This window comes from Rhinocladiella mackenziei (genome assembly GCF_000835555.1).
Source record: "Rhinocladiella mackenziei CBS 650.93 unplaced genomic scaffold supercont1.4, whole genome shotgun sequence".
NCBI lineage: Eukaryota > Fungi > Ascomycota > Eurotiomycetes > Chaetothyriales > Herpotrichiellaceae > Rhinocladiella > Rhinocladiella mackenziei.
The window spans coordinates 3,654,199-3,720,856 of NW_013550601.1; the positions used below are offsets into that span (position 1 = coordinate 3,654,199).

Genomic DNA, 66,658 nt, shown 5'->3' on the forward strand with positions numbered 1-66,658 from the left:
CCCTGATGATCTCATGGCCGCTATTTCTTTGCTGATCTGAGAGTATGAGTTCACACCAGTGTCTCATATACTCAGTGGCGCAATATTTGAGTTCATCCCATGAAATCGGGTTTTCTCCAGACAATGCGAATTAATTTGACCGCAACGACCTCCCGAACTTGGAATATTGTCAAACCAAACCAATAGAGTCATGAGAGTAAATGGTGTTGAAAGTGATGATCGGCGGTCTTGAGGGGGAACTTGTTGCCGTACTTGCCGGGCACAAATTTCTGCTCACCAAGGATATCTTTTCGAGCAACCTTCTTGGCATTTTCGACAGCGTCGCGTTCATATAGATGGAGACTCAACATATAATTCTCCACAACGCACATCAGTTGTGCAGATGACCAGCCATGTCAGCGACCTAGGAAACAATGTCGCGCTTGGAGCTACTGAACCCCCCCCTAATTCCATGAAACACGGATCATCATTAATCAATTCCCCACATAGCTCGGATGGTCGGAGAGTTGTTCCTTGGAATTGCTTGTTCGACTCGAATATTAATAGCCAGGTAATTGGTATTGGGCTGTGCAAGGCGTCTGTTGCTAATGATGGATATGCGGGCTCAAGTGTCAGGAAATGCTAACCCAAGAACCAATGGAAGTTGGGGTACGTCAATCCACGTGAGTTGAAAACGACCAAGGTCAGAAACCATTCGTCTGAAATTAACCACTTGGGACGAGATGATTGGAAAAAGTCACAATTCAAAATCTGACCTGCCACTCCCTTGTCAACCGAGATAGTTACGGTCACGCTGAACTGGAGGCGGGGGGTACCTCCATGACTGGCGCCCTGCACCTGTTTCACAAAGGGAATATGAACAGGGGTACATCCCACGGCGCTTACGGTGCAGAGGAACTGCCAACAAAATTGTCTGCCAACGCACGACAGCCAGACCTGCGTCAATATGATGTATGTTGTGCAGAAAAAGGATTTATTTCCCACCATCTCGCTCTCTGATTCGCTTGAATTGGGTCAATGCCCCTTGAAAAATGTCCTGATGACTTCCCACTGGGTCATATTGATGGTCTCGTGATGATTGTCGTGCTTGAATGCCAATGAAATGATTCGCGAATGTGTGAACAAATACAATCAAAGAGATAGCAAGTCACAGAGTAGCTCTCATTCCAGGCGGTGTGATATTGACTGCAGATAGCCCTTTGCCGGGTTCGAGGTGAGAAGTTAGTTTCCACTGGAAACCCCGGGCGCAATGTTGACAGTTACTCCCGGCTGAGTGGGGTGGCCGACTTGACGTGCAGGAATTTGAAAAAGTATCGGAGCACAGACGAGGCAGGCCAGATCCTGCAACAACAAATCGCGATGCGGAAGCCATAGTGAATCCGGCAGCATACGTAGGAGCAGAATCCAATCAGCCTTCTCCGAGGACCTCTAGCTGAATGCGTTCCAAGTCTCGCCCTAGTGATCAGAAAAGGGGGGAACAGTTGTCACCCACGCAGCCACGTCAGAAAAACTACCGAGGCTAAGTGTCTGGGTTGCATAAAAAAATGGTGTGATGCATGGCTAAATCCGGGGTGCATCTTTGTTGCTGCTCCGTTCTTATCTCGGTTCCCTCAGATTGGCCATCATCCGACAAGCGAGTGAGCACGACGTCAACAGACCCCACCACGATCCGGTTATCGGCTTGGAGGCGTTTTTGTCTCTGAAACTAGGCACTGTCTCTTTTGATTCCCCAGCGTGCGGAGGATGACCAAGGTCGACGGGGAAAGGAGCGGTACCCAGAAGGATTGTTACGCAACCGGTTTTTGTTCAAAGCTGCCTTGAAACGTCGTCGTATTGCGTAGCGGATGGTGGAGCCGAGGAGTCAAATTGTTGGACCCAGGACCAATCCCTATGGCAGGCAACCATACGCGGGGACCAAATCCGTCCGGATAAGTCTGGGAACGACTGGGAACGGAGGAGGACGACGCGCGGATGTGGACGGGTGTCCCTGAGAGTTTTGGCAAAAGAGTTGGGCGTACCGTGTCGCATTCAACCTCAGACGTTTATTCCGTATCTGCCGACCGAGAAAACCCAAAAGTTGACCGGTAGCTGGAGTAGGAGGCCTAGCGTGGGCCCAACGGGTTGGGTCTTGATACGAATTACCGGTCATTTCAGGTCAGCGAATGAATGGATACCATAGACGATCGAACTCCATGGAGAAATTGTCAGATAGAGGGGTCTGGCACCCATCCCCAACATGCCTTCTCTGCGATTCAGGCTTCCTTGTCAGACTCTGTATTCATTTTTCCACTCTCGCAAGTTTCAGATTGATTGAGGATGTGCGTACATGCATTGTTACACGAGATTTTCTCATTTTTAGAGGGCTCAGCTATGGGCTTGTCATTTTGCCCCAAATCAAGCTGCTAGATGATGTCACACAGACACTCGTGGGGAATTTCGTTGACTTGCAGCTTGCAGCTCCGGAGAAAAAGATTGGACATGAAGCTGGCCACGTATGCCACGCACCACCAGCCTGCATGATACGCAGCAATCTGGATTCTTCGGACAGAAGGCTCATCAACCACTTCGCCTTTTGACTGCAGCTCGACCGACCCAGTAATTAGGGCGCAGCTGGTCGGCACGACGCGACAGGCAGGTTGCAGAGGCGTGCTTTTCGTGCGGTCAGCGGCTGGGTTGTTTGTTATCTGGTTCATGTATGATTTGAGTGTAGGATGTGGAGGACGATAGTCAGCGGACTTGCCGATTATTCTGACGAATTAGGCCCTTTGCAGACGAAACGGGTCACGGCGAGCGAGTGGGGCGAGGCTATGATGAGACTTTTCTGGCAGGTCCGAAAGTGATCCGTCGGCTTAGAATGTCCTGTTGCAGACCCTCTCATGCCGTCAGCTGAAATAGAAGCAGTCTTGCTTCTCGTCTAGAGTTTGAGCGTACGTTGCTGCAAAAGAGTAATCCACCCCATCTCAGTTAACATTTTTATCTAGGGAAAATAAAAATGGCCAACAAAATTACGGCCAGCGTCAGATTAATACAGCTAATTGTCAAAGTTCGACAGGGCCGATCGTATTGGAGAGGGTTGTGGGTCGGCAACCAAAAAAAAAAAAATGGTGGAGAAGGTGTGGTGCAAGCAACACGAAAAGGGGGCGAAGTTGGATTGGCAAGATCTGTTGGGGGATGGAAGAGATAAAAATTAAATCGGACCGATGTAGACGAAAGGAAAGAAGGTTTGTGGAAGGTTTTGCAAGGCGAGGAATGGCAGACAGGATGGCAAAAGCGCGGAGATAGAAAAAAGAGGGGAAGAGATTTCGCAAGATGGACATGGACAAGGGCTATGAAAACTGACTAGGACTTGTCACAGAATCGAAGAAACTTTTTTTGGGGAGGGGGGGGAATTTCTATGAAGTCAGTCATTCACAAAAAGCCAAACGGGAAGAGATCGCGTGGGCGAGCAGCTTGGGATAGTCTGACGAGCCTCATTACCGCTGGAAGTGGCAATCGATGGCACTAAGATCCTGGTATTTTGCCCCCGGCCCCCCTGACCCTGGAGCGGGTTCTTTAGTCGCTTTTCGTTAAATTTCTAGTGCCGACTTTCCCACGCTTCCAAGGAACAAGGAACGTTGGTTTTTCTCTCTCTTTGATACGAGTACAGATCCTGCTTGCCTACGAAGTAAATATAGGATATGCTCCTCCGCATTGTAGTAGCGGCGTTAATTACTCCGTTATTACCTGACCTAAAATGACCGTCACCCTCTTCGGCCGTTCCGCGCGAGTCACACAGACTACTAGAATTATCTTTTTTTCCCGCATTCGCCCTCTTCCTCCTGCCTATCCCATCTCCCCTACAACCTGCATTGCAGCGCACCGTTCATTCCCTCGGCCTCCACCTATTCGACCACCACGACAGATACTTCTCTCACGGAAACCGTGCTGTGCACACTGAGGTCCCTGGAGCAGACAGCTGGATTGCTTCTGTCTCGTCCTGTCCTTTGTCCGAGTCCCGCGCCTTTCCTGTCAGTTGCTCTGCGAACGTCACCACTGCAGGCTTTCGCGAATTACCACCAACTTTGGCCCTTTCAGCTCTCGCGGGACTTGGACTCAAGTCGCCTATTGTCTGACTGCATAATTTCTCTTCTCTCTCCTCTCAGACCAGACCGTTCCGCAAATCTGCAAACCAGGTTCCGTTTCTGCAAGGCCAACGGCCTGGTTCACGAACCCCCGACGTCCACCACCCGCTCTCCACGCGCTGTACTTCCTTTGCTGCATGAGAACCAATCGAGTTATCCGCTGTGTCAGGTGCTCCAGCATGGCTGTTCTCCGATGCTGCTGAATGTCACGGGGATCAGGGCTGGTCGGTCGCAGAGCGGGATTCCTACACCAGAGAGAGCATAATGAAGCCGTCAAAATACCATAGACAGAGCTGGACTCACTTATTCCTGTCAAACTCGATCTTGAAATAACTTCTCAAAACTTAAAAAAAAAAAAAAAAAAAGTTCACAGAAGAGGTTGAGGCAATGATATCTGCTTCGGCATCGCCCTCCATCAGGGCCTTGCATAACCGCGACGACTCTCCTTCGCCCCGTCCGCGTCCTTTGGCTCGCGTGCCTTCCATTCAACGGGTCAATACCGCCATTCCTCAAACGTTCTCGGTTACTCCAGCCTCCGCCAATAGCACCTCGTCTGTTGCTCTGAGTCCGTATATTCCTTCCATACAGTCGTCACCGCTGGTCTCTCAAACGATTCCTCAGCCTTCCCAGCTGGGGAACCCAGTACCTTTCGAGCTGCCCGAGTCCCTTGTCTCCTCTCATACCGTCACACAGCAAAAGGATGCCTCTACCGGGGCCAAGTCGGTTGGACTTATTCGCAAACTATCTCAAAGTGCCAAAGAGGGTGTTTCTTCCACACGACAAATCCTGCGACGAAAGGCCTCTTCTTCCGCACAGAGTCGCCGGGATGAAAGTACCGGTCCAATAACCAGACGCCGTAGTGACAGCAAAACGGCAGCCGTCAATGGCGCTTCTATCGAATCTCCCTCCTTCGATACTCTGCCAATAGACCTACAATCAGGCTTAGGTCTCTATGACACCGTGAGCCTGTCGAGCGAGCCTGCTACTCTGGTAGACACCCGTCCTGAAGGCCAAGCTCCGTGCGTTCCGGAGCATCTTGTTGGTGGATGTCTCTTGACCAAGATCACCAAGAATAAAAAGCAGGAGAAAATGTTCTTTTTGGATGTCGAAGGTTCACGTGTCTCCTGGAAGGGCGCTGTCACAATGAAAGCTTTTCATATTGATAATATCAAGAGTATTCGAAGTGGTGAGGAGGCGGCCAGTTATCAACAAGAGCTTCGCGGTGAGGCTGTTGACCCTGACCTCTGTTTCACCATCAACTATGCCGCGTCGGATTCATCAAAGTCGGTCAAAACTTTGCATCTGGTTGCTCACAGTCATGCCGACCTCAGGCTGTGGGTTGATACTTTGGAGAGCTTATCCAAGCATCGGGAAGAGTTGATGACCAGTATGGTCGGCTGCACCGAACGCGAGTCGGTCATACGAGCTCATTGGGATAGCGAAATGGCAAAACGACCAGTAAATGTCAAGCTTGATGGTCTTGATTTCCCTGCCATACAGTCTCTATGCCGCAAACTTCATATTCACGTCCCTGAAAAAGAGCTGGAAGAGCATTTCAAAATTGCAGATGTCAACAAATCCGGTATCCTGGAATATGATCAATTCAAAGACTTTCTTAGACGTCTTCGTGAACGAAGTGACATCAAGAAGATCTTCAATGAGTTGAAAGATGCTTCGTCCAATGGTATCGCCAGGGCACAGTTTATTCGATTCCTTGAGCAGGTCCAGGGGATCGATCTCACCAAAATTTCGGAACCTGGTATTTGGCAAGAGAAGATCGATGAGATGGTGGCCACATCGTTTCCAAATGATCCGGACTGTGGCCTCATCGATGCCAACGCCTTTGCTTCGTTCATGTTGTCAAAAGACTGCCATGTCTATTCGAAACCCGAGGAGCCAAGTCCGCATTTTGATCACCCACTCAACGAATACTTTATTTCCAGCTCCCACAATACCTATCTGACGGGTTGGCAAGTAGGAGGAACATCTTCAGCCGAAGCCTACATCACCGCCTTACGCCACGGATGTCGTTGCATTGAAATCGATTGTTGGAACGGTCAAGATGGCAATCCGAGAGTGACGCACGGTCACACAAGAACTACTTCTGTACTCTTTTCTGACTGTATCAACGCTATTCAACGATGCGCTTTCGATGTGACTCCTTACCCGCTAATCATTTCCCTTGAAGTGCATTGTGACGCCGAGCAACAGGCTAAGATGGTCCAAATCATGAAGGACGTGTTTGGAGAGCGACTCCTCCTACACCCTCTGCCCGGTTCCACCACAAAATTACCCTCACCAGAGCAACTCAGACATAAGATCCTCATCAAGGTCAAGTCTACGGAGCTTCATGCGGACTTGGCTGCTGTCCGGGCCGCCCCCCCTGTGAATCGAGATCGCAGTGCGAGTTCTCCCCACAGGAATTTGTCGAATTGGCCTCTTCCAAGTGTCCCCACTGTTACCAGCCCGGCGCTGATAACTCCTCCTGAAACCATTTATTCACCTACTGATCGGTCCGTCACGGCCACCAGTGCAAGTAGTGCCGACGAAGAGAGTGATGTCCCTGCACCGTCACCTTCACCGTCGAATCTAGAAACTCAACGACGATCTCCGAAGCTGAGCAAAGTTGGACCGTATCTCTCCGCACTCGGCGTTTACTTGAAAGGTTATACTCTCCGGGAAGCACGAGATCTTCAATTTCAGCAGTATAATCATATTTTCTCTCTAAACGAAAACCGAGCCATTGAACTCTGTCATTTGGCGGAGGATAAAGCTCTATTCGAGGATCATAATCTCGACCATATGTGCCGAGTCTACCCCAAGAATCTACGATTCCAGTCTTCCAACTTTGATCCAAACACCTTTTGGAGACGAGGGGTTCAGATGGTCGCTTTGAATTGGCAGACATTTGATGCACATATGCAGATGAATCACGCCATGTTTGCTACCGGAACTGATGCATATGGTTATGTCCTCAAACCTGAATACCTCCGGAAGCCTCGAACCAAACACGGGGACTTTGAACACCGAGTCAAGTTGCCGCGGTATAAGATGAGGTTTTCTGTCCAAATCATCTCCGCTCAGCAATTACCTCGAGCAGCCAACATGGGAAAGGACACTCCGTTGAATCCATTCATCGAGGTTCAAATGTTCAGCGCCGAAGACAGAGCACGTGGCATTGCAAATGGCACGGGAGGTAAAGAAACCTACTCGAATGGCTATCACGGTATTGGATCCCCGTATCGTCGACAAACTCAGATTCAATTTGGTAACGGTTACAATCCTCAATTTGGTGAAAACATTGAGCTGTCCCTGGAGACCAAATATCCAGAACTCGTCTTTGTCCGGTTCATTGTGTGCAATTCGGATGATGGCAGGTCTAATGGCAAAGGAGTCAAGCAACTCGCAGCCTTTACAGCAAAACTTGGCAGCCTACAAAAAGGATATCGGCATCTACCTTTGTATAATGGTCATGGCGAGGAATTCATCTTCTCCACTTTATTCTGCAAAATTGTCAAACAGGATCCCAAACTGATGCCTTGGTCTCTGCAAGACGTGAGTGATCGACCTTCAAGACCCAACATGTTTCGAGGAATACTTTCACGTGGATTGTCAGGTGATCGTGGCAGAGAACGGGCATCCAGTGTTGAGGATCAACGGGCAGCTCGGCAGGCAAGGCTGAACCGTGAGATCGAAGAAAAAGTTGCCAAAAAATAAGGCTAAGGTTTGCATATGCATAAGCATAATTGTATCAACGAATGGCGCGGGAGTTTGATTTTGCAAAAAGATACCCAAAAAGCACACATGACTTGATGACACATATTTAGACTCGCTGTCTGGCAACGGACATCTATTCTTTGTGCTAACAACTGGCATTGGGTGGGCTTGTTGCAATTTTTTGGTCTTTTGCCTTTTCTTTCTGTACCATTATATAGATGACAGGGCTGATTGATTGTTGGAATACGACTCTGTCTTGAATTTGTCTGATCTGTGCATGAATTTCTTTTTCCTTTCCGGCCTCTTGCAGTCATCCTCCGGCGATGTCGGAATCAAAGATATTGGTGGATATTTTGCCCGCCACGCCCAAAGAAATTCACCCTTGAATTGGAGGCTTTCGTGTAAAATCCCGCCCACCCAAGTCATACAAAGCATGACCGGAAGTGGGTTGACCTGACCTGATCAGTCGTGCTTATTAGTGTCCACCCCAACGTAGGGCCATCCAATAAGTGACGTGTTCACCGACAACCCAGATCCGATATTCAAACCGGTGTGAAGGAGGTTGCCCGTCTGACAGATGATTTCTCTTCCTTTTCTACTGTGTGTCAGCTTGCGAACATACTCCGGCCGGTGGGGGGAACTTCAGCGGCTTGGCTGCATCAACGGAAGAATTTGGAGCCCTTTTGACCGTATCCACCAAATCACTTCTCTTTCTTCGACCACAAGGCTTTCTTGCGTGGCCGTGTTCATGGTGAACTTCGGAGACATATTGAACAGGATGTTCTTGCTGTCGACCTTTTTCGCATGATGCCTTTGGCCCCCCGGCCAGCCCTAGCTCACTCAACAAGATGCAATTCATCGAGTCATTTGTGAACAACAATCAAGGCTTCCAACTTGATATCGTTGGTAAGTTGAGCTCCCAAACCGCTAAACGAGGCAGACTGCTGAACACAATCACCACCTAGGTTTCCTCGCCATCCTTGGAGAAGGTTCCGTCGAGACAATTGCTCAGGTTGCTACTCTAAGCTATCTGATCTATGTTCCTCGCCTTATCCCTGCGCCTCAGATTTTCATCAGACCTTCCCGACCGGAGAAACTCGAGACCACTGCGGGGGCCAAAGTCATCGGAGTTCATTCTGGCAATACCGGTGAAGATATCCATCATGTTGCTCATGCTTTACATCGAGGAGATAAATTGCCCCCCAATACCGTCAGTTGTGTCCGAGTCAGGGAAAATAACAAACCTCGCCCGTCGATTAAAAGATTCGGTCCGTTGGCTATTCTGGCTTTCATAGGGCTTGCAATGAGTGCTGCCTTGTTGGGACTCTCCATATACTATGAAGATGGGTGAGTGGGGGGAATGCGACCGATTCTTGTGCTCCAGAACTGACCTGTCTAGAATGTCATTGCTGGCAACTGTTCTACTGTCCACCTTGAGTACAGTGACAGGAATTGCCAACAAGTGGACACCAACACCCAATGATCCGAAACCCGATCCTCATTCTCCACCCGGTGATGTTGTCATTAAATATCCCCAAGGTGCCTTTATTGTGGTAAGCTGTGAAGAACGAACTGCTCGATACCTTTACTTCAATCCAAGCGAGCGTTGCATCTATTCTGTCAAAAGCACGGCAGTCTATCGAGGCCTCTCCTTGATTTCGACCCTTCTACTCATGGGTGGAGTTATCTCTTTGGCCAATGCACGAATCGAAACTCAGACGGCATTTGCTGGATCTTATATGTTAATCAACATCTTCTACTGGATTGGGGCTGCTTTACCACCAGCTCATCACTGGGATCTTTCTCGACTCGAAGTGGAACACATTGAGGTTCATGGTGGGACTCCTCCCAGAACCGCGAAGATGGATAATTACAACCCCACTTATACCGAAGCTCTTTGGAAGGCGATTGCAGTCACAGGGACTAGCAACTGGGTGAAGGAAGCCGGATGGGCTCCCAAGACGCCGGCGTGGAATGACTGGCTCAATGAGGCAGAAGAAGCCGCTCTTGGTGAACCCTTAAAGTCTAGCATGAAGATGGTGAATGGAAAAGAGGTTGAAGTTTGGACGATACGCAATTGGGACAGTCGAAATGCCTTGTCTACTCTGCTTCGAACTACAACGGACAGGTTTCAGGCCAAAAAGTGATCGATATATCTGGGACTTTGGTCAACGGAGTCTGTACCCCTCAATGACGAACGAACACACGAATGACGATTGACGATTAACGACATCAAAATATGTATGGAAAGAGGTGAACAGAATAGATAACTGTAAAGATGATTGATGAACTGGCCTACTGGTACCGTAGTCATTGAAACTCCAAAGATATTTTTTGGCCTCTTTCCGGGTGGAAGTTCGCATGCCGCGCCCACCCAACTTCGCATCCATCTTGAGCCAAATCTTGCTTGGCGTGGAAAACCACTTCGCACAAAAGCTTTTTCGTAAATTCACCACTTCGTCGCTTCGATTTCTCTTCGAGGCATTAGGACCACGCGAGAATCAAAACATTCCCTTTATGAGATTGCGAGTCTCTTCTTCCCACCGAACAAGATGTATGAGAGAATCCCTGCATGTTGCTGCGGAGTTGGGGTCTGCAGCGCAAAATGCTGATTCGAGGATTTTACAGACAACCAAGTTGATTGTGACATTGCGAAGTCGGCACCATGCCTTTCACCAAGCTGTAAAGTCACCGCAAACTCTTAATGAGGCGCCGACCATCCACTGACAACGTCGACAGTGTCAAGAATTCCCCCTACTTCTCCAGATACCAGACCAAGTACAAGCGCAGGCGGGCTGGCAAGGTATGGAGACCTTCCAAGTTCTCAGCGCCAAAGACTAACAGTTTCCGGCGTAGACCGATTACTATGCTCGAAAGCGTTTGATCACCCAGGCAAAGAACAAGTACAATGCTCCTAAGTACCGACTCGTCGTTCGTTTCACCAACAGAGACATTATTTGCCAACTGGTCACGGCCGAACTCAATGGAGACAAGGTCTTCTGCGCTGCCTACGCTCATGAGTTGAAGAGATATGGTATCAGCAATGGCCTGACCAACTGGTCTGCTGCCTATGCGACTGGTCTTCTCCTTGCTCGGCGTGCTCTCAAGAAACTCGACTTGGACGAGGATTTCACTGGTGTTGAAGAACCAGATGGTGAATACAAGCTCACTGGGGCCGCCGAGGGTGAGGATGGTGAGGAGCGTCGTCCATTCAAATGCTTCCTCGACGTCGGTCTTCACCGAACTTCCACCGGTGCTCGTGTCTTTGGTGCAATGAAGGGTGCCTCCGATGGTGGTCTCTATATCCCTCACAATGAGAAGCGATTTCCTGGCTACGACCCAGAAACCAAGGAACTCGATGCTGACACTCTCCGAAAATACATCTTCGGTGGTCACGTTGCCGAATACATGGAGACTCTGGCTGACGATGATGAGGAACGCTACAAGTCACAATTCGTCAAATACATTGAGGCCGATATCGAGGCAGACGGCCTTGAGGAGATGTATGCCGAAGCACATGCCGCCATCAGAGAAGATCCCTTCAAGAAGGATGAGGATGAAGGAGACAAGAAGAGCAAAGAGGAATGGAAAGCTGAGGGTAAGAAATACAAGGTTGCAAAGATGTCCAAGGAGGAGAAAGATGCTCGAGTCAAGGAGAAGATTGCTTCTCTTGCTTCTTAGATTATAAGAACCTTGGGGAAAAAGAACATCGTTGGCATGTGTAGATCAGCAGAAAAGAGCACATAGCAGTCAGGCTCCAGGCTCATTCTCTCCGAATCTCTGTGAGTACGAAATCAAAATGAAATGAATTTCGCTGGATAGCTTCGCCCCCAATTTTTCCCTTTCTTTCTTTTTCGTTTTGGGCCTTTGTGCATGAATATGGACAATATCATTGCTGTTTTGTTGTTCTGACATAAGATGCTGACCTGAGACACACTTTACCGTACCTGTGGGTTTACGAAGCAAGCTTTCAGGCACCCTCAGCAATCTTCCCAGGGGCTCACTCTCACTGCGGTAACTAAGGTATCCCAGCTTGTGAGGCTTAGGCCTAGGCTATCGGCTCGTTCGCAAGATGATATAAGCGCTGGAGGGACATGTGTGGCTTGTGAGCTCAATCTTGATCCCTTTCAGTAGTACGATAAATAAACGAGAAACATACGGGACGAATTGAGAAATTTCTCGCAGGCCCAAGTGCAAGACGAGAAACAGCGACATTACGACAAAATGGTTGATCTCCCCCAATTTTGCCGCCTGCTAGCAACGATTCATCGTCCCTGAGAAGAAATTCCTCCTTGTAAAAATGTTTGAAGGCAACGATGACCGCATAAGATATTTATCGAGTCCCACCATCCACCAACCCCAAAGTCAATCTGCGGCCCACTGTCCTCCGCAGCCATTTTTACTGACCCTGGGGAGTTTTCAGAACCACTGCTGCCGCCCCAAGGCCAGACCCAAGCCCATTTATCTATCGGCCATTGGCATTGCCATTCTCAGCCACAATCCTAAACTGTTGCCAGAACCCCGCCGAGGGAAGTTTTTATCATCGCATCAGCTTCAAAAGTTCAAATTGTCATCCCTTCCCCAAATGCCCTCGGATCTTCCTGAATGACAATTTCGCACCAAAAGGGCCTCTTCTGGACTTTAAGGCGCTTGCAGAATCATCTCGAGAACCCATGGCAAGCACTATCGGAGGTGGTCTCGATGTAGACTGGTTGCTACACTCGAGGAAAGGTGCGCTCCCACCTAGGAGGACTCTTCTTATATCTCCTCATCGCCTGGTCACGTCATTCCACAGTGTTAACGAATTCATTAGACCATGCTCAACCCCCCAGTGACCAAAAACCGGTGTCCCAAATCCTCACACAACCTCAAATCCAGCAGACCGAACCTACGCCGCCGCCGTCTCCGGCGAATCCTGCCCTCGCAAAACAATCGCAGAGAGAGCCGCACACAACAGCTTCCCAGCAGAAGCCCATCTCAGCAGTGACCGGCAAGGAATTTGATCTACAAGCTGCTGCACAGAAGATTGTGGGGTCTACTCCACCAAAATCGCCGCAGAATCAACAATCCCGACCTTCATTGTCCCGAGGCCAAAACAGCGACGAGACTAAAAGGGGTCTGAAGCCAAACGGAGGTAATGTCAGGAAGGAGGGAAGACGAAGTTCATGGATTGCAAGTTTCAGTTCCAAGTTTTCCTCTTCGAATTCCCCTCCACCTTCACATAACTCTAGCTTTGATGTCCAGTCCCAGTCAAATGGTATCGCCGCATCTCCTCAGCCTATCCCTAGACACGAATTGACGAATCCATTTAATAAGAAAGAACTCGTCAAAGATGTACAAAAGGAGACCAAAAAGGAAGAAAATAAACCGGCGGTTAACGTTCACACTCCCCCGCGTCGACAGTCGGTGTTAGTTGCTGCGGGAAAAGAGACCAAATTAGACCATCCAGGATTCTTGTCCAGTGCTCTAAGGAGGCTTTCCTCTTCTTCAAATACCACCATGGGAAAGGGCGCTGGTGGGGGGGCAATCTGTCCAAGAAAGGTCATGAATATCGATCACAACCGTGAGCGTATTAAGATCAGCGAATTCGACCAGAACAAGCTGAAAAGAGTGGCATTTTGTGTCGATGTGGAAATCGCTGGATTTGCTTCTCAAGCGGATGAAGATCCTGATCTATACAGCCGGCCTTCTATGCAGGATCCCCAGAAGCCGTCCTTGACTACGTCAGACAAGGGAATTGGAAAGAGGGACTACAAGGATGCGAAATACAAGGGAAAAGGAGAAGGCGCGGCTCTGAAGAATCCTACAGCAGCTACTGAAGAAAAGGAAGAGGCTGAACAACCAAAACACGACACCGGGTCTGAACTTCCTGAAAGTAAGAGGGACAAAAAGCCTCAATCCGAAGAAGTTGCGCCGCGGTCTGAGCCCCAACCTATACCTCCTACACGGAAAAAGGAGAAAAAGAAACGATCAGAGGCCGAACGAAAGGAACGAAGAGAGCGGAAGAGAAGACATGCTGAAGCAAATGGTCTGGTTCCTCTTGAATTGACTCGAGAAGATGACGACTCAGATTCGAGCCCTAGTAGCACCCCTCCGGGTGCGTCAACTCCAAAACGGCCGAGCGACGGTCCTACGACTGATCCATTACGGATTTATAAGCGATGTTGCCAGCTCCGTGAAACGACGGTTCTCAGTCGAATGAAGGAACAAATATCAAAACCATCAGCAACTTTGGCAGAAGCTCCTGGCACTGTTGCAGTGATGGATCTTTCAGGCTTACGAATGCAGCTGCAAGATGTAATTACCTTGGGCGATTGGCTTGCTGTTGTACCTGTTCGAAAACTTATCCTTGACGGTTGTGGCCTGACCGACGAAGCTGTTCGAGTGATTTTGTCCGGACTGGCGTCGTGTAAATCTGCCGAACAGGCTCGACAGAACAGAAAACTGCCTAAAAGGCTATCTGGAAAGAGTGGCATGGAACAAATGGGGGTCATCGAGAAGCTCTCGATGAAAGAAAATCCGGGAATTACTAATCTCGGTTGGAAGTATATCGGTCTTTTCATGCACATGTCACAATCACTGAGGGCCATTGACCTTTCCGGGATACCATTTCCAAAATCCGGTGATTTCTCTCAAACTTTTTCCACAACCAGCTCCGGGAGCAACAACATAATCGACCCATCCTCAAAATTTTCTGATCTAGGAGCTCTGATCGTCCATGCTTTGTCTGTACGATTAGGCGATAAGTTTGAGGAACTCATCCTTGGTGGTTGTGGACTTTCGACGGCCAATATTCGAGAGATTGTGGATTGCGCTATCAAATGCAAGATTCGACGGCTTGGTCTTGCGGACAACAATCTGAATGAAGAAGCCTTGATGTACGTCGTTCGATACATCAAATCTGGTGTTTGTGAAGGACTTGATCTCGGAGGCAACAATTTGCATGGTACTGGACATGTTCTAGCTGACGCGGCCGATGATCAATGTCCACTGTTCGCCATCAGTCTCTCGGATTGCAACTTGACATCCAACGATCTCGGCTCCATTTTGATACCATTTGTGAAACTCACCAATCTCAAGTTTATCGACCTGTCACGTAACAAGGCTTTGTTCACCAGTCAGCCAAACGCGGTGTCGGTTTTCCGAAAATTGCTTCCCAAATTAACTCGTTTGAAACGGATACACCTATCAGATACTGAAATGACACCAGAACACGTCATCGCTCTGGCTGAAATTCTTCCAGACTGTCCTTCGTTGGCACATCTCAGTATTTTGGATAATTATCCTCTCGTTCACGCTATGAATTCGAAAGAAGAAGGTTTCCAAGAAGAAGCCTGTGCATTCTTTGCTTCATTAATGACTGCAGTGAGAGTATCGGAGACTATCATTGCTGTCGAGATTGAAGTTCCTAGTGCCGACAGTAGCGAAGTGGTCAAAGCACTAGCATCACAGGTTGTCGCCTACAGTCTTCGAAATATGGAGCGTACTACACTCGACGAAGTGGGTGTCAAGCCTACTAATTTGGCAGAAAAGGATGCACCGGAAGTCTTACTTCACCTGGTCGGACATATGGAAGGCTACACAGAAAATCATGACAAAGACGAACCGGCTCCAGATGAAGATTATGTGATTGCATCTACAGGAATTGTCAAAGCCCTTGATGTCTGCTTAGGTAGCAAGGACGGCAGCAGTCGAGCACATTCCAGAAATATCAGTCCTGCTGCAAGTGGAACGACAACTCCCAAACAAGGAGGTCTTCGTCAACGGACCATGTCTAAACCTCGTGATGTTAGTTTGGAACTCTGTGAGAGTGCAAGGAAGATCAGGATGAGATTGAGGCCGGCATTGATCAAAGAGGACCGCGCTGGAAATGATGCAAACTATCGTAAGTGGATTACAACACTTTATTTTTATTTTTTTTTTTTTTTTTGGGCTCTTCGATTGATATCTTTGACAGGACGTCTTATATTCCTTGATCAAACCTTGCAACGTATGATTCAACGATTCGAGGACGAATACCCTGAAACCAAAGTTGCATCCACATCACCACCAATAACCAATAGCATACCCTCACCAGATCCCTCCCTTCCTGATCCATCTCTTCTTTCAGGATCAGTAGATTCCGATGGATTGATGAAGATGACTTCTGCGGAAGAGTATTTCCCTGCTGATGCCGAGTCCTCGAAAGATCCTTATGCTCTCAAATTGTCTCGAACTTCTTCAAATACATCTCTTGCGGCCAAGGCTTACACGGACGAAGAAGGCCGTATACTTCGTTTTGGACAAACAATGCGAAGAGAGGTCCTGAAGCCAACTGGAGTGGATGATGCCCTACATGGCACCAGCAGGTACGACGAACCCGAACCTCCTCATCTGGCTGCTCTTCGGGCCAAGTTGGAGGAAGTCCGAGGTGAGGATATCCGAGCCAAGGTGGAAAAAGATGGAGTTGATAATGTTATTCGGGAACTCGGTCTGAATGCTCAAGAACTATTGATGTTACGAGAGCAGGATCCTGAAGGGTTCGAGGCTTTTAGGGATTCTCAATTGGCTGCTCACTTTAATGCCGGTCTAATTGATGTGGATGGATATCGGAAAGAGAAGAGCTGATCCTACTTGGAGGGTCAGGTGGTGCAGTGAGATATATATATATATTGGGATGAATCTGTCATCGTTTAATGACTGAGCCGGGTTCTGAGCGGTTCTTTTTTTGGGTTTTAAACCGATATATTGAATGTCTGTGGAATACCTTTCTAGCGCTTCGAAATGAAAGTTACATAATTCTGCGATGGAACGACGATATCAATACCGGGCATTGCTCCCGTAGCGTTCCTTCAACACATGGCGATTGAAAGGGGAAGATGTAGCTCGGCGCTATGCACTCTGGATATATCTCCCACATTCATCTCTGTACAAACAACGATATTCATCAAACATTAAGGCCCGATGTCTGAACCAATGAAAACTGGTAAGTTCCCCGAGGCTAAAGAGCGGCCCGTTCCGCCCCGGATATTTGTTTCTCCGACTCCGGCGAATCTTCATTTCGCGAGTTGCTAACATTTAAGTCTGAGACGCGAACAGCTGATCGCTTGATTCGATCTTCATTCGTTCCGCTACTCTTCACGCTCTCAACGAACATCTCTACACAAATTGGTCTCTTTCCGTGTTGTCGATTGGGCCCATTAAATCCTCTATCCCGAATACCACCTAAGGCCCATCTTGACAACCTGCAGTTGATGGGAAAGATTGATTTCCCCGATGAAGGGGAGCCGTTCGGGTAGACATGTGAGGAACGACAAGAAGATTCGCCGCTCAAACATAGGTCTTTCCTAAAGACCTGGTAGATGACCGCGACTCGATTCAATTCCTCCGGAAAGTTTGGCAAACACAAGATTCCCTACAAGGGAAACGGCGAGAAAGAGACGGCAGTTTCGTTCGACCCGAGTTCCTCTGAGCCTCGATCGTCCTCCACCACAACGTATTTGAGTCGGTTCGAGTAGAGGACTCTCAAATCTCGCAAGCGCCTTCAAGAAGCGACTTAAGAGCTCAACTTTAGGAAAGCGACCTCAACTTCGGTTGGAAAGAAGCCTTCTGCAGGATTGAAACGGTCGACGAACACACAACCATAAATTTCAGACATTGCAAGACATAATAACATTAAGCAGGATATCTTCAAATCTCAAGCATCCCACAGCGCAGGAACATCAGCCTGAGTCGGTGGGAAGAGCCAATTACACTCCCGCGTCGACTACTCTCATATGCCAAACATCCCTCCCCTTCGAAATTGTCGAGCCCGAGAGCGAAGAAGGAAATTACCCTTCTCTAGCTCGAGTGTTTTCAAATCGACGTCTCGGCCCTTCGATACCTTGCCCCAGACAACTACGAAGAGAAACACAATCCTGCGCTTGATGCAAGCTACATACCAAGAACGTTGAGGAGATACGGGAACAATTCGATTTACCGATTGCGAACCGGATTTCTTAGACTTCGAAGAGCTCGAACGTCAAGGCCATTGAAATTATCTGGGCTAAAAGATACTAGCCGTGACAAATTCTATACTTTCAATCACGTCAACGAAGTTATGGCTACTGGCAACGCTTTTCCGTCCCTTGAACCCTCCGTGGCTGGTGGAAACCGAACCGTTGCCTCTCCTACCACCTCTCATAGTGGGCCAGTCAATGGCAATGGAGTTGGCGCAAGTGCGAATTACGTGGCCCCATTGCCTGTTGGACATCAACAAGATTTGAATTACCTCTTTGCACAGATCCAAGAGCTCGGTGGAATTCTACGAAGCAATCGGGAGAAGGTCAATGATATCACACGGACTGCAGAAGAAGTTGCGGTAAATGACCTGCGGGTTGTTTTCATAATGGTCACATGCTCACTGTTTGCAGAGACGTGCTAATGGATCGCTTAACGAGAATGAAGGCAACCAGGACGGTGATAGTGAGTATAACGACCATCTTTCTAACAACCTCTCTGACCCTTTTCAGAAGCGCGAATGCGTGAACTCGAACTCGAATTGGCTCGGGCAAACCGTCTCATTGATATCTACAAACACGAACAACTTGAGAATACCAACTTGATTGCCACCTACGAAGATGCAATGGGAAGAGCCACCGAGCAAATCCGCAATTATTGCGGAGACATGGAAGCGCGATTTCTCGCGCAGCAACGACACTACAACCAGCTCTTGCAACAGGAAAAAGACGAACATCTTCAGAGTCGAATGGACCGTGATTATTGGCATCAACAGACACTTAAGGTTTCTGAAATGATCCGAAATGCTCTTCGATATCGTACCGAAGAGTGGACGGAGGAATATAGAATTATTTCCGGACTTCAAAGTGAAGTGAGATGTCTTCGGCGATGTTTGGGTATGGAGGCAGAGAAACCAGATGAAGAGACTGGGTACCCCTATCTCAGCCAATTGCCATTGAATGATCAAGCATGAACGGAGATGACATTGGATGTTGTGTGCTGAATGCATACTGCGGAATCGCGGAGTTGGTGAAGCATTTCCCCCGGGGGGAGTATAGTTCAAAAATTGAAAGGGATGGGACAAGTTGATGATCAGTGATCTGTCCATCTATGTAGAGTAACAGAAATAGATGATGGACAATTGTGTTATCCTTGTGCCGGCGAGCTTTGAACCGCATCATTCTCGATGTCTATCTCTCACCGAATATCAAGTATGCCACGCTTCAAGAAGATATTGTCAATCACTATAATGGAGGAGGAGTATTAAAAACCGCTGATCACTTCACTTCGCATTCCTGCCTTTGTCCAAAGAATTCGTTCTTATTTACCCAGTGGCTCGCCGTCAAATGTGTCTATCGCCTGCTCTGCATTGCGCTGTCGAATTCTGCCTTGGAGTAGAGGTCACAAATGGTGAGGTCCACTGTCCAAAAGATGCCGAATCTGGGATTCTTTGCTGTTGGTCTGCCACGATGGAAGGCAAGACTTGTCAGTGCATTTGACGATACAATCAACGCTGAAAGTGGATGAGGAGAATTCCGAGTCGAATGGAACTAGACTCGATTGGGTGGAAGAGACAGTCTGAAGCATCCGAAGTGGATTTTTCGGTGGGGCGGTGCAGGAGGAGGAAGGGCCAGTCTGTGGCCAGCCTGCGTTGACACTTCATTTGCTCAATTCGATGTTTGCTCTTCTTCTTGGTCGCATCTTCGTTGCCTCTATAACTTACAAATCCTTCAACTATCGATGGACATTCCGCATCGTCCTCATCCTTCCAGCAAGCTTCGTGCCGTCCCCTCCATTCTCCCTCCAACTTCACCGTCTCCGTGACTGACCTTGGATACTAGTAGGGTGACGTGCATTGACAGCTCTCGCAACACACATCAAGCCTGTTCTTCAGGCATATACACCACCGCAGACCTTTTGCATGACACATCTCCTGCATGGCCACCAGGTGTCCCGCTTGTTCCCAGATCTCTCGACCTTTTTTTCTCTAATCTTCCTTGACCTTGTCCCAGGCAAACAGAAACCTCTCCGTCTCTCATAACTTTGACCTTGCTCAAATGCTCCATGGTGGATGCGATTCAGCTGTCAAACCTGCTTCCGCGCCCTCACCACAATCACTGTATCTGTCCATACCTGGCTGAATTTGTCCTCCCTTTCCGTTTTGAGGCTTAATCCCCGTTGTTTTTCCTTTGTATCTTCCTGGACTCCCTCCATGCTTCGGACCTGGCTAAGTCCTGACCTATTTCTGATCTGCTCTGATGGCCCTATCACCTCTTTCTTCAGCTCTCTACCCACACGCTAACACTCCGGAACCGATGTTCCATTAACTCTTGATTGTGTTGATTACCCGCTCCGTCCGTCGCGCCACTATCCGAACCCGACTCATGTTGATCGGAGGAGGCGGGGTGGATCACAGCAGCCTGAAATGCAAGATGACTGCTTTTTTTTCTCGACTTGACACTGTCATCTCAAACCTCTACACCCAACTTTCAGCAATCTTCGTGTCTCGCGAAACATATGCCTTTGATGCAGGTGTGTCAGTGCCTACGCGTTGAGGGGATTTCGAATTGCATCAATCACTCAACCTGTCACCACTGACGCCATTTGCGCTCTAGGTACCATGTCGAGCCCGGAGCGCTAGATATTTGATGTTTTTGTCTGCAAAATGTCCTCTTGGTCCAGTGCATATTGGTATTTTGAGAGGCCCTTGCCAGATAGGCTTTGTTTCTTCTTCAAATTGTCTCCCTCCGCCTTGATCATATCCTGGTAAGATCTCTCTGAGTTTTTGAATTCCGATTCCATACCAAACCTTGCGGCACATCTGCCTCAATCGAAGTTACATGATTCAGGCCTATCCTCTCACCGAAAACGCACGAAACCAACAACATATTCACATCCATCATCTGTCAAAATTACCAGAGTACAGCGGTCATTTTCAAAGTCAACAAAGGATCGTCAGAGCCCGTCTATGGGAGCTCGACTCGACGTTTCTGATCTGTTCAATCATCTCTGTACTCATCTGAGGTAAGACGTTCGTCAACATCATGTTGTCCTGTGCTTCTTCATCAACCTGAAGCACTGAGCGCTTGAAGGAATGTACCGGGGGATTTATAAGAGGCTTTGTTGATTCCTCGACTGAACATCCACCCTTGTTTCTTCATCATCTCCATCATGTCTACTGTACCTCAACCCTCACCTACAGTCGTAGAACAGTCTGGATGGTGGCCATCGGAAAGAAGTGCTAAGTCTCGATTCAAAGCCTTCTTCACTCGTGCAAAATCAGAGAAGACAACGAGACAAGTCAATACAGAGTCTCGGAATCAGGTGCTTCATCTTCAATTATGCACTTCATCAACCAATCTTGCGAAACGTTCTCGGAGCCATGCTCGGTCCAATCGAAACCTTCGCATGTCACAACGAAATGTAAGACAAAATGGACCTGGGGATATGACAACTTGGGATCATCCTCCATTGATCCAGGCATATACGCATACGAAATTGCATGATATCTTGGACACTCCTTCCACCTTCACGGATGCTCTGTTCCGAAGCAGTCCACTACGGAGGAACAGCATTTCAAGTGAATCTCCCCCACGACTCAGTCTTGATAACTCAACTTTCGGCGAAGACGGAACACTCAAGCATAAACGGAATTGGTCCGGTGCAAGTACCTGTTCTTTGAGTCAAAAGTTGTTCATCTTGACCAACTCCGGTCATATTTTCCAATACAGTGCTGATGGTCTCATTGACCGTCTACCGGAGAAGATACTTGAACTTGGACCTGAATCCGTGGCTTTCGCCAGCGACGCTATTCCTGGTAAGCACTGGGTTCTACGAATCGCTCATGACGGAGTTTCGGAACAAATGGCGCCTCAAACTCCCAAAAGCGCTTGGTCAAAATTGGCCTTTCGAAGCCCCGAGAGGAAAAAGCTCGTCAATGACCTTCTTCTGGTCTTTGACGATGCGATGGCCTTCCGAACTTGGCTTACGGCTGTTCGAAGAGAGATTGAACTTCTCGGTGGTCTTGAATATCGTCCAGACTCAGGCGATCCTAATGATGATGAACCGCAATATCGACCACGTCCTCCCCTCAAAACTCAGAAGAGTCTTCCAATCCTTCCTCAGTCTACTTTCTCCCCAACCAAACAATCCTGTGAACCTCATTCACCTGTTCTTCTACCACCTATGCCACAATGTACGACTTCTTCGCGCGATATCTCGAGGTCAACAACCGGTTCCTCCATCCACACTCTGAATGATTTGGATCGTCTTCGCGAGCCATCCCTTTCCGACGATCATTCCATCTCTACTGCTCATACCAGCTTCACCAGCTCGACGCATTCAGTGTCTCACACTGTGGAATCTCTCCCAACCGGTGCAGATAGCTACGAGGTTCATCTTCTCCAGAGCACACGGTCGCGGGTATCCACACCCACCCGAGATGACATTGGGGAACTATCCATGTATACGGCCACGCCAAAGAAAGCTCCTACTAGGAATCCGTTCCCTCGACGAACCACCTCGCTGGGAAATCGTTCCGATATTATCGGTCGTGGTGTTTGCGTTCATACCCCTGCCTCCAAGGAGTCAGATCAGTCCACCAGTCTTGAGAGATCGGAACCAAATTCTCGGCCAATTTCCACCATTGCTCCTCTTCCAGAACCTGGTCATATTCGGAAAACGTCTGCTCGTCATCGATATGAACTCCAATGTTTGAATAATCCACCACAAACTCCAACTTCCCCAAGACCTTCTAGCATTCGAAGCACAAGTTCTTTATACAACCAGGATTCTCCGGTCGAAGGGACTCAGAGACGAAGAGTTTCCTATAGCTTATTTCCTAAGACTCCCTCATCTGAGCAGTCCCCACTTTCTCCTCGTGAAATGCCTTCGCCTCTAGCAACAATGCCTGGTCCCTCCTTGGAGGGCATGTGCAATATTTCGGGTACATGTCATTTTCCGGCGGAATTCATCAACGACGACAAGGCTTCTCTTGCTCGTACAAGACCATCTTCCAAAGGTAGCCCACCATCATCCAAGCGACATGGGGAAGTTCCTTCCGTTGACATGGCAAAATCCGAAACGGGTGACAAACCTCAAGGGTCTCCTGCTGTTGCTGAAACTCATCTTCAAATTTGCTGTGGTGGCAGTCCGAATGTCCCTAGAAGAAAGGTCTCCTCAAAAAAGTCACTATCTGCCATTAAGACCACTACATTTGAGTCTTCTGTTTCTACAGGATCTACATCTGCGGTTTCAGTCCCCAAATTGGGCAATCCTCCGCGCAAAAACAGTCATGTCAAAGGACAAAAAAGTATGCCTTCGCTGGTTCACCGTCCGATACCCCCTTCGGGGCCGCCTCCAACAGGGCCTCTTCCCGCTTTGCCCATCGAGGCTGGCCTCCTTTTGAAGAACGATCTCGAATGCCAGAAAAACAAATTGGCATCACTGTCGAGTGATCCCTTGCCAGGGGCCGAGACACAAACGAAGCATGTCAAAGCTGAATCTACCGGACCGTCTTTTCTGTCGAGCAACCCTGTTAAATCTAAGACCGCGAAGGAGACGTCAACAAACCATGCACGAAACCCTTCTTCAGTTTCGTCGGTGGAATCAGTTCGACACGTCACGGCATGGCTAGAATCTCCTCGGGTGGCTGCATTTTCGGCCAAATGCGATACCACACCAAAGCTAAATATCCCTGGACCTCATAGCCCGAAATTTGCTTCGGGCGTTGAGACATTGCTGTCATGAGAAAGGCGTGACGTTTTGCACAGATTTTGATGAGTTCACGACTACAACGAGGATGATCGGGATGGAATAAATTAATAATTGGTGGAAATGGGATGATAATGAAAAAGAACAAAAAGAAAAAAAAAAAAAAGAACGAATGATCTTTGCTAAGAGCAGGATATGATGATACCGGTCCATGGATGTTGATATCATCAATAGAATAAGACATTCAGCACGGTCACACGCTTTTTCTTGACCTCGTCGGTTCCCTTCCCCTTCCCCCGAGGGGTTCAGTTGTTCAGGTTTCATGCGAAAAGTACCCATGTCTACAAAAGCTTCATCTCGCCTTTGTTTTCCCTCTGGCTTTCTCTGAACGACGACCATCTAGCCATCTCGCTTCGCGGAACATAGTGAACCAGTTCCGTCCCCGTCCCTAAGTTCCCGGAATTTGCTGTTCTTGGCTAGAGCTCCGGCGGATTTGTTGCGGAAACATTTCCTGCAGTAGTCAGACGTTTCTCCAACTAGAGCACATTGCACTCGACGCTTGGGTACAGCAAAATCTCGAGGACCTGGCGAAAGTCTTGCGGAAGGCTTTTCGGAAGCGCGAGCAGAGGCCGCTAGAGAACGAGACCAGCGGTGAGAGCGAGATTATTACGTTATTTTACGAAGGACTTGTCCTATTTTGAAGAGGTCTAGGGGACGAGGGTCTTTACAAGCCTTGGCGTCGCCACGTATCACAGTTAAATTGGCGTATTGCACGTGACTCTGTCACGTGATACAATGTGACGGCCAATGTGATTGGTGGTTACGCCAAGGGTTATATATTGGTTTGAATTCGGGCACTCTCTACCGCTACATAGCACCTAACCAGCAGCTCTTCCTGGCACCTACACTCGTCGTCCGCTTGTGCATCACTTCATCCCGGTCCGAACTTCTTCATCTTCGATTCTTCTAGCACATTCCCCACTCAGCCTATCGGTCCCTACATTCTTCGAAGAGCGGATATCGCGACGTTTGCTTATCTTTTCTTTGGGGCAATGGTTTCTCAAGATAAAGCCTGTCAAGCCTGTCAAGCCTGTCGACCTTGCCGGTATCTCTCTCTACTCCGGGACTTCTTCAAGTATCAATTTGTAACGAGCGATTTAGGAGGCTGAAGAGAAAATGCACGCGCGAACTGCCATCATGCTCTTTGGTGAGGCTTTTCCAACCTGATTCGTGTACCCGTTCAACTGACACCGATCAGTGCGTCCGGTTGAGCAAGCCTTGCGGCTATCCCCTCAAACAGCACCCGGAACCATATGAAGATACGGATTTTCTCCTGTAGAAGATTCAACAACTGGAATGTCAACTTAAACATGAAAGGTCCGCCATCGATCCCTTTGCTACGTCAGGGTCGAATCCCCGTCCGGAAGGCTTCCGGCCGCTCGACTTTGGCGCACGGGACAATTCTACCCAAGTGGATGCTCATCCCAAATTCCCTTCCGCTGTCATTTTGGGCGCGGAGGATTTCGCGCCCTTAAGACGTGGTGTTCTTGATCTCCGTGGACAGACCCCGAAAATTGTTCTGGACGCCCTTGAAATTGAAGATGGAATCCAACAACTTTGTGACACCTACTTCGTAAGCATTCACAGGTGGCTTCCGATACTCAGCAAGAAACGCCTCACACAAAACCTACATGATTCTCCGATAGAAGTCAACCCCGTCGTTGCCTTGCTCTTGATATGCATGAAAGCGGTCATGCAGCGTCCTGAAGGCGATAATCTTCAAACACCACTCTATCGGATTGCCAAAGACTTTCTTTCGTACACGGAGGACTCTGGGTCAATATCCCTCCCAATTTTGCAGGCAGCTATCCTGGTTTCGGTCTATGAGATATCACACGGCATTCATCCCGCTGGCTTTCTGAGTGTCAGCCACACTTGTCAACTTGGGACCATCATGGGACTTCATAACCGACAGCACGCCATGCGACTTTTTAAAGAATCTGATACGTGGACTTTACGTGAGGAGGAACGGAGAACTTGGTGGGCGGTTCTACTTCTCGATCGGTGAGTAGAGTCGGGATCGAACGTTCTTTCACTGACAGATTCAGATACGTTCACTCGGGGACCAATGGGTTTCCCTTGTTCACATGCGAACCACTTCAAAGTGACCTGCTGCCATGTGATGCTGAAAGTTGGGATGAAGGTCTCATAGGATCGAATGAACCTCTCTATGCTTCTAACCCCGTTGCATCAGTCCCCGGAGACCAGTTTGCCACAGTCTGTCGAGCAGCCCATATCCTAGGACGTGTCCTTCGGCATAGAGATGACTATATACTGGGGGTTTCCGACAAACTTTTGGAGGCTGGTCAGCTTCACAGAGCTCTACTCTCTTTCGAGGCAAGTTTCATTGATCACACACCTACCGATGGATCCAAGCAAAGTCATCTCTCTCGCGCCATCTGTTACAGTGCTCGACTTATCCTTTTCGGAATTTACGCGTGTAACGAGCGATATGGTGATTACAGATTGGGTCAGGAGACCGACATGCAGAAGACTGCACTTGGAGGACTGGCAACCGTGACGCTCGCCGTCTCTAAAATGGCGCAACAACTTCAACATGACATATCTGTGAACCTGGAGGCCGTCAGCCCTTTATCGCTTCATTGTATATATCTGGCTCTCGGCGAGTGTGCCTGGTTCGTTCGAGAGGACAGAAGTGATGAAATGAAAGAGGCAATGGATCTTCTTTTGTATGTTTTGAGATCTGTAGGACCGAGATGGAGAGTATGCGGTAAGTATCTGATCCGGGGGTGTGGACTTTGACTGATATCTAGCAGATGAATATCTCAGACTTTTTGAAGCCGGGGATGGATCCGATTGATTCGCTCCCCATCCTTAGTCCCGCAGGACTGGACCCCAATCTTGTTTCTTGATCCACTCCTGAACAGTACCCAGCTGCACTTGAACGTCGAGCTACAATAGTCAATATTGAAACTCCACCGATTCGAGGTCGAACTTACGTCTTTGGGGTGAATAACAGAAGAATCATCTCTCGCTTCATAACCAAATTCGACAGCATACAACATTGTATCCGATAACTCCTCCCTCAGTTCTTCTGGTACCGCTTCCCATGGATCATCGGCGGGGAGAGCGACAGTCTTTGCTCGGACTCCTAACGTCTCTGACCAGACGTGATAAAATTCATCCAACGTCATCCACTCGCGGTATGCAATGAGATTCTTGCCGGGTTCCGTTGCGAGAAGAGCTTTGGTAAGTGGGCCAGTATCTTCCTCCGCCGCGATCAAAGGGAGTTTCACGTCTGGCCGCATTTTACTGGCAAAGACGTACACTCCGTTTTCATCCTCTCTTTGTCAGTCACGTACCGATACAGCGTGATCGAATTCATTTACCTTGGTGGGCTTCAAAAATGAGAAGGTCCAGATATTCGACAGATAGTATCCGATTTGAATGATACTAGTCTTTTTCCACAGTTCTGGATACTTCAAACGGCCATACTCAACTGCTTCTGCCTTACTGTCGAGATGGTAGACGTGGCTGTACTTGCCACCGGACCATTTCTTCGCGTACGAAAGACTCGAAAAGATCATTCTCTGGAGACCGTCGGTTTTGGCTGCCGCATCGAATACATTCTTACCTTGTTCGAGCTCGTGTTCATATGACCAAACGTTCATTGCTTGACCTGGGGCCCGCTTCGTTTGATTTGCTGGATCCTTATATGCTGCCCAGAAGTCCGTCACGCTGAAGATAGCATATGCGCCTTTGAAAGCCGTCATCAAGGACGATGGATCATCGAGGTTGGCCGATATTACTTTGACTCCTTTGGATTTGAGAATCTCAGCTTTCGAACTGTTTACGTTGCGGGTGATGCCGCGAATTGTCCATTCCGGATCATTTTGAAAAGTATTGATAATGGATCCGCCCTGAGTGCCCGTGGCACCGAGAACTACCAAGAGTTTGGGAGACATCTTGGTATTGAAACTGGTCTGAGATGAAGAACTTTTGGAATGTTTGTGTCGAGACGACTGCTTCGAAAGATCCCCCCTTTATATCTCCGCAGCCAACTTTACCTTTTCGTTTGTTGATTGCTAAGCACGCTTTGTCCTCGCATTCTGTTCAACCTCATACCAAATTTCTGCCTCAAAGTTGTTCGCGTCTAATACGCTGCATCAAGTGAAAAGTGGAGGCATGCGGAACAATTGTATAGCTGGTTTCAGAAAGTCGGAAGGGCCAGAAAGGTCCTAAAATGCAACATTACCAAGCTTATTCGCGGCAAATCCGGCATGGAGGGTGGATACTCTTCTCTGGTCAATGATCATCATGAGCGGACTGAGCGGACCAGTCCGTCGCTGTCCGCTCCCAAATAAGCTTGGGTATTTCCGTGCCCAAACAACCCAGAGGACTGTAGATTTCCTCACCTACTCAGACTCGCAGTACATGCAGACACGGAGATAGGACAACAAGCTTTTTTTCTGTCTGGAAGTTACACAAATCCCTTCCGCCTTTCTGCGCTCCTGTACATTCAATGAGGAAAGTGCTACTACGATACATGCGCTCAGACGCAAAATATGCTTTTGGGGAGCGTCGACAGCGGGGAAATAACATTTGATAAACCAGAATTTTAACGTGTTAAAAGAGACATGGACATCATCAATGCGGGTCAATGGTGTTGCGGTGGCCTCCAATGCGATTTAAGTGAGAGAATCTGCTGCTCAAGAATGCAAGAGTGCCAAAAAGCTGAAGCATTCGACTTTCTTCAACACTCGCCAAAATTTATCTTCCCAATCGATACCTTCAAGCTCCTCACCGATGCCTGATCCTTTTGCTCCCTACCTCGCTCAACACGCCAACCCCTCTGGTCCGGGTGACCACCGTCCTACAGCTCTCCAAATTATTAAAGATGACGATGCCTGGCTTGACAAAGTCGCTCTTGTCACTGGCGGCACCTCAGGAATTGGTATTGAGACTGTGAGGGCACTCCATGCCACCGGTGCCAATACCTTCTTCACAGCACGGGATGAGAAAAAGGCTGATGCCGTAATCAAGGATGTCAAATCCACAAGCCCTGGGAAGGGATCTGTCCAAGTCATCAAGATGAGTATGGATTCCTTGGAGTCAGTCAAAGCCGCGGCCAAAAAGTTCTTGGGAGAGAGTGGAGGGAAGTTGAATATCTTAGTCAATAATGCAGGTAAGCATTGGTTGTGTGTATTTGCTCCAAAGGGAACGTCACAGCTAACTAGATATGCGTCAAGGCATCATGGCAACTCCCGAGAGTAAAACCGTCGATGGGTTCGAAAGACAATTCGGAGTCAATCACCTCGCACACTTTGCTCTAACAGGACTGCTTCTCCCGGCTCTTATCTCCAGCAGTAGACCCGATTTTAATTCCCGGGTTGTCAGCGTCTCGTCTTCATCTCATCGGTACAGTGGCATTCACTGGGACAATGTCAACTTGATGGGCTGTTACGACCCATACGTGGCGTATGGCCAATCCAAGACCGCCAATATCTGGAAGGCCAACTACATTGACCGGGTCTATGGTCCCAAAGGAGTCCATGCACTCAGTCTACATCCCGGAGGCATCTGGACTGGATTGCAGCAGTATGCGAGACCAGAGCAATTGGCTCAGTGGAAGGCAGATCCAGAGGTCACTGGGGTGATGAAGAGTCCGGAGCAGGGCGCCGCGACGTCTATCTGGGCCGCTGTAGCCCCAGTTTGGGAAGGGAAAGGTGGAAAATATCTGGCGGATTGTCGAATTGCACCGCCCGCGAAGAATCTGACTTCCACAATGGATGATGGCGTGGGACCTAGTGCGTATCATAGGGAAGGAGAGGATCGATTATGGGAGTTGAGCCAAAAAACTGACCGGTGTCAAATCGCGGTCGGGTTAGAATCCTTGGTCTCGATGTCGACCTGGCCATCGATAGTCGGGGTCAACGGGAATATTCTTCCTCAAATGATTCATGTATGTCGGTGGAACGCGTCCGACTCTCTCTGTCCGAGCTGTCACAGGAATTGAGTGCTCTGCATTGTATATCTTGAACAAATCTTCAATCGCACTAGCCCATTTTACTAGCTTCTCTTCCTGCCATGCTGAATGCTGCAGTGTCAGTGGTAGTGGCATGCCATCTGGGTCAAGGCCGATCGGGATGGTCATAACGGGATATCCGGCTTGAGCGGCGATTTGAATTCCTCCGGCTTTAACGTCGCAAAAGAGTAGAGCGTCGAGAAGTTCTTCCGCATCGGCAGAACCGGATCTCCGATGTTCAGGAGGGCATCGCAAGGCGGCATCGATGCCATTCTCTCGACACTGTGATTGAATGTGTTTCAATGCCGCGTAGTAGGTTTTGTCCTTGATGCCTTTGGTCTCGATACATTTGCGGAACAAACGTTGTCCGTCGGGGAACGCCGGGAGATCGCCAGCATGTCCCCCCTCGGAGCCACGGTTTTCGTCATTGAAGCGCACGACGTCTTCCAGAGTCTTGATCGGGGTGTTTTTCAATTTGCTCAGGTATTTGTTCATCAAGTAGTATGTTTGCACTTTACTGACAGTGATCTCGGAGATTTCGGGTCTAGTATCGCCAAATCGTTCCCTACATTTTAAAGAAAAAGAATAATAAAATTAGTGGGCCAAGGTCAGAGTGACTCACGCGAACTACATGTGCAGCAGCTGTAAAAACTTACCAATTCCAGATTCCATCCTCGTTCAACCTTTCCTCGGCGCAGGGCATGTCGACGGGAACTATCTCAGCGCCCGCTTCCTCGATGAGTCGCAACACTTTCTCCGCGACATACCTCTGAGGGAAGGGAGCTACGTCCCAGAATCGCTTCATGGGCAGTCCGAATCTCGCACCTTTGAGGGCGTGCCGGTCGGTAAGAAAGCAGCAGTAACTCTTGGGTTGTCGTCTCTCGGGTTGTGTGGAGAATTTGTCGTCGGGATCCGGTCCAGCAACGACATCTAGCGCTCGAGCAACATCGGCGACGCATCGACCGTAATGACCTATCGAGTCCTGGGTTTCCGAGATCGGAATGATTCCTCCTCGAGATGTCAGGCCGACCGTGGGTTTGATCGCGACCACTCCGTTCACCATGCCGGGACTTATGACGCTGCAATCTGTCTCGGTTCCAAACGCGAGAGGGACTATGTTTGCTGATACGGCTACAGCACTGCCGGAGCTACTGCCATCTGACAACCAAGTTAGTATTACTCGATCAAACTTTGAATCAACAGGGCTACGAACTTGGAGAGCGATTCAACAGATATGGATTCCGACATTGTCCACCGCGTGCGGAATAGCCTAGAGAGTAGATGCTACTCCTCATACCTGCCCATTCGTCTAGATTGGTCTTGCCTAGAATGATGGCACCAGCTTTTCGCAAGAGGCCAACGATGTGCGCATCTTTGGGAACAATACATCCAAGCAACACCCAAGAGCCTCCTGTCGTTTGCATCTTGTCGGCGGTGGCCATATTCTGGACAAGATTAGAATCTAGTCCGATGATTTTAAGAATGGGGAAAAAAGGGGGCGGGAGGGAAACTACATACGTCCTTGACGAGAACAGGGATGCCGTGAAGAGGGCTTCTAATTTTTCCGGATTCCCTCTCTTCGTCTAACTGTTGAGCGTGGTCGATGGCGTCTGGGTTTGTCTCGATGATGCATTCAAGATATGGATTGATCTGGTCAATTTCTGTTAATATTTGAAGGTTTCTCGCCAATGAGGGGCGTTGGTTTGTTGTCACCTTTTGAACTCTGGCCAAGCAGAACTTCACGTATTCAACTGACGACAGGGCTCCAGAGGATAAGAGATGCTGCAATTCATCCACAGAGACTTCGTATAGGTCATGCCCGTTGCAAGTTGGTAGTCGAAATATTTCAGGGAGCTCTTTTTGCGACATGCCCAACGGTTCAGGGATTACCACGAAGTCGTCGTCTTCTGGACGTGTTGTGGTTGGAAGTTGGTTCTTTGATTGAGACGTGAACATCCTTGATGTTGAAGAAATGCTGAAGCAATGAGACGAGTGAAGTATGTGCAAACAACTGTAAAAGGGGGAGGAGAAGAAGTTGAATTTGACTGATTGATTGATTGGTGGGTCGGAGAACGAGTACAGACAAGGTTAAGTGTGGGCTGCGGAGTTGTCCCACCCGGCGGGGGAACCCGACGTAGGGGCCAAGGGGGTTGCTAACGTAGCGGTGGAGAATGCCTATCTATCCGCAGGGCTGGCCGTCATGTGGTATCACGTGAGGGCATCACGCGCCCTGGCTACCACATCTCATGGAGAATGCAGTTCAGTGTGTCTTCCATAGCCACTCCTCGTCATGACTGACGCGTCCCGAACCATTTTCATTAATACAAATCACATGAGCAATTTGTCGTTGCATGGTAAAAAGAGCGCCGTGAATCATGATAAACCCTCTTCCATCGTCTCGGCCAACAATATTGCCTCTTCCCAACTGTCTTGCATCCCTTTGGCATATATCCGATCGAGATAATAGAATTTTAATAGGAGAGCCCGCGCTTCACTCCAGTCTTTCAATCTGAGCATTCTCGACACCCGGGCCAGGTTCAACACAAACCAAGGCCTTTCTTTTTGTCCTGCCGAGATGAATGCGCCTAAAAGTAAAATCCACGTCAATAGCTCGAAATGAGGGCCCCAGAGCCCTTTCAAGTCCGAGGCTTGTAGCGCCGTCTTCAGTTGACCGGTCAATGTTCTGTTCAGAGCCGAGTCGGGCTGTGAGAGCTGATAATTGCAGAACCAGAAGATCAACAGTGCCAAACGACATGCCTCCTCCTTGTCACTGGCCGGGGCTCGTGGTTCGAACGGGGCAGACAAGACGGCGTACCGAAACTGGTAGCTTTTCGAGTTGATGTAATCCAGTTCCGTCGCCACAGGTTGAAGCTGCTTCTCGTGGTAATATTCTCGGTATTGAACCACGTCTGTCATGTCTCGGAATGCCTGCGATATTCTCCAATCCAACACAGTATCAATGTCCGCCGTCAAAAGACCCGTTCCCATCTGTTTCAAGTCTGGACTGATATTCTGTCTTATTTCCTCCACTAAATTGTTCGGTAAACCGGCCAAGGAAGAGGTGGGGGGGGCTGACGGGAGACTTCTCGTCATTGCTGCACACATGTAGGACGACCTGATCAAAGGATGGTTAGAAATTTGAATGACGACAAATTCTATGGCAGGTCACTCTTACGATAATATGAGCTCCGTGGCGTGAGAGGGGATCCCATGATATCCTCCACGCCAAGCGATGAGCTTTTGAATCCCGCTGATATGCGCAAATATCTCCTTTTGATTTCCGGTGATGACCTGCACATAACTTTGAGTATTGCGAATGCACTGTAATCAAGGGCTTGCATACCTCGATGGAGAGCAAACACATCATGGCAAATATCGTAGATGCTTTGATCGCCGTCTCGATAGATCTCATGCTCTCATTGGCCAACTTGATCGCATTCAATTTGTACGAAACAAAATCCGGGACGGTTCGATTTTCGAGATCTGCTTCCGTGAATGTTGTTTCTTGTGCTCCACTCTTCAGTTCTCCTGCTCGAGCACTGCGCTCGGCCGAGGAAATGGCCAGCAAAGAGTACAGAACCAGTGGTTCTTGAGCAGCGACTTGAAAAGCCCATCGAGTTTGAACTTCGGCTTGTGCTCGTGTCGGAAACACGCTGGTAATCATTACATCGGAGACTGTGAACTGTTAAACTCGAATAAGAAAACGACGCCAAAAACGGAAAAAAGGGCGAGGGAGAGAGAGGCGCAATCCCCAAACTGACTTACAATGGCGTAACACTGCATTCATGCTCGGAGTGATCGTCACTGAACTGACATTGAATGGATCGAGAACGGTGCTTCTGAGGTTCGAGTTTGGAGGTCCTTGAATCGCATGGCCAACATTTCCAGCATCTAGTCGTTGCAATATCTGTGTGAGCATGGATCTCACCGAATTGTTTTCGACTAGAGATCGATCATCTTCCTGTTGAGCATTGATGGCTTGACGGACTTCGGGAGCTCGAACGGTACTGTAATGTCTCAATCGATCCAGTTGGTCCTGGTCGACTCCTGGAGATCGTGAAGGAGGAGATGGTGGTAGAGGGTTACTTTCTTGACTAGCTACCGGTTGTTGGATTTCGATCTGTCGCGGCTGGAGCGGTATTTCTCGGCGATAACGACTTATATTCGCTGTTTTAGAGATTTTGGCTCTTTGCGCAGCTGCAGCAGCTTGTCGTCGATTTCTATGAGCTGTCTGTTGAATATGCGCGTTGATTGCTCGTTGGTCAGAACGTGGTCTCTGTCCAGAGGACGATGAATCGACAAACAGGAACCGATGGCCTGAGTCAGCTATCGAAGTTCCGGCGCCCTCCTGATCAAGCCTTCGGCATTTGTTCGTCGATTGGGGCGAACTGCTTTGGGTGTCTTTGTCCCCTCTGACTGATCTTGGATCTTTGCCAGTCCTGTTTGCGATGTTGCCGCGTTCATCCATTCTCAAATAGGCAAAGGCAAAGGCAATGGCAACCGTGGGTTGCAATGTCGATGCAAAGATGAATCATGGAGTTGGAAGGGAGAGGCTGCTCCGCAGGGAAAGCATCCCCTTCTCGCTTATTTTCCGCACCTCGAGCGAGTCGACGGCAAAAGAAGGAAAGAGAAGTGCGCGCTATGCATTGATTTCTTGATAGAAACCAGGAGCTCCTAAGAATCTCTTGCCGCCACTAGACCGTGTTCGGGGTTTGCCCGACAACCAACTACCCCGTCTTCTCCCTTTGCCCTAATTTATCATTTGCCTCGAACCGAGCTTGAACTTGTCAGCAGTTTGGGAAAAAGGGAGAAGAGGAGGGGGGCCGAGAGTTTTGATTGGTATTGACGCCCCGTTTGTCAGCGCTACGGGATTTGGTTTTCCAGCGCTTCACCCTAAACTTGATGGGCGCATGAGAGTTTTGTTGTCGCTTCATTCGCTAGGACTCTGAACTCTTTTGGGAAAATGCTTGCTGTCCAATGATAAATCCCGGAACCAAAAATTTGTGCAACTCGGCCCTCCATGCAGCTTCCTTTGTGAGACTTATCATGACGAATGACATAAAGCCGCAAGGATGACGAGCATTCGGTTTCATAAGGGGGTATGTATGGCCTCGACGCCGCACTGTTTCTTTTCTCTCTCACTCGTTGTCATGGAACCTTCGACTGCGCTTTCCGTGCTTCCTTCAAACATAAAAGACCGCCCCTCTCTTTATATTTTACTCGATCAAAATGACTCTCGTTCTCGCCCAAACTTCCGAACTGGAGTACGTTCCGAAATATCTTTTCGTTTCCGGCGATGCGCAGGGGGCTTCATACAAAAGTCGCCATGTCATGAAAGAGTGTAAGTCGATCCCTCGGGCCCGGTGGATCATGTTGTCCGTTGACATATTTCCAGTCCTGCGCAAACGAGATACCATTCGTCGTCAAAAACAATTGGCTGCGAGATCTCAAAGTCGTGTCCTTCCCTGGCTTCGTCGTGAAGATATGGAACAATCAAATCCCGAAGACAGTGGCTCTCCAGAATCTTCGGACTCTTCAACGGTAACAACGCCACAACAGTCACAGTGGACCAGGGAGAGTCAGTCTCCTTCTTTCGAACATCAATTCTCCCACCGGTATCGTGAACTTGTGGACTATTGTGAGTCAATTTCGTCGCCGTCGATTGAACAAAGACCTAACGTTTTCAGTGCATGGTGTTGTCATATGTCGATTGTATGAGACCGATCAATCCAAAAACATCTCGTCACCTGCAACATTGATGGCCAAACATCTTTTGAAACGTCCTTTACCTGCTCATATTTTTCTTTCCATTTTGAGTCTCAATCGGGATATCGAACTAGGTCAATCGCCAACCTCTGAGACCATTGGTTTGGTTCTGGGAGGAATTCGATTGCTAAAACAACAAATTCAAAATCCAAATGATGATAGTATAGCTGCCGTCATCAGTCTTTGGATATATGAGGTGACATTGGCAATGGATGTTGTCCAAAGAATGTCGAGACATGATCAAATCTTAGTGTCAAGCAATATTCAAACTCACGTTGACGGACTTCGACGATCCCTAAAATGTCTTGGTGGTCCTCGAAATCTTTCGGCGGAAACATTGTGGTTACTTGCTTGGTAAGTAGCCTTTGTTGGCTGTGTGACATATGCTGATCCTCTTTTTTTTTCCTCCTTTCTTAGGTGTGCTTGTACACTGCCGGGATATTCTCCAATTGACACAAGAATGATGGAGCCTAGTATGACAGCAACTGCATCACACTGTTGTCTCACCCGTCTGTTCGATACCCTGGCGAAGATTCAGAGACTTTCTTCGTCATCCGATTTTCAACCTCTTATTCTCCATGAACAATCATTCGTCCCCATGAGAAAAGCCTTGTATCGTTTGAATGCAAGACGTGATTCCATCCAAGATCCCACAACGCCAATGAGAAGACTGGTGAAATCAACCTCTTTGGTTTCAATTTTGCTTTTCATATTCGATTTGCTCTTGAAAGGAGAACCCAACGAACGAGGAAACGAATTGATGAAAGCTCAAAACAGACTTATTGATCATGACATCGACACGGAGGGATCTTTTGAAAAAGCCTGGCAAGTTCTTATGACTGAAACACAACTTCAACTTCATTCAAGAACTTGGCCAATTGTGGAGATGGTGAATGTCATCAAACATTTGAATGTCACCACTATTGATGCATTATCTCAATTGTTGATGGGGATTCTATTGCCGGAAACTTGTGAAAATATTGAAGATCTCAGATATGAGAAAGTCTTGTTCCTGATACATTTCGAGCTGGATGGTTTGGCAGATCTTTCGCGAGTTGCCTGATAAAATCAAAATATTGAATTGTGGATGTAAACAGAGTGATTGGGATGAGAAGCATCGATTGCGTAAGTGATATAGATCAAGGAAAGCAGGACGACAAGGCTGCGGTGGCCCCTGATAGGGGAAAATAGGTACACCGTGTTCTTGGCAATGAAATTTTCTCCAATGGATCATTGTAACCACCCACGGCACCATCGTTCAACATTTGATGAATTCTGATCTTTTTTTTCTTTTGGGAGGGGGGACTTGCTAACGTGTGCTCCCCCCTTAATCCCACCGGCGTCCGCATTAATGCCACAGACTTTGATGAAATGTCCTTTCCAAACCATTTGTGCCGCTCTTCTCACGAAAAAGAAGCAGAGCGCTCGGGTCATTCTTGTCTGGACATCTCTCCGTGTGGATTCTCATCTGTGCGAATATCAACTGCCGAGCTCGTCTCATTTTCTTGGACACCTCCTCTGAAATAGCTACCATATTTGAATGGGGCAGAAAGATGGGGGGAGAATATATTCGAGTCCGCCTACGTTTGGTGAAATCCTACCAGACTCTCTGCATTGCCAATGCAAATGCTGGTAAGATCATTGGGCCCTTGGGCACTTGAATCTGCGCCGAAACACTCCCCATATGATCGACACAGAGCCATCTCTCTGCCGAAGCTCCATCAATTTGAACGAAGATTGGAGTTGCAATGTGAGGTTCCGACCAATCCTGTACCAAACTGAATCCCCACAGAATAACCCCCAAGTTCCCCGCATGGCCCAAACTCCCCCGCAGATGCAAAGGATATAGTGTCTCTCGTGGATTGAAATGAGCTCCACGAATATTTGATCGAGCTAACAATGTTCCTGGAAAACACCAAAAAAAAAAAAAATGTGGCACGCAAAGTGACCCCCTTGTCGATCACGGCAGTTGGTTCGAAACAAAGTGCCGTCCTACATCCTGAGTCTCATATATTTTTCCTGGGTGCCTTTCCTTCTCTCCTAAATAGGGTCGAAGAAGCAAGCACCTTTGACGTCCAGATTCAATCTAATCCGGCTTGTGTGCTACGAATAGATCCTTCAAGATGGCGACGGAAATTATGAGTCCTCAATCCGATACCGAGAAACAAATCCAAGGCACGGTCATTCACCTCGAGGATGCCCTGGCTACTCTCAACATTGATCCGAAGGATGCAGATGAAGCATTTGAATTCCTCAGAGATCATCCCAATGCTGATTCCGTCACGCAAGAAGCCATGGCTATTCTGACGGATGATGAAAAAAGGAAGAAACTGTTGCAAAAAATTGATTGGGCTATACTTCCGTGCATGATAGGCACCTATTTCCTTCAATTCTTGGACAAAACTACCATTGGATATACTGCAGTGATGGGTTTGCGAGAGGATACTCATCTCCAAGGTCAAGAATATTCCAATGTCGCAATGATCTTCTACGTCGCATATGCGGCAGCAGAATTTCCAACTCAATATATCTCACAACGAATCTCGAGACTTGGCAAATATCTTGGTGTCAACATTATGCTATGGGGAGTAGCCTTAGGCGCTCACGCAGCATGTCAGAATTATGCTGGGTTGATGGTTTGTCGTGCAATTCTAGGAGTTTTCGAGAGTTGCGTAACGCCTACTCTCGTCTTGGTCATCAGTATGTGGTATAAGAAATCTGAGCAAGGGCGCAGAATATCTTATGTCTACGTCTGCAACAGGTCTGTTTACTGCCCCTCCCTTTTTCGTTTCTTTAGGGTACTCACCAGGATCATCATCATCATCATCATCTGGCAAGGCAAGACTGACCCTTGAATAGTTTGACGTCCATCTTTGCTGGTCTCATATCTTATGGCATATCATTTTCGAAGAATACCCACTTTGCAAGCTGGAGGATTTTTCTTCTTACCATTGGTTTGGTGACTGTTGTCTGTGGTCTGATTGTGTTCATGTTGCTGCCAGATTCTCCTGTCAAAACTCGACGTTTCACCGATGCTGAAAAAGTTGCCACTCTCTTACGAGTCAAAGACAATCAATCAGGAACTCAAAATGCCAAAATCAAGAAGGATCAATTGCTTTTGGTATTCAAAGATCCTGGAGTTTGGTTAGTGGCATTGAGTGTTTTGATGTTGAGTGTTCCAACTTCAATTCCAAACTTTTCCAGTATCCTTTTGACCACTTTTGGATATACTCCACGGCAAGCGGTGAGTCACTGGCCAGTCTTATTCGATTAGGCTGACCATTTCAGTTGGTTCTCAATATCCCAGGTGGTGTTGTTGGAGCTATTGCAACGATCATCACTGGATATCTCAGTGATCGATGGAATGATCGAAGTTTGGTAATGATCATTAGTATCCTTCCCACGATTGCGGCATTTGCTATGATGATTGGACTTGATCCTGGTGGTGTTCCAAAGAGTAAAGGTGCCCTTCTATTTGCTCTTTATCTCTGCAACTCATTTACGGCGGTGAGTCCCGGCCCCAAACATTTCCCTCCTCCCCCAACCTAAACCAAAGGCCTTCGTCGTCATTCAGACTAACATTTGTAGGCTTTTATGCTTCTATTGGTCTGGAATGCTTCCAATCTCGGGGGTCATACCAAAAAGGTCACCGTTAATGCAATGACTCTTGCTCTCTACTGTGCAGGAAATATCGCCGGTACCGAAGCTTTTCGTGCCGAAGAAGCTCCAGGATATATCAGTGGAAAAGCAGCCATCATGTCTACCTTGTCGGTTCAAGTTTTTGTTTGTCTGGCTTTGAGATTTCGAAATGATCGTCTCAACAAGAAAAATCGAGAAAAACTTGCAACCATGACTGAAGACGAGAAGGAAAAGCTTCGACAACAACTTGCCTATGCTGACAAGACCGATCGAGAAAATCCATTTTTCCGGTATACTCATTGATTACACGAAATCTCGAGTTGTATTGTAAGGGGGTTGCTACGAACATGGATTGTGTAAGGAGGCATGCCATACCACGAGGTCCGAGACGAGCATAACAGAGTGTGCAGCCAGACAAGAATGAAGGAGGAGAAGAAGAGACAATATGCAACAGAGGCAGGCACAAGTTAACAACGAGTTTTGAGTCCATTAAGTCTTTTTGTCTTACAAGGTTCATGTGGTCTACACAGAGGAATCCAGGGAGTCCACCTTTGTGTGTGGTTGCTCAGCGATCCTGACACCGACATTCTCCTTGCTTGATAGGCACTCAAGTGTTAAACCGTTCATCACCTTTACAATACCTTCAAGCAGTCATGTATGAAGCAATGCAGCTGTACCCAGTCGTCGGACAGATGCTGCCCCGTGTGTTTCCAAATGAAGGTCTCAATTTTGGCAGTTGCCTGATCCCTGCTGACGTAGGTGTCATCTTTGCGTGTTGCGGCTAGTCTGATGGAGGATTCAGACCGTGGCCGTGACCGCTTCTTCCGTGCTAGGATGTTCAACGAAGATTTTGGGTCCAGACGCAGAGAGCTTTCGACCTGAGATATGGATTGAAGACAACAAAGGTGAACTGCGTAAGTGCAACTGCCCACAAATGCTCTGTTCTGATCGCGCAAAATAAATCTTCTGGCTTCCCTTTTGAGGCAGGGTCGAGGACTAAACCATACGTTTGAGTAGGATTGAGATGTCCCAGGTGGGAGAATCGAGCAAGAGCTCTTGCTTGTGTCAAGACTATGCACATCATTCTAATACATTACTCGATATCATAGCTCTTGCTCGCGCTCTTCAATACTTCGAGCTTGACCTCGCAGATTCGAATGCTGAATGGAATGTAAAGTGCTTGTTAGTTCAAGTCTCCCACATGAGCAGAATTGAACAGCCGGCATGCAACGGCTTCTTCATACTCAAATTGGAGACAATCTTGTGCTACGACAGGTGCCTTGAGTTGATTGGTCGATGGGGCAAAGGACGGCGGAAGCGTAAGAGGAGATGGCCAGACCTTTAACTTCGTAGAGCAGAGCTCGACTTTAGTTGAAGTTCATGTTGCGAAAAGTAGCGATGCATATCTCTCGCTTTGCAATGTCCTTTCTTCTGAATATTCCGCTGGGGTTGTTGTAATTTGTACATTCAAGAACCTATGGGCATTCTCAACCCTCTGTCTGGGAACCCGTTTCAGCGCTTTTGGTCCATCAAGATATCATCCAGCATGCAAACGTACGAATACGTTATTGCCTTTGTTTACACACGTCAACCGAAATGACACATACAATTGCGCGTACTCTTGCTGCGTACAGTATCTTCCTCCCCCAGATGTTTGTTATGGGACTCAGGAATAGTTCGGATGCAATGAGTCGTATGGCCTAGGCCTTGATTGGTTAAGGGAAGGTCCTGGATCTCAAATGCCTATAAATATAATGAACACTTTGTACCAAGTTTCGGTTGCGGTAAATCCCGCATCTGGTGGAACTGGTCTCACCATTGGCATCAATCTACTGTGACCCTGATGTCTTGATCATCCCGTGTGATCGAACAAAATGCTGCGTCATGAGTTCATGTGAAAATATTCGGGATCGGCGAGAGTTTGGAAAAGATTAAATGTATGGCCCAATCCGACCAAGCAGTTTACTTGCTCATGATACCATTCAAGAGACGAATAAGGGAACATAGTGGACAGGGGATTGAAAATGCCGCACGCTTGAATGAGGACAGAAATTGAATGATTCTAGCCTTAAACGATGGCGTTCTGCATTGGTCGAAATGATACTTGTACATATTACGATGTTATGTTGTTGCCATGTTTGGGAATACTGTTATTTGACCAGAACACGATTTCCTCATTTCCCCTGTCAATGATGTCTTTTCAAATCTCACTGCTATAATGTCTTCTCATATCCATTGCCTAACACCGAGATTATCTCCGCTCCTTTCTCTGGCCGGTTTCTCCGCTCCAGTATCTGACCCGCGGAAACCACACATTTTCAAGCTCATGGAGTCCAATTTTCGAACCCCGCCAGCGAGGAATTGTAGAGCCAAAGTTTGTCTGATGACCAGCGACTGGCGACCGGCGTGATTCAGCAATTGTTTTCAGGTTAAAGTGTTTTGCGTAGGAGCAGAACTTTTTGTTTGTCTCCTAACTCCGAGATTGCGTTTGATTGTTTGAAATTCGAGGCCATGGAGTCGGAAAGATGCGAAATGATCGAACCGTGCACAGGAACAGGAGCCGGGCTCTTCTAGGGAAACTAGGTCTTTTCTTGTCGGATGATGTGCCCGTGTAGTTGCTATTGTCGAGGATCGGCTCGCTAGAAGGCCTCCAAAGAATGCACAAAAGAGTACCTATCTATCTGTATAGGTGCAGGGCGACATCAACTTCAACGCTGAGGAAGTTGAATAGAGGTATCCTGTGCAAACTCATGCCATGTACAATAATCCCTCCTTGAGGCGGCTTTGCACCCCGTGAGAGTTATAGAACACATCCAGGCCCTGAAACTAGAGTTCTGTTTTCTCCTTGTCATGCTGTGGCCAGTTCTTCCTTGTTCTTCGCGACAATCGGTGATTCATCTGGACCGTGCTCGAGTGATGACTTACTTATCACGCTACTTGAACTTGAACTTGAGTTCTGCGCGTCGATGGGACCTTGATGTCGCTCCTTCTTTTCTTCATCGTTGAATTTTGGTGGAGTAGGAGCAAATCTACTTCGTTGTCGAATCGGTTCTCCATACTTGTAGAAAACGAAAGGAATGGGGGCCAGAAGAACGGCAATACCCCCAATCAGTGATCCTCCTCCGCCGACTCCTAAAGCATCGAACATGTATTGTGTGAAGAGAGGAGCAGCTGCACCACACGCTGATCGACAAATCGTATTTGCTGCCATAGCACTCGCCGTGTACATTAGGTAGGTATCGGTGAGATAATTGAGGTAGGCAACGAAGATGAGGAGGATCGAAGTGGCCAAAAAAGTGCCTGCCAGTGTTGGTACAAACCAATGGACACTGTTAAATTCTGCGGTCCATGCGAACCAGAACATCGTGGCAGCAAACAAGATACCTCCGAGCATGGCCACGGGTAATCGATCCTCCGGTTTGCGAGGTAGACCGGCCAGCATCTTCTTCCGGTCACCGACCGAGACCCAGAAGATGATGGCTCCCCCTATGACTGCTCCAACTACTGTTCCGATCAATGGGAGCTCGCCCACTCCCGAATTCCAGCCTCGTTTTTGTTGGAAAACGATGGGGTAAATGGTGAAGAGCATGTAGAGGAGTAGATATACAACGGAAACGTAGATGGCAATGAGAAGTGAAATGGTGTCGAACAAAATTTGCCATGGTCGAATCAATGCGACCCTGAAGATATCGGGCAGATTTCGTCCTTCTGCCTCGGCTGGTGATTGAATAGCTTGGTATTGTGGCACTCCTGTCGCTCGGATTCTTCTAGCCTTGTTGATCAGAACTGTCGGGGGGTGGGTTTCCGGAAGGGTGAACATGAGCAGCTCGGTCACTCCGCCGAGCCACAGTAAAACGTAGAAATTCCATCTCCAATTTTCCTTCAGTTGTAGAAATCCTGACACCACCGGTCCTAAGGCAGGTCCGATAAAGGTGAACGCACTGAATACCGCCATTGCATTTCCTCTCTCGATTGGACCCCATAGATCTGCCAAAACCCCCGGTGCATTGGTCAAGGGTGCACTGACAAAAGTGCCGGTCAAAAGCCGTCCAATGAGTAATGAAGCAAAGTTGGGGGCAAAGGCGCAGAGGAAGTTGAAGGCCAGATAGCAGCTGAATGTCGTGTAAAATACCCATCGTCTACCATAGAATTCGGAGAGAGGAGCGAAAATAAGAGGTCCTGCACAATATCCTAACAGGAACAAAGTAATGACCAGACCAGCTACCTCTTCAGAAACATGAAAATGTTCTGCAATGCCGACTGTAGATCCTGAAGGACTAGACGAAGCGAAAGTAGCATTGACGACGAGGGAAATAGCTACCATCGTGCAATACCATCGTCGGGCCATCGACCATTCTTTTGGATTTTCGATGTCCCCAGGTGCAAAATCGAGATGGCCATTTTCGTTCAAATACGGTTCAATATTGGGATCGATCTTTTTGGATCGGTAGGGTTTTGCAACAGGACGAGACAAAATTCGTTCAATGGCGTCCATTTTGCTCGAAAGGGGAAGAGATGGAAAATTATTCGAGTGGTGACCATAGACATAGACATTCTTGACGTAGGAAACTCGACACTTAGAAAAAAAGGTCCAAGGCCATTTAGTCCGCATGTGTGGATGATTGGCAATTCGTTGCTCGGGTATCCGGCATACCGTCACATGCACCAAACACCAATCTGTTTTGTTATGTAGTTCTTCCAATCGCCTCATGGAATTTTGGGCATGTTTGATCGCGCACCAAGGTACACATCCGATTTGCTGTTGGTGATGGTTTCATCATGATAGGCCTGAATAATTTGTGAGCCTGTAATCGAAAGAAATCTTCTTCCTGATGGGGATGTTGGCGAAGTAACGCGTTTTGGATTTGTAGACAAGGAACATATCCGCAACCCCCAACTTTCGCCGTCGTAAATTGTACCTGCCTGTAACCTGCATCTTGCAACTCATTGGGTTGTGCCTTTGTATCTGTCACGCAATCGCTGGCCATTTTTATTTCTGAGTGGATCATTCTCGCTCTTTCGGCTTTTCCACGTAACCCTCCTAAATACGCTTGTGGGTCGTCCAGTAACCCCCCCCTACTTACCGCCTTGCGAACCGTTCTCACCTTTTCCTCGTCCTCTGTCAATGATGAGTTCCATCCTCGATCTATGGCATTCAGCTGGCCAAAAAAATGGACGTTCAAAATGGAAAAGAAGTTGAAATGAGACCCAAAGTCCTTGATATATGGGCTGCCACACGTCAGATGAAATATTCCTTATCAGGTTTCCCTAAGCTGATTCGTTAGTTCATGGACGGACTCTTGGAGCCCCAATTTTTGGCTGCTAGAGCGCCTGTTGTTTCATCTTGCTAACAATCCACCGGTCAAATTCCGCCCCTTTCTTACCGATCCTTCTCGTCTCCACATTTTCCCATTTCGCCTCACAATCGTTCCCCCCCCCCAAAAACAATGTCCAACATCCTCCTCTTTGGTGCTGGTAGTATTGGTGCTGTTCATCTTTATCAGTTTCAACAAGCTGGATGCAAGGTGACGGCGGTTTGCCGTTCGAATTATGACGCCGTCAAAAAAAATGGGTTCAAACTTTTCAGCCAAAAATTTGGAAATGTGGAATTTCGACCAGACGCCCTAGTTCGAGACGCAAAAGAATGTTCAGATATCTACGACTTTGTCTTTATTGCTACGAAGTCCTTTCCGGGCTCAAATTTGGTGGGTATGATACGACCTGTCATTCATGATCATACCGCCATCGTCCTGGCACAGAATGGAATCGCCATTGAAGATGAAATTTCTCAAGCATATCCCAACAATCCTCTTCTCAGTTGTGTCGTTTACTTGCCGGCCACTCAACCCGAACAAGGGGTCATTCATTATGAGGAAATGTTGAACCTTCTTGAGATCGGAACTTTTCCTTCTCATGCTCCACCGTCTCACAAAGCTGTCGCAACGAAACTGGCCGATTTGGTCATTGCTGGTGGAGGGGAAGCCCAAGTTCATGATGACGTCCAAGTCGCCAGATGGTCCAAGCTTTTGATGAATTGTGCCTGGAATCCGATATCGGCGTTATCAATGTCTACCGATGGTCATTTTTTGACTTCATCATCTCCTTACGCCTATGATCTTGTTTGGTCTGTCATGATGGAGATTGTGGCGTTGGCTCAGAAAGTTGGAATTCCAATCGATGACCAAGTTGCAAAGGAAAAACTCTCCATTGCCCAACGAAGAGCGGCTACGAATCAAGGAAGAGAGATCAGTATGTTACAAGATGTCAAACAAGGAAGATTGTTTGAAGTGGAAGCTATTGTGGGGAACACGGTTCGATTGGGGAAGCAACATGGTGTCAACATGCCTCTGACTGAAGCTCTTTACTGCTTGGCCAAAGCGAGGTTTGAGGCAATGGCTCGCGAGAGATAAAGAAAATGGACTCATCCTGTCGTACGTCGGATGAAATCTGCGGCCTGGTCTGGCATACTCAAAAATGGACTATGTCCACTGTCCACCACTTCTTCTCGGATTTTCCAGTTCGATCCTCTCGCCACATATGCTTCATTCGCATCCGAAATCATCTTACGTTGAAATGGTGCCGGAATCGCGTTGTCATTTTCACAGACCAAATAACTCGTCGGAATAAACCACCAACCCACCCCTTCAGAAGATGGTGGTTTTTCTTTGCTACGCCATGAATGTGGTTTCAAAATCTTGGTCCATCGGCTTGCCTCTTCGCTTGATAAATCATTGTAGAACAATACCTCCGGTCCGGGATCTCCAACGTGTACCAAGTCACCCTCAATTTTGTGAAATGGTGCCGGCTGATTTCCCAGAGGCATGATCAAAGATGTTTGTGGCGGATACAAAAATGATGCCATGAGTGCAATGGCTTTGATTCCTGGTTTTCGATCCACGAATGAATATGCCGCACTTAGAGCTGGAATTCCTCCGTACGAATGTGCAATGAGGACGATATCGTTTCCTTGGGAAAGAATTTGATCGATTGCTTTGGATATGATCTCGACGTCGGTGTCGGCATCTGTGTTGGCTGGATCAATGGGTCCGACTGTCGCCAGGGTGACAATTTCGCATGGATATTCCGAAAGAAGTTCGATGATTCGATCGTAATGTGCTGGTGAATGCCATGCTCCTGGTACGAAAAGAAGTGTCGGCTTCATTTTGATGGTGGTTTGAAAAGGTCTGATGGGGGATATTTATGCTCCACTGACAAGGCCCCCCGTTAGGCGGCCAGTGGCGCCGTACTCGCCTCACGTATTGATAAGGTTCGCTACAAGGAATGGAACGTTAATCGACTTGATGCATGGGCTACAAAAGAGCAAGTTGTTTCATTTTACATGCTGCTGCAACAGGGAGAATGATTTGCTGGAGAACGGAGCGTCACTTGCACCCTTCCTCCTTATTAGATAGAACACCAACGCATTCCTTCCCTAGACTCCACAGTATCAAATAGTACCGGAGGCTCCGACTCTACTCCTGATCACGATGACGGCGGGAATCTGATGATGAAATGCCCATGGAGATTTCCGACAAACACGAGCGTGATGCAGACAATGAATCGGATCCAGATATTGAAAGCGATGATCCAAACGCAGGGAGCCCTTTCACGTCAAGTTATTCAAGCCCAAGGTAAGATCCGATTTCCTATTTCCTTGAGTTTCCTTCTGACTAGATCCAGTCTCGACGCCTTCAATCCTCTTCAATGCTCCCCTAATCGGATCTAGCGATGTTGCACCGTCGGATCCAGTCCGAAGGCCTCTTTTTTTCCTGATCGTTCTGCTCACGTTTACTGTTAAGTAACCATGACCCCCTGCCGAAACCGTTTCTGGACATCCGTCGTCTGTGGTCGGCATCCCAGCAGGCGCAAAATCGTTTGTATCTGGCCCGATATCTCAATCTGGACAACACGGCCGAACTGGGTCACTGGTCGAGGCTATGAAGATGACCGCCCACCACTTTCTATCTCTCTGAAGAAGGCACAGTTTGGGGCCCCGAATGTAAAAGTGAGTTCCACCTACGCCTTCTCCGTTCTGGTGAAGGAGATCAAAGAGGGATCCGCCGGAGTGCCCACGTAGGCCAGGCTCTCCCAGGCCGAGGTGCGTTCCAAACTGGACATCTAGACCGATCATTGTTTCAACCTGTTCTCGAAGACGGCCCGACAGAATTCGGCCATCCTTTTCCGAGCGGTGCAGGTGGATCAGGCCTTTTTGATTCTCAAGAAGTGGAGGGCATATTTTCCCGAGTCATGAGCGAAGGATGCCGACAAGAGTACCATGTGGGCGTTTGCCATCCCGAGATGAGCAAGAAGTACAAAGTGAGCATGTGCCTCCCCGGCTACCAGGCTCGGTTCGGATCTCATGGGGCCCAATCCACCGGATCCGGTCCGAGCGGGACTTCGCCCATTCTCCCACACTCTTCTGGATCCCGTTAAGTGGTTGGTTCTCTTCTTTCCTCGAGTGGGTACCATGCTAACGCTCATCAGACATCAGTCCCATTTGATTTAGCGACCGCTGCTGAGTGCCGATAGCATCCAAGAATTTCTCGAAGATATTGTTCTCGTTCGTCTCCGTTCCTGGCTTGGGTGGAAAGAAGAGTCTGTGAATCTGCAACCGATATAGCTGGTTGAAGATTTTTGCGAACATTCAAATCTAAGCCATGGACATAGCAGCCCAAATGAATGTGAGCAAAGCATGTTGAAGAATGTTCGATCAGGCTGAATTGCGGCATGGAGTGTGGATTTCTGCCAAGGACTCTAGTTTAAGCTAGACCACATTCATTTACGGCCACTCCCAGCAGATAGTTCTAGTTCGTTCATACATTCTCTTCCCGCCGTTATAACAATATCGTAGCCATGGTACGTTATACGCCTCAATTATCAAACGACATAAGTGGCTACAGTGGCTTTGGCTCGACGAATTCGAGTCAGGCCAGGACTTTTTGGCACGTGATACCGCACCAGGAAATCACAGTGTGATATGTGGCGACGTCAAGGCTTGTACAGACTTTCGGAGGCGTTGTACGCATCGTACACGCTTCGAAACTATAGGCCGACGGTCCCTTGGACCACTTTCGAAATAGGAAGAGTCCTCCGTAAAATCGCAGGTTTCGTAAACGGTGGGGAGAGGATGTATGAGCTAACTAGATCGAATGGGCCATGATTTTCGATCCTTTTGTGTGAGAAGCGGGGAGCCAAAGCTCGCTTAAATTCAATGGCGTCAAAATTCATTTCATCCCTCTTTCTTCATACGTCTGCACCAGTGCATCACATCTAATTTGCGGCAACCCTCTTTGTCGATAAGAGCCCTAGAAATTCCCTAGAAATTGCTGCACCCTAACGGTCTAGCATGGAAAACATCGATCATCCATTGCGCGACGCGAAATACGATCAATTCACCGAAGTCAAGCCTCAGTCAACGGCGGACAAGATTACATATTTGTACGAGCGGCGTCTGATTGAGGATGTGTTGAACCATTACGCCTATCTCCTTGATATATGCAAGATGGACCATCACGCTGCACATGCTTGGGCTAGCCTCTTTACTGAAGATTGCACGCTTCATCTTCCTGCCGGTCCCCGTAGAGGCGTTCCAGGACTTGTCGAGTGGTGCCTGTCAGTAGGGACCAAGTTTAAGAAGATGACTCACACGTCATCCAACCTTGTCATCATATTTGAATCCAGCTCCATCGCTCATGCCCGCTGCGCCATCACGGCCGCTTGTGTTTTTGATTCAACAAACATTGACCTGGGATACTCTCAAGGAGGTTATCAGTATTGGTCGTTGAGGAAGGTCGACGATGAATGGAAGATTTCGTGGCTCTATTGCGATCTCAGATGGACGAGTGGAGATTTAATGAAATAGGAAGTGCGGGATCAGCGGTCGGAGGTTCCAAGGTGATGTGAAACAAAGTCACAGGGTATCGTAGGGGTGAAGAATCCCGATGCTAGGATGGAGGAACGATTTATCACCCACTTCCGCCGTGCCTTCGCGTTGGCAAAAATGACCTATATTAAACCCTGAGCTGCATGCTATGAATGGGCGCCCTTACTGATAGGTGGCAAGGGCGGCTCCCGACATTGCGTATGGGTACTGATAGTCTGCCGCCTTGATCTATACTTATATGGCGGTAGATTTAAATGAGCAGTAGTGTTCGCATCTTTTGAGGTTGATTTGATTCGAAACACTTATAATCCAGCCCAAGGTGCAAGGACAAACACCTCCCGCTCAGGAATATATTGCTTTTCCACTTAAATCCACGAGTCGGGATGCAAAGCCCCGAACGGATCGTGTATGTCAGACTCGACCTCAGGCGATACACCCATCCAGACACCATTTTCGGTCCCTCGCACGAAATCAACAGAATCGGCAAACATGGGTGCATTTCCGAGTCGGGAATTTTGTTGCTCTTGCAGGTCATGCGGAACGTCGAAGGGTAGCTCTCCTCCAGATCCATTCAAGTACATGTTCAAATCCCCCAATCCAGCAAAATCACCCAAGAAGTCGAAATCAATGAGACTATTCAGTAGTTCGGATTGGGTCGTAGCTGAAGGGTGCAGCATAATATTCCGTGGAGATTCACCAAGATCGTTTGCTGTAAGTTTATCCCCCGGGCCAGGATTGGCTCGTGCAGAACTGGCATTGTGGATCGCAGGGAGGTTTGTAAGTCTGTGTTGACTGGCATAAGACCTTGGTGGTTTCTTTGCAATTTGAAGCATTTCATGGATCAGATGTGAGCAGCTACGCGCAACATAGATTGTATCCATTGAGTTGAGGATCTCCAGGCTCTTTTCTACCTCTTCAATCAATTCTGTACGCGTAACACGGTCAAAGTCCCAGAAGAGAAGATAAAGAATGATCATACTGGCATATAGCGTGTACGTAGCGTTGTACCACCTGAAGTTCCGTCAACCACCAACGAAGCTTCGACCTAAGGGTTAGCGGCTCATGGCCGCTTACTCGCCACGTCCGAAAATATGGTCGGTGAAAATAGGTGTCGTACAACAGCGAGATAGTTTGTCGTGATGCACGTACGCAAAGGTCAATATGAGTTGAAGAAGAGCTTAGGTCCCTCTGAGTTGACGCCGCTATGAGGAACTGCCTGTGTAGGATGATTCTTGTGTACCAAAAGCCTGGACGTCGAAAACGCGAATTTAGTATTCTCAAATCGAACACCGAAAAGCACAAGGCTTAGGGGTCTCACGTAGTTTCAAAACCACTTTCTGTTTGCTGATCCATTCTGGCTCCGACAGAGAGCTCTTGTCCAGATTGAGGGACGACGGGAGATTCTGTCGCCACTCGACCGATGACTGGTCGAGTCTCAAGGCGCTCTTAGACATTTCGGACAGAGGCTTGCTTAAGCGAGCATGGTACAATTCATCGGCTGCCAATCTCAGGATTTCTGCAAAAGACACCATAGCCGCAATGATATCGGCGGGTTTTCGCTCGCCAGCTCGCGATTGGTCCTGCGAAGAATCAGCCAGTGACGTTGTCGATTAACACAGAACCCACGTTTCCACGAGGGAGACCCAACGGGTAACAACTGGGCTGCCTGAGGATGCCATCACGGCCAGAAGCACAACTCATCTCACTGGAAAACAGGCAAGATCAAATATGTTTGGATGCCTGGCGACTGGGGGTCAATGCAGCTCACATCTCATGGGAATATATGCACCCGTTGGGAGGTCAGCTCCGAGCCTCAACCACAACCGTATTGATCGTTAATCAACAAGGCGTCCGCTTGTTGGGAAGAAACTTACCACCAGGTATTTGCGGCTTCAGACTTGCCTCCCTTCTCCCGAGTAAGTCCGATCGCTAGGGCAGTCCTGGCTGCCATTCCACTGCGGTTGATGCTATGGAATCTCTCAGCAGATTCTGGCCATACTTCAGTGTCGCACCGGGCGAGGAAACTGTTCTTATCAAGAAACGGATGCATGAGATGTAAATTGTTGAAATACATTCTAACACACTCTCTTTCCACCAGCACTTTGCGACTTCGCCTGCTCGTGAACGGTATAGTAGTGGGTGGGAATGGTGTATCTGGATCATTGCTCTGGTTCCGAAGCTCTGAACTTGCCCAAGAAGCCGCTACTTGTTTCGAAGCAAAGGCATGGCCGCAGGACCCGTCAGCTTGAGAAATGGATCGTTTCAAAGAGCTATCGAGGGAATTTAGAGGTGCAATCAAGTCTCCTGCTTGTGCGGAAGTCGCAGATGCCAGTTGAACTTGATCAGGCGATTGTTGTCTAGATTCGGCTGGGTAGTCCTTGCTGTGCAACAAATTGACGACTGACAGTCCACAGGACTCGGAATCATTTTCGACAGTATTTGGTTCTGAAAAGGCGCCGTATTTCAGAGGGTCCGCTATACGAACCGGATTTGGGGAGCTTGAGGTCTGGTACTGAGCCGAGAGACGTGCAAGGAAAGGAAAAGCGCCGGAAGGACCAAAGTATTCAGTACCGCTCGTATGCTTGTTGACTTCATCCAAACTATCGCCGTCAAGTCCTTTCTCAGTCGTGCTCGACCCTGAAACAGCACAGTTAAGGTCTCGCACAAGGTAGCACGTCCGGTGAGGTTATATTTACCATGTAGCGTGTTGGACAAAGACTCCTCCGTTCTCGTGGGGCGGGAATGGGATTTGCATTGTAGATTTAACTTACTCACGTTATCTTGATGGGGAGTATTGTCACGCTGAGACTGACTTATAGGTGCATTTCGTTTCATTCGTTGCAGGCTATAATTCTGTAAACATTTGCGGCGCTAAAGAAAACTTCGTGTGCCGACATACAAGTGCCGAGAGGCTTCTGTCGACATAGCTGTGCGAGGCAGTAGCGAGCTTCTTGCCGGAGCAGTCTTACGCTCCTTTGCAGCCAAACGAGCCGACAAGGACGATGACTGACGAGAGGCCTTTTCTGGATAGGTACAGTCGTACCCGTGGCCTTTCTCGGATCACATACCGAGTTAGAAAGACGCCGGCCACGGCGCATTGATTGCCGCTTGGAAGTTTGACTTACGAGTGCAGTGAGTGCATTTGGGCTCTTGTTGGTCACACTGTCCGAATCCGTCAACACCAACAGCAAAAGCAGAAACCTGAGTCATACTTTGGTCTTCCGGATCCTGCATGTGTGACACGCCACAGAAGCTCTAGGCAGCCGCGTGCGCTTCTTAGAAGGCGCAAAAGTACCCGACGATGGCTTTGTAAATGGAGTAGGTATCGGATTACTAGACAGAAAGATGGCTCAGTTGGAATTCTGCGGGCAACGGATCGAGTGTCGGCTTTTCCAGTAGGCAGACCTGAGTAGGACAGCCGATTTTGACTTTTACGAGCCAAGGCATTGTCGTGTGCTTCGGAACACAAATCGCGGCAGCTCCTCACTGTGCGCTGTTCCGATCGCCTTTTTTTTTCCCTCTAAAAATTCGTTGTGGCGCGGGGGACGCAATATGGACGTTTGCAAGTTGAGAATCGTTTTTCAGCAGGGCTAGCTGCGGTCCCTGAAAGTCAGGTGCATGATATCTTGGGGACTAGGGTAGAATATTAACAGATCAGCCGTTGTAAGGACCTTACAGAGCGCGACTCATTGTACCATACTCTGGCCATGATCAAAACCCTGGTGCTCGAATCGTCCTATCTTTTCCTGTGTAGGTTGATGGTTCTATATTCTGGGGGCTCCCCCTTTTCCCATAGCTACAATCTACACCACCTCCTATCCGCCCTTGTGACCATTGTTCGACACCCGCTGACGCCGCCATTCTTCTAGATACTCTCATTACCGATGAGGTGCCGGTACTCATCGTTGTAGGCGGACCGTCTAGGCTTCTACAAGCATATCTACTTTGGCGTCTTGGGCGTCAGTCGAGCACCGAGGTACTAATGCCACACGCTGACTTGCTCCAGCGAGGCTGCAGTCAGAACTTTGATTATCGATAGATACCCTACGTGTTTGAGCACCCTCAAGACAAAACTGGTAGTGGCGTAGGACTGGTGTACTTTGCGCTATCATCCTGGGTTCCCAGCTTCCATAGTTGCCTTGATCCCTTTTTCGAATCCTCCATACGTATTATCTTTATCGAGGTCAAGATTGTCAAAGATCGTTGTTTTTTCTCGTCTTTTTATTTGTTTGAGGGGATGGGGGGGGAACGGCGGGGATCGACCCCATGAATGAAAAACAAATTTTCCGACTCATAGGAGAGGAACTAGGACTTATCTTACAAGACGGTGGTGGGCCTCGGTATCTAGTGGTGTATCACCAGTCTACATGGTAAACCAAGGATCTGACCGGTTTCTCTTTTATTCGTCATGCACTATTGGTACCGATAACCCACTGTCATATTCCCCTCCAAACCATAATTTCACCTGTCCGAAACTGTGTGATGGAATTCGAGCCTGAGTAAGATTCTCACTGTCGGTAAAAGGCGTACCCTTGACGACTAGCCGCATGATTTCACCATCTTCCCAAACCGTACTTGTGGGCCACAATTCTACCTCGACAGGGTAAATGTCACAAGGCCGTAGCCATTGTCTTCGAGCGTGACTATGGTATGGGCGACCAGGAATGCTGCGCTCAGGGTCCAATTCGCGGTGAGACGCGCGGAACCAGCCAAAAGTCGCTGATGCCTCGATTTTTTCAGTCGAGTGGTAGAACTTGACTTCCTCGCCTTTGGCATTGATCTTCTGCAACGCTAGAAACAGATCCACGTCGGGACAGTTGAGTACTTGGATGTGAAGCTTTGCGCTAGAGTTGCCGGTGATCTCGGTACGTTTCGAGAACTTGTAGTCAAACGCCAGTTGCTCCTGGACATCGTGAGCCTTGAACGTCAAGCTATGTGGCTCCATTCCAGGTGTACTAGCATCAGGTGAAAGAGCACGCTCTCTCGAGATGTGGAACTGGGTGAGCTCCGCACGTTCGGGCGGAAATGATGTCTCGCTTCGCACCACGGCTTCGTCAGCGGACGTGCGAACGCTCAGTTCGACGTTGGGCCACGAGTCGACCCCATTGGATTCGTCTTTGAGGAAGCGATCCCAGAAAAGCTTTTGCTTTCGGATATTTTCGTCAGTATAGTATGCTTCCCATTCTCGGCCACCGTGGTGATTTGTTAGCATCAAAGGAGACACATGCCGGGCCGGGTTGAAGAAGACCAAGGTAGAGCTTACACGTACTTTTAAATATTTCCTGGGAGACGAAAACTGCTTCCAGGCCTCGATAGTTCCCCTTAGGTGGAGGGCCAGGGATGAGAAACCGGTGACCGAATAGGCAGGGACTTCGATTTTCGTCCAATCTGAGACTCTCGATCGCCACCAATCATCAAAGAGCGGGTGCTCGAGACTGGCAACCGCGTGGTCGTCGCTTAGACCGAGTCCATCGGCCGTCAAGTTCATCCACATCTGTTGGAAGGGCAGACTTGGCAATGCCCCCCACAGTGTTGACCTCACGATAGGGGTCGGATATACCTTCCCAAGGCATGATGGCAGACAAATGTGGTGGCTGCAACTCTGCGACATGGTAGGCAGACATGGCGTAATAAGATACGGCACCCCAGCCGATCTTACCGGTGCACCTGTATGAACCAACCTTCATCAGCAATTGGAATCACAAACACTCCAGTGACGACATCTTCGCCAGCTTCTCGCGAGGCATCACTTACCATGGCTGCCGCGCGACCCATTCGACTAGATCATACCCATCCCTGCCTTCCTCGGGTAAGATGTGGTTCGGCTCTCCTCCCCCGGACCACCAGCAACCTCTGGGGTCGACAAGTAAAAGGGAGTACTTGTAGTCGGCACACCAGACCAAAGGATCCGGCAGCTCCCAGTGTGTGTACTTGCTGAGTTTGTTGAAGTCTACGCCCATGTTCTCAAACATTTTGGGGGGCACAGCGCCGTGCTTCCCGAATGGCCCCCACATCACAATGGTGGGTGTCTTTTCTGCGATGCTGTCTATAGGACGATAGATGTCGGCGTAGAGCTTGATCCCATCCCTCATGGGGATGGCAAGATCCTTCTCCAAAAGTACTTTGCTGCCATCGAGTAGAATCGTCTCGTGCTTCAACGGCGGAGCTGGCCTGAAAGGTGCGGTTGCCTCGTATAATCAGATTCGAAGCTCGGATAGGGTATGTTGCTACGCACCTCTTGAGGGTGCACGGCTTTACGATAGACCGCCCCTATATCTTTACTGTATATGACAGACATGGTGACTTGTAATCTTGCTGAAACCGGGACTCGATGTCGTTCTAAGCACATGACAAATCGGGATAAGTCAAGAAGAACCAACGACGTGTCGCAGGCAAGATTCGATCGATTTATGGGACGGAGCCGCCAACGCTTACGGGTAATCCGATAGAATTCTGCAGCGTCTGCCAGAAGGGGTGCCGGTTCACAAAATCCCATTGGTCGCCGGGCCCGATGAAATAGTCCAATGTCATCGTAGCGTATCAACACATAGCGAGCTAGCTACGCTTGGTAGATTGAAGCTGAGATCCTCCTTGTCTTGACATCCCCTAGAATGCAGGTGCGTAGAGATGGTCACCCGCTGTTAAACCTGGAGCACTGTTCCAAGAACCCGGCGCGCACTTTTTCAAGACGATGAAACTCTGAAACACGTGCGAGAAGCGTTCTCGTACTTCTTGTGCGTTCTTCTAGTACGCCTTTCTTGACCAGATCATTCCAAGCTCGACCTCGACATCAATCACCATGGCTGCGATTTCGCTGTGACTGTATATCCGGAAAAGGTAGAGGGCATAGGCACTAGGCAAACATCATGATGAAAGGTGCCAGTCTGATGGTCTTCTAGGGCGTTATGGGCGTGCCCGGCGATCTTAATCTCGCACTTCTCGATTTTGTTGATGACGTACCGGAATCGAGATGGAGTTCATGATAGCCTTCAATCGCCGCATGCCGTCTAATAACGCCTTTTCCAGTTGGGAATGCCAATGAACTGAACGCAGCGTACACTTCAGTTGGCTACTCGCACGTCAAGAGTTGTTCCGGAGTTTGTATATTTATCAGAGGCACCGCACCTGGTTCATAACTTGCTGACAATGAATATAGTGGTGACGACAATGAGCGTTGGTATGGGTCTACGCTGAACGCGGTCGAGATAGCTTTCCGATAGTTTCGTGCTATCTAAGAGAAAAAAAATGCCCTCAACGGTGTAGCAGGAGCATACTTGGAACAGACTAAGTCATACATATCGTTGGGACCACCACACGCGACGCCCAAGCCCGATGGCTAATGATCCACCATAGCCGAGCTTCTGGCCTGATCACGGCGTACGCACTCTTACTACCCCAAGCACTGCTGCTGTGACTGACTGATCGCTCCCAGACGATTAACAAAATGTTGAAATTTGTACGGATGGCCGTGGCAGACCTTAAAGAGCCTGCCACAGCTGCTAATGAGGTCGACGTACAAGTCTCCCAGCCATATCGGGCCCGTGAATCAACAAGATTAGCGTGTCATCCGGGAATGCTACGTTCACTCCGCTCCTGTCTACATATACCTACCGATGGATATGGTCACCTAGCAAGTCTCCGCTAATCCGCTCGAAACACCGATCGATCTGAAGACTGTATCGGACCAGAAGCAAGAGGAGCCGCCACCGACCGCATTATCGAAGCCCTCTACCAGTCGCAAAGCACCACCGTGATCGTCGATGCTCTGGTCTCATAACACAACCAGAACGAAAAGCACGTCAGCTGGTCGATTTGCTGGCCTCGTCAATCATCCCGGGTAGTGGAAGGAAGCGACACAGTCCTGCAGTTGGGAGAGCTTCCGAGTGATGACAACGCTGGTGGACATACCACCGAGATCCCACAGTCGAAGGTCATCAAGATTCAGCCAAGTCATGTGGATGTAGGTGGTGAGTCCTTCAAATCATGTGATATTTGAAGTCGTTATCCATTACTGGCCATGCCCAAGGCTGGACATCATAATTTTCGAAACGTTAATATGGGAGGGATTTTTCAGAGATCGATCTTGAAAATCCAGAAACCGAAGCTACCACGACCCAGCAAACATATGCTGCCCCCAGTCCCTCGAAGCATCGACAGTGACGCTACCCACATCACCCAGTCTTGGATCTGGCCGAGGATCGCCGATTTTATGCGACCTAATGACCTTGCAGTGGTGGAAGCTGGCACGGCACAATTTGGCATGCCGGACAACATCCTCCCCGACTGAGTCACCTAAGTCATGCAAATATACTATGGAAGCATCGGCTGCTCGGTCGGTTCATGTCTGAGGGTCGCACTGGCGTAAAGGGAGGCGAGCCCCAAGGGAACCGGCCGAGTCATCCTGCTTGTTGGAGATGGCAGTCTGCAAATGACGGTGCAAGAAATCTCCGTCATGATCTATTTGGGACTGAATCCTATCATGTAAGACCACTTGTCGGGTGAATCAAGGGCGACATTGGGCCCAAGGGGTAAAGAGCTTTCACAGTATTGTGATCAATAACAACGGCTTCACTATTGAGAGAACGATCCACGGCCCTCACGAAAGTAAGACTTCTTTCCAATACTGGAACGCGGCGGCAAAAGCTCATCGTGGTTGACCGACGTTTCAGCTTCAACAATATCCCTCCGTGGAGACATCAAGCCATACTAGATCTCTTCCGAGCTGATTTTGCCAAAGAGAATTACAGGAGTGCGCAGACGAAGACGAAGTAGGTGCTTAACGAGGTACTTGTATACGATGCGAAATTGTCAAAGCCGCCCTCTCTGCAGGTAAACATGCTGCATTGAAGACGGGTTTCCCAGCAGAAAGACCGCGCTCACACCCCTTTTGAAGATGCCGGAAATATACACGGAGACGCATGACGCACCCTGGAGACTGGTTATACAAGTTGATGTTGTGCGACAAAAGGCACTCAAAGTCAACGGAGCTCATTAATATGCCCGAGCCAACAGCCACTCAAAAGTAGGATAGCATCAAACGACTATATCTCCGTGTTTCGACTTGGAGCCTATCAGCTCAAACGCAGCCTCGGCCACGTGTGCGCATAAAGTGTGACTGTTCTTCGATCGCGATCGAGACCATCCGCCTTCGGGCTCCGCGCCGGCCAATGGGAAGACTGGAGAAAGCCCGATGATGTTTGGACTCGTCTTCTCGTCCCTATGTTATTTTTTTCCTCCTAGTGCATAATGGAAAACCCCGGGTAAATCAGACAGAAGTCAATGTTTGACAATCTTGGAGGTATATCTAAGGCGGTGCAACCAGCACCCCAGCTCTCCACTCTCTATCTACATTGATACTCCTTACTTCGCTTCTCGTTCTTCCTCCTCGCATCCATTCCCGCCCGCAATCTTTGTTACTAAACATGGCTGCCTCGGATCACAAGAAAATGGAAGATTTTGATCATGTCGAGATGGGTAAAGAGCAGACCCATGATGCAGCTCCAAGGGCCAGCGACCTTGAGCGAGTCAACACTGCCGATTTGGAAATGGGCTATCGTCTCAGTATCAAGACTTGTCTTGTTATTATTACGTTTTCCCTGACCTGGGGCGTCTGCACTCTCGCCAACGTCGGACCGTCGACCACTTACAGTCACTCCGTGGATGAACTCGGTGGGGACTCCATTTCCAGCCAGTGTGGGTAAGTCTCGAATGCTCCGTCCTCTATGGCGTGGCTGTACGACTGACTAGATTGTGTAGGGTGCTTTCTCGGACCGCTTTGGCAAGAAGTGGTTCATAGTTAATGGTGGTCTCATTGGCATCGTCGGCAATTGTCTCGCTGCCACCGCCGAAGCCACCGAAACAATTATCGTTGGCCAGGTCTTGAATGGCTTTGGAGCGTCACTTTTGGTATGCGGTTGGCGCCGCAGTGCTTGGTCAAGCTGACCTCAAATCTAGTTGCTCGTTATCCCTGCTTCGATGGAGGTTGTGCCAGCAAAACGACGAGCCTATGCCCAACTGATCATGGGTCTTGTTAATGGTGCATTTGCAATCATAGGCCTTGTCGTTGGTGTGTCTTGCTTTCGTCGCACCGATAGGGCTGCGTCATGTACTGATTGCTCGAACTCTAGCTGGAGCATTCGCGAAGATGTCCCTCAGCGGTTGGCGCTGGGTCTACTACATCGGCATTCTTCTCCTCGTCTTGGGCGTCGTGGGTGTCGTCACGTTGCTGACCTGGGGTGGGAACGCATACCCATGGAAAAGCGCACGAGTGATCGCAATGCTGGCCGTTGGCGTCGTGCTCTTGATCGTGTTTGGACTCTATGGTCAACAATCATTTATGCTGGCGTAATCGAAAGTCGTTTACTAACCGAACCTGCAGAAACTTTCGTGCGCAACGATGGACTGATTGATCATCGCTTCATGGAAACACGCAACTTCATACCTATCGTTGCTGTCGGATTTGTCGATGGTATGTTGCTTTATGGCGTCAACGCATTCCTGCCCGTGGAGTTCTGCGCCATCTTTACATCCGATCCAGTGCGGGTCAACGTTTATCTGGTGAGATCCTCCTCCTCCTCCGAAAGAGATGAACCGCTGATCCGAGGCAAAGCTACCTTTGAACATCCGTGTCATTGTGGGCATATTCGCATCTACTTGGTTGTTAGGCCGTACGAAGCATTACAGACTTTGCCTCATTGTCTCTGTGTTTGCCATTGCGCTTTTCTGCGGCCTCACTGCTCTTGCCACTCCGTCAAGAGTGGCCATGGCTCTGGTCTTTACCGGACTCGTCGGACTGGGTGTTGGTACAACTTCGGTCATCCCTGTTGTGATCATTTCCTACGCAGTCCCCAATTTCCTCATGTGAGTCGACCGTTCTCCAAAGGCAAAGCCAAACGAATGTGCCAGGCTAATGACATATCATGATAGTAGAACTACCGAGACATTCCTCGCCTCTATGCGCGCTCTGGGAGGCACAATCGGTATCACGATTTTCTCATCCATTTACTCCAATCAGATGGGCAGTAAGTCGGCATCAACTATCAAAGTTTCTATTTCCTAATACGTCCCAGAGAACCTAGGTCCAGGCGTCGCCGCCGCCGCCATCAAAGCCGGCTTACCTCATTCTTCGGCTGAGGCCTTCGTCGGTGCTTTTCTTGGGGGCGACACCTCCGCGTTGCCCGAAGTGTCCGGCTCAACACCAGCTATCATTGGTGCAGCCGCAAACGCCGTCAAAACCATCTCTGCACAGTCATTCAAATACGTTTGGATCGCTCTCATGGCCATTACCGTCTGTGCAGGTATCTGTAGGTCCTGTACTTGTTCGTTGTCATTGTTCGACACTGATAAAATGATCTAGGGTGCTTATTCCTAAAGTCCGTTGCGGCGATGATGACTGTTCATGTTGAAAGTGCATTAAAACAAAGCGCCCTTCGCGAGCACCAGCTTCAGATTCTGACCAAGGATGAAAAGCATGAAGAAGTATAGATGCAAATGCCGGCCAGTAGCCTCAGAAGGCTTCCTATAGGTGGCAAAACCTTCCGACAGTCCACAGTGGTGGTCGCAGGGGGTTTGAAAGCCAGCTGCCTATTCTTCGCGCTCGAGTTGTACAACTAGGCTCTTGGGAACGTATGTCATGAGTTTAGAGTACATTAGTCGAAATCATCTGGCACAGTCGGATATTCCGGTGGTCTTTCAACTTGCGGACTATGTAGACCAAAACGACGGGCATTAGATACGAGATCTAGAAGTCCCAATTACGTGATTTCAGTACGGAGCCGTTTTCTTCTCGTCGGGTCTTGTACGAACATGGGAGACGCGCATCATGAGACCGGACCCCTATTGAGTCCTGCCTTCAATCGCAGTTATTCGAAACCATCCTGACACAGGTCGATTCTCTACGTCGATCGAAATTGACGATCTAACGCTCTGCGTTGGATTGGGGTGAGCTCGCTCCACGAGCTCATGGTATTCTTCGACAAGGTCCTCGATCGCGCTATAATTCTCCGGAGTGTCCTTACTACTCCTTCCCCAACAGACGGCACAACAGGCAATGAGATAGACTACCTGAAACGGAAGGATTCCTAGTCCAATCGCTATACCTAGAGGCTTAAAGGAATTAGATTAATGTCGACGGGCCCATTCTCAATCGCCCGCCGACCTGGAAGACGCAAACTGTGACAAAAAAGCTGAATTTAAATCAATTTGTTGGACCTGGATATATGACCCTTGACGTGCCCACCATCACAAAACAAGTCCTCCATCGACGCATGAAAATACGCGTTGAAGACTGGCCTAATCTATGAGCCCAATCGTTGGCTGTTGTATAGGCACCCTTCTTAGCGTCTTAGCCGATACCGCACACACGGCCTCTATCATGAACACTGAGATTGGGCTAGACCTCTTAGGCCACAATTGAACTTCGATTCAACAACCCGCCAAATAAGGGTTATATCTTTCCGTCCTAGCGCCAACGTGCTATCACATGGACATGAATATGTGTGGATTTCTGCTAAGAACTCTGGTTTACGCTGTAGGTGTCGGGGAGGGCCAAGGGGTCGCTGGTCAGGCGATACGTAGCGCCAGAGAATGCCTACCTATCCACAGGATCAGTCGTCACGTGGTATCAGGCGAGGGCACACATGCGGAAGTCGCGGCCTACGAGAGCGAGGTCCAAACACATTGAAGGTGTCAAACTAATGATCCAACTTGAGAAGTATTGAATGCTCTGTCTGTTTTGCAACTGGTACTGCCAGATTTCCAGTTTGTCCGTGCGTTTGGTTGGCCCCTTTCTACTCCTATTCCTACCCCTTTTCCAAGAATGGTACTGGCTATTGTTCAACAGATACCTTAATGAAATATGCTGGAGGAAAAAGACAAGTCACACACACTCGGATAGCGTTATGTTTGCCTAGCCCTGGACACTATCTGACGTATGAATGGATTCCAGCACAATGCGCGACCGCAACATTTGCCATGGATTGTTTTCGCCAGCTCTCCACGGAGCAGACTATCAAAGTAATAGCACCGCCGTGGCCTGTTGACTCTGAAGACCCCGAAGTCTCTTTTCTGGTGAAAATGTCGCATGTCCCATAGTGTAGAAGGTTTGCAGGACAACTGAAAGGACGAATGGAGCTGTTACTATATCTCATGCGCGCCAGAGATATGCAAAGATCCGGCAAGGTCAATGCAGCATGACCCTAGCCACATAAGAGCTCAGGGTAAAGAGCACCTCAGTCCCCAGGCTCTAGAGGTGAAGATTTTTGCCCCGTGGTCACGCGGCGTGCTGCAACATGGACTTTCCGCAAACCATTTGCCGGGAGGGTAGATGGCAGGTTACTCAGAGTCCGGCTCAGAGCCTGCCCAGAATCCGCTCGGGAACTTCAAGCCTTGTTCGGGGCGTGTCTTCTCCGCAAACCCCGCATTTCCCCCTTACGACCAGCCCACGATTTCGGGGGCTCGTTGTCGCAATCTTGCCGACATTTAGAGCTGTTGACTTTGCCGCAACATCGTTTCCTGAGCCCGTCATGCTGCGTAGTTACTATGTCGGGTGAGGCCACCGCGAGGAAACGACGACGACGGATTGAACTGGCCTGCACAATGTGCAGGCACAAGAAGCACCGTGTAAGATTTATACTTGGAGCTTTACGTGTTTCTCCCTAAAACCCGTAGTTAAGATTTTTCCACGTGCGAATTTCTGCTAATGCTTTCGCAGTGTGACGGAGCTTGACCCAAATGTACTCCTTGTCGACTCAAGCTTCTAGAATGTGTCTATGAGCCTCCTCGTTTGGAAAGGTTCGGCCAGGCACCTCGCCCCGATAAGTATGAATTTGCCGTCCGGGAAATATCGATATGCTAAATGAGCCTCAGACCCCTATTACATCTTCCCACATGGTCCGGGGTAAACAACAGCCTGCAGTCCCGTGTTCCATCTGCTGTACCAAACCAGCCATTTGCTCAGAGCCAGCGCCACCACGACCAACGGGATGGGTCATCTTCTCGAGAGAAATCTTCGAGATCATCATCGAACGAGTCATCCTTGCACATTTCCAGACCAAAATCACATGGACAGAAGGTTACCGTGGACGATGATGGCCTCGTAGATATACTTGCAACCGCCTATTTCGACGAGACACCAAACGCTGATAGGGGATGTTTTGGTTCGTCCGCCCACCATTGTTCTAGGTGAGAAGCTCACCTTGATTGCCAGGGCCGTCTTCGAACCATTTCCTCTTTCGATGCCTCTCAGAAGTCCTTATCAAAACTGCACGGCATCTCGGCGTGGAGGATGACCATAGGCGAGATCTACGGGCGAGCATACCCCAGCAACAAACGAGTGAGAATGCTCCGACACATCTTGATCTGAGCAAAACAAGTGATCAGGGCCACACTGGTATCCCAGTATTTCCAAGTCAGTGGCCAAACTCCTCCACGGTTCCGACGAGGTTTTTTTGCATTGATGTCCATTATTTGGGCGCTATCCCTAAGCTCTCTAGGGGATGCTCAGGCCGAGAGCTTTTATCAAAGAGCACTATCCGTTCTAAATCCGCGGTGTCTCAGAGGATCGAGCCTAGAACTCGGTTAGTACCAAGGCCTTCACGGCGGAATATGTATTGACAGCTTCAACTTGATCCCAGTGCAAACATTACTCTTGATTGTGGCCTATCAGCAGAATAGCCAGCGCTCGATTAGCAGCTGGACTACTCATGCATTGACGGTAAAGGCTGCACTACAGTATGGGTTACATTCGCCCGCTGGTCGAAAAGGCCAGAGTCAAACAACCGCGGAACTTATGGAACGTCTTTGGGCCGCCATCATTTTTAATGATATGTAAAGCTCACTCCTGCTAGCCCTTGCGCGATAGCTGAGTATTTTTATCTCGCTCGGAATGGAATTAGGACGACCTGGGCTTGTACATCCTCGATTTCTACAACTTCAGCGCGCCCAAAGCCCGCAATATGGCCGGCTTCCAACGGGCATCGTCTCTGTCGAATCGATTGGTGGACTGGCTTATTTTTACACGCTAACGTGCGCAAATAAGTCGAGCTCTTTTAAATTTGTCTTCTAACGTGTACGCTAGGTCTTCATCCCCGATAATCGCTTCGACCGTCGAACTCATGTACAACGATAACGTCGATGCTCCTCAGGCGCGTAGCGTGCCAGACTTGGTAGGCGATTACAGCGAGCTTATCAAACGCTTGCGAGAATGGCGTGAAACGATTTCTCACTTTGGCGGCCTGGTCTCCGCTGCAGACCTCAACCATGCGGCGAATGGCTCTTTCGATACTTTGCGGTTACGTATCCTCCTCTCCATCCACTATTATCGTTTATCGCTCATGATGGCCTGGCCTGTCACTATCACATTTGTCGACATGTTCAGGGAAAATCAGATCGACATCCGTCCTGTTGGATGTCCCCTATGGGAGGACTTTGCTCCGGTGGCCAAGGACGACTGGCTGGCAGCAAAGGAACTCAGTGGAGTGATTCATGCGATAACTACTACAGCCGAACCCTTCGTGCATTCGAATGCTGCGTGGTACACCTGCAGTTACACGTGTCAGTGAGAGCTCCACTCCAATACAACCGGAAAATAATTGCTAACATGTTTCTGAGTGTGGTCAGCGCTGACCGTGTGCCTGCACATTTTCGTACTGTTATTAGCTTGCAGGCAGGATAAAAACAATCAACTCGGATTTTCCCTGGAAGAAACCAGATCAGCGCTGGAAACTGGTCTGCAAAATCTGAAGTTGCTAGAAGGGACCAGCTTAATGTCATACAAGGCTCGTAGTTGCTTGGTCAAATTGATGGAAGTTTTCGACAGTTTACGTGAGTTTATCACGCACCCACTTACCCTATGGCACGGATTTCCACCTGGGTTTTCTAACCTTCCATCCCCAAGCCCATTTCCTCCCATCCTCACAGGTCGCCGCCGGTTTGCACTGAGATTAATATATACAGAAAACACAGTAGATCAGGAGCAAAATGCACCTCTCCTAGGAAGCGAGGACGAAGACATGGATCTTTCCGAGTATATCCAAAGGTCAGCCAACGAATTTCAGTTCGAAACGAGTCTTAATGACTTTCTGAATACTGATGTCAGTGGTTGAGATGCACCAATGCAAAGATATGGTCGCTGATCGCGCATTCTCCTTCCCGATAAACACAGCAGGCAACACGTCGGCCGCTGCATTGTCTGACATGCTCAAAACACTTTGCATCGCAATACCACATATTCTTCCGCGTTCCACCCGCCAACATCTACCGCTACTGTGGCATAAAGATCTTCATTTTGGCAATTTGTTTGTGTCTCCAGACGGAAAGATTACCTGCATTGTTGACTGGCAGGACACCGACATCTCGACGTTGTTTCTAGCAGCCCGAATTCCCCAGTTTATCGATGTGGAACACGATACGCTTCTTCTGGAACTCCCAGAAAACTTCTCAGAGATGCCAGAAGCAAGAAGGTTTGAGGTTTGGGAGAGGTATCGCCAATCCATGCTCAAGCGGTATTATCTAGCCGATCTTGCTGCTTTGCTTGAGGACGAACAGCTAGCCCCTATTCGAAAACAGGTAGAATTATTCGCCCGAATCCCTTTCAGGCAAGATGTCGACGCCCTTTCCCTGAGAGAGACATTACTTCGAATTCAACGCCATTGGTCTGGCTTCCTTCGTGATGGAGACGTTGCTATGCAATGCCCTATCAAGATCGAGGGCGACGAGTTGGTCAATCACCAGAAGGATGGACGGCGTTACAACGAGTTCCAAGACCTCCTAAAGGCTAGGAACATATCTATCGCTGAAGAGGGTTGGGTTCCAGTGGACGAGTTTGCAGAACGAAAAGACGGTCTTAAAACTGTGACGAAGGAGACCATCGAGTCTTTGGAAACTCAACGAGAACGGTCTAGAGTTTAAAAACAGGCTTCTTAATTGGAACATGACTGACTGGGAAATTACGTAGCCGCCCGATTGCAGGCACTGGCAATACTTGTTGAATAGATTCAATTGCTCAGATGAGCCCCTGGACTGAGCTGCATTTTTCAGCTTTTTCTTGGCCTCGTCTTTGGTATTACTGGGCCTAACTTGGACTATGAAAAATTTATTGTGACTGGCTGACCCTTGGTTGTTGGCCTGGACGTTGACATTGTGGTTGTTATTGGGCTGGTCTTCATCCTTCCTGTCGTTCTTGAGAAGTCTTCTCTCCTCGGTCCAACCAGCCCTTGGATGCCGCATTGTTTTTCGGTGTTCGTGATGGATAGAGCCCATCTACATATCTATCTGAGAAGTGTGCGTTAATGATGATATAGCCTGATGGGCAAGTGTTGCAGAATGAGTCAACCTGTCGTGAACGATGGGTTACCAACTGTTCAACATAACTCTACTAACGTTTTGCTCAATTCCACCATGACAACGCTCTTCCATTGTGTCGAACTGGGGAACAACTTGAGATGTATTGAATTTTCTGTCTACCTCGCAACCGGTCCTGCCAGGTTGTTGGTATATACACACTTTGGGTTGACCCCTTTTCCTAATAAAGAGGCTTTTACTACCATTCAACCATTCAGGAAAACCTTGTTCGACACATAGGCACTAATACTTTCCATATCCAGAAATGAGGCTGTTGTTGTGCTCCACTGATTTTAATTTCTCCATTCAAGGCTCATCGCCTCCATCTCCGGTCAGAACCCAGCGCTCGGAGCGGAAGGAATGCTCACCTGGATCAAAGAGGCTAGTCACTCACCTCTGTAAAGGAGTTGCTAATCCAATCAATCTCAACACGTGGAATGTCCGAAGCAGCCTTGT

The 66,658-nt window shown here is 48.6% G+C and overlaps 22 protein-coding genes across 22 annotated transcripts; 15 read left to right on the forward strand and 7 right to left on the reverse strand.

Annotated features, from left to right (window-relative positions):
• Window positions 1-4,508: 4,508 nt before the first annotated feature.
• Window positions 4,509-7,838, forward strand: Z518_06426 (uncharacterized protein; the record flags this gene model as incomplete). The annotated part of the gene is made up of 1 exon (XM_013417236.1): window positions 4,509-7,838. The coding sequence occupies one exon, from the start codon at window positions 4,509-4,511 to the stop codon at window positions 7,836-7,838; it is 3,330 nt and encodes a 1,109-aa protein (XP_013272690.1).
• Window positions 7,839-8,686: 848 nt separating this feature from the next.
• On the forward strand, window positions 8,687-9,985 carry Z518_06427 (uncharacterized protein; the record flags this gene model as incomplete). Its single annotated transcript, XM_013417237.1, has 3 exons — window positions 8,687-8,744; window positions 8,804-9,185; window positions 9,238-9,985. The coding sequence occupies 3 exons, from the start codon at window positions 8,687-8,689 to the stop codon at window positions 9,983-9,985; spliced, it is 1,188 nt and encodes a 395-aa protein (XP_013272691.1).
• A 518-nt stretch (window positions 9,986-10,503) lies between these two features.
• On the forward strand, window positions 10,504-11,519 carry Z518_06428 (60S ribosomal protein L5; the record flags this gene model as incomplete). The annotated part of the gene is made up of 3 exons (XM_013417238.1): window positions 10,504-10,520; window positions 10,578-10,641; window positions 10,695-11,519. The coding sequence occupies 3 exons, from the start codon at window positions 10,504-10,506 to the stop codon at window positions 11,517-11,519; spliced, it is 906 nt and encodes a 301-aa protein (XP_013272692.1).
• A 992-nt stretch (window positions 11,520-12,511) lies between these two features.
• On the forward strand, window positions 12,512-16,445 carry Z518_06429 (uncharacterized protein; the record flags this gene model as incomplete). Its single annotated transcript, XM_013417239.1, has 3 exons — window positions 12,512-12,569; window positions 12,652-15,723; window positions 15,796-16,445. 3 exons carry the CDS (start codon window positions 12,512-12,514, stop codon window positions 16,443-16,445), a joined length of 3,780 nt encoding a protein of 1,259 aa, XP_013272693.1.
• A 1,471-nt stretch (window positions 16,446-17,916) lies between these two features.
• Window positions 17,917-18,789, forward strand: Z518_06430 (uncharacterized protein; the record flags this gene model as incomplete). The annotated part of the gene is made up of 3 exons (XM_013417240.1): window positions 17,917-18,177; window positions 18,230-18,275; window positions 18,329-18,789. 3 exons carry the CDS (start codon window positions 17,917-17,919, stop codon window positions 18,787-18,789), a joined length of 768 nt encoding a protein of 255 aa, XP_013272694.1.
• Window positions 18,790-20,987: 2,198 nt separating this feature from the next.
• Z518_06431 (uncharacterized protein) lies at window positions 20,988-23,564 on the forward strand (the record flags this gene model as incomplete). Its single annotated transcript, XM_013417241.1, has 1 exon — window positions 20,988-23,564. The coding sequence occupies one exon, from the start codon at window positions 20,988-20,990 to the stop codon at window positions 23,562-23,564; it is 2,577 nt and encodes an 858-aa protein (XP_013272695.1).
• A 1,277-nt stretch (window positions 23,565-24,841) lies between these two features.
• On the forward strand, window positions 24,842-26,409 carry Z518_06432 (uncharacterized protein; the record flags this gene model as incomplete). The annotated part of the gene is made up of 4 exons (XM_013417242.1): window positions 24,842-24,905; window positions 24,956-25,592; window positions 25,637-26,319; window positions 26,363-26,409. The coding sequence occupies 4 exons, from the start codon at window positions 24,842-24,844 to the stop codon at window positions 26,407-26,409; spliced, it is 1,431 nt and encodes a 476-aa protein (XP_013272696.1).
• Window positions 26,410-26,423: 14 nt separating this feature from the next.
• Z518_06433 (uncharacterized protein) lies at window positions 26,424-27,514 on the reverse strand (the record flags this gene model as incomplete). The annotated part of the gene is made up of 3 exons (XM_013417243.1): window positions 26,424-26,501; window positions 26,549-26,890; window positions 26,939-27,514. The coding sequence occupies 3 exons, from the start codon at window positions 27,512-27,514 to the stop codon at window positions 26,424-26,426; spliced, it is 996 nt and encodes a 331-aa protein (XP_013272697.1).
• Window positions 27,515-28,355: 841 nt separating this feature from the next.
• On the forward strand, window positions 28,356-29,369 carry Z518_06434 (uncharacterized protein; the record flags this gene model as incomplete). The annotated part of the gene is made up of 3 exons (XM_013417244.1): window positions 28,356-28,734; window positions 28,799-29,250; window positions 29,358-29,369. The coding sequence occupies 3 exons, from the start codon at window positions 28,356-28,358 to the stop codon at window positions 29,367-29,369; spliced, it is 843 nt and encodes a 280-aa protein (XP_013272698.1).
• A 64-nt stretch (window positions 29,370-29,433) lies between these two features.
• Window positions 29,434-31,443, reverse strand: Z518_06435 (uncharacterized protein; the record flags this gene model as incomplete). The annotated part of the gene is made up of 5 exons (XM_013417245.1): window positions 29,434-30,139; window positions 30,231-30,732; window positions 30,788-31,019; window positions 31,093-31,224; window positions 31,288-31,443. The coding sequence occupies 5 exons, from the start codon at window positions 31,441-31,443 to the stop codon at window positions 29,434-29,436; spliced, it is 1,728 nt and encodes a 575-aa protein (XP_013272699.1).
• Window positions 31,444-31,947: 504 nt separating this feature from the next.
• Z518_06436 (uncharacterized protein) lies at window positions 31,948-34,042 on the reverse strand (the record flags this gene model as incomplete). The annotated part of the gene is made up of 4 exons (XM_013417246.1): window positions 31,948-32,689; window positions 32,750-32,865; window positions 32,918-33,249; window positions 33,340-34,042. The coding sequence occupies 4 exons, from the start codon at window positions 34,040-34,042 to the stop codon at window positions 31,948-31,950; spliced, it is 1,893 nt and encodes a 630-aa protein (XP_013272700.1).
• Window positions 34,043-34,803: 761 nt separating this feature from the next.
• Window positions 34,804-35,698, forward strand: Z518_06437 (uncharacterized protein; the record flags this gene model as incomplete). The annotated part of the gene is made up of 3 exons (XM_013417247.1): window positions 34,804-34,915; window positions 34,970-35,212; window positions 35,262-35,698. The coding sequence occupies 3 exons, from the start codon at window positions 34,804-34,806 to the stop codon at window positions 35,696-35,698; spliced, it is 792 nt and encodes a 263-aa protein (XP_013272701.1).
• Window positions 35,699-37,463: 1,765 nt separating this feature from the next.
• Window positions 37,464-39,282, forward strand: Z518_06438 (uncharacterized protein; the record flags this gene model as incomplete). Its single annotated transcript, XM_013417248.1, has 4 exons — window positions 37,464-38,101; window positions 38,200-38,584; window positions 38,629-38,847; window positions 38,929-39,282. 4 exons carry the CDS (start codon window positions 37,464-37,466, stop codon window positions 39,280-39,282), a joined length of 1,596 nt encoding a protein of 531 aa, XP_013272702.1.
• Window positions 39,283-41,827: 2,545 nt separating this feature from the next.
• Z518_06439 (uncharacterized protein) lies at window positions 41,828-43,474 on the reverse strand (the record flags this gene model as incomplete). Its single annotated transcript, XM_013417249.1, has 1 exon — window positions 41,828-43,474. The coding sequence occupies one exon, from the start codon at window positions 43,472-43,474 to the stop codon at window positions 41,828-41,830; it is 1,647 nt and encodes a 548-aa protein (XP_013272703.1).
• Window positions 43,475-44,426: 952 nt separating this feature from the next.
• Window positions 44,427-45,389, forward strand: Z518_06440 (uncharacterized protein; the record flags this gene model as incomplete). The annotated part of the gene is made up of 1 exon (XM_013417250.1): window positions 44,427-45,389. One exon carries the CDS (start codon window positions 44,427-44,429, stop codon window positions 45,387-45,389), a length of 963 nt encoding a protein of 320 aa, XP_013272704.1.
• An 11-nt stretch (window positions 45,390-45,400) lies between these two features.
• Window positions 45,401-46,141, reverse strand: Z518_06441 (uncharacterized protein; the record flags this gene model as incomplete). The annotated part of the gene is made up of 1 exon (XM_013417251.1): window positions 45,401-46,141. The coding sequence occupies one exon, from the start codon at window positions 46,139-46,141 to the stop codon at window positions 45,401-45,403; it is 741 nt and encodes a 246-aa protein (XP_013272705.1).
• Window positions 46,142-48,325: 2,184 nt separating this feature from the next.
• Window positions 48,326-48,841, forward strand: Z518_06442 (uncharacterized protein; the record flags this gene model as incomplete). Its single annotated transcript, XM_013417252.1, has 1 exon — window positions 48,326-48,841. One exon carries the CDS (start codon window positions 48,326-48,328, stop codon window positions 48,839-48,841), a length of 516 nt encoding a protein of 171 aa, XP_013272706.1.
• Window positions 48,842-49,227: 386 nt separating this feature from the next.
• Z518_06443 (uncharacterized protein) lies at window positions 49,228-50,394 on the reverse strand (the record flags this gene model as incomplete). Its single annotated transcript, XM_013417253.1, has 3 exons — window positions 49,228-49,873; window positions 49,944-50,109; window positions 50,181-50,394. 3 exons carry the CDS (start codon window positions 50,392-50,394, stop codon window positions 49,228-49,230), a joined length of 1,026 nt encoding a protein of 341 aa, XP_013272707.1.
• Window positions 50,395-53,261: 2,867 nt separating this feature from the next.
• Window positions 53,262-55,160, reverse strand: Z518_06444 (uncharacterized protein; the record flags this gene model as incomplete). The annotated part of the gene is made up of 4 exons (XM_013417254.1): window positions 53,262-54,356; window positions 54,391-54,529; window positions 54,617-55,050; window positions 55,098-55,160. The coding sequence occupies 4 exons, from the start codon at window positions 55,158-55,160 to the stop codon at window positions 53,262-53,264; spliced, it is 1,731 nt and encodes a 576-aa protein (XP_013272708.1).
• Window positions 55,161-56,879: 1,719 nt separating this feature from the next.
• Window positions 56,880-57,149, forward strand: Z518_06445 (uncharacterized protein; the record flags this gene model as incomplete). Its single annotated transcript, XM_013417255.1, has 1 exon — window positions 56,880-57,149. One exon carries the CDS (start codon window positions 56,880-56,882, stop codon window positions 57,147-57,149), a length of 270 nt encoding a protein of 89 aa, XP_013272709.1.
• Window positions 57,150-58,284: 1,135 nt separating this feature from the next.
• Window positions 58,285-60,346, forward strand: Z518_06446 (uncharacterized protein; the record flags this gene model as incomplete). Its single annotated transcript, XM_013417256.1, has 10 exons — window positions 58,285-58,488; window positions 58,551-58,559; window positions 58,619-58,768; window positions 58,817-58,928; window positions 58,990-59,184; window positions 59,241-59,419; window positions 59,472-59,722; window positions 59,789-59,883; window positions 59,932-60,165; window positions 60,219-60,346. 10 exons carry the CDS (start codon window positions 58,285-58,287, stop codon window positions 60,344-60,346), a joined length of 1,557 nt encoding a protein of 518 aa, XP_013272710.1.
• Window positions 60,347-63,746: 3,400 nt separating this feature from the next.
• On the forward strand, window positions 63,747-65,770 carry Z518_06447 (uncharacterized protein; the record flags this gene model as incomplete). The annotated part of the gene is made up of 4 exons (XM_013417257.1): window positions 63,747-63,886; window positions 63,939-64,414; window positions 64,472-64,684; window positions 64,959-65,770. 4 exons carry the CDS (start codon window positions 63,747-63,749, stop codon window positions 65,768-65,770), a joined length of 1,641 nt encoding a protein of 546 aa, XP_013272711.1.
• Between the last annotated feature and the right edge of the window lie 888 nt (window positions 65,771-66,658).